This window comes from Megascapheus bottae, chromosome 22 (genome assembly GCF_031878675.1).
Source record: "Megascapheus bottae isolate mThoBot1 chromosome 22, mThoBot2.hap1, whole genome shotgun sequence".
In the NCBI taxonomy this organism is placed as follows: Eukaryota; Metazoa; Chordata; class Mammalia; order Rodentia; family Geomyidae; genus Megascapheus; species Megascapheus bottae.
The window spans coordinates 26,492,585-26,556,016 of NC_143530.1; the positions used below are offsets into that span (position 1 = coordinate 26,492,585).

General features: G+C 41.3%; 2 protein-coding genes and 1 long non-coding RNA gene across 7 annotated transcripts; 1 reads left to right on the top strand and 2 right to left on the bottom strand.

Moving 5' to 3' along the window:
* Positions 1-12,991: 12,991 nt before the first annotated feature.
* On the bottom strand, positions 12,992-22,619 carry Serpinb9 (serpin family B member 9). Of its 2 annotated transcripts, none has more exons than XM_090356375.1 (7): positions 22,522-22,619; positions 21,499-21,675; positions 19,388-19,525; positions 18,703-18,820; positions 17,941-18,083; positions 16,788-16,943; positions 12,992-16,231 (listed from the first exon to the last, which is right to left on the bottom strand). In XM_090356375.1, the coding sequence occupies exons 2-7, from the start codon at positions 21,664-21,666 to the stop codon at positions 15,824-15,826; spliced, it is 1,131 nt and encodes a 376-aa protein (XP_090212501.1). In that variant the 5' UTR covers positions 21,667-21,675; positions 22,522-22,619; the 3' UTR covers positions 12,992-15,823. The 2 variants fall into 2 exon arrangements, with proteins under 2 accessions (XP_090212501.1, XP_090212502.1); XM_090356376.1 differs by lacking the exon at positions 22,522-22,619 and adding an exon at positions 22,218-22,252.
* A 119-nt stretch (positions 22,620-22,738) lies between these two features.
* On the top strand, positions 22,739-32,611 carry LOC150048398 (uncharacterized). Of its 3 annotated transcripts, none has more exons than XR_016539327.1 (4): positions 22,739-22,817; positions 30,014-30,207; positions 31,955-32,064; positions 32,176-32,611. It is a non-coding gene; the product is annotated as an uncharacterized LOC150048398 (long non-coding RNA). The 3 variants fall into 3 exon arrangements; XR_016539328.1 differs by lacking the exon at positions 22,739-22,817 and adding an exon at positions 26,204-26,621; XR_016539329.1 differs by lacking the exon at positions 31,955-32,064 and having other exon boundaries at positions 32,192-32,611.
* Positions 32,612-37,854: 5,243 nt separating this feature from the next.
* Positions 37,855-54,673, bottom strand: Serpinb6 (serpin family B member 6). 2 transcript variants are annotated; one of them, XM_090356379.1, is made up of 7 exons: positions 54,550-54,673; positions 48,606-48,780; positions 47,368-47,520; positions 42,806-42,923; positions 41,798-41,940; positions 38,623-38,778; positions 37,855-38,371 (listed from the first exon to the last, which is right to left on the bottom strand). In XM_090356379.1, exons 2-7 carry the CDS (start codon positions 48,768-48,770, stop codon positions 37,973-37,975), a joined length of 1,134 nt encoding a protein of 377 aa, XP_090212505.1. In that variant the 5' UTR covers positions 48,771-48,780; positions 54,550-54,673; the 3' UTR covers positions 37,855-37,972. The 2 variants fall into 2 exon arrangements, with proteins under 2 accessions (XP_090212505.1, XP_090212504.1); XM_090356378.1 differs by lacking the exon at positions 54,550-54,673 and adding an exon at positions 54,368-54,442.
* Positions 54,674-63,432: the final 8,759 nt, after the last annotated feature.

Genomic DNA, 63,432 nt, shown 5'->3' on the forward strand with positions numbered 1-63,432 from the left:
GCATGCACTAATCCCCGGGTTTGATTCCTTGGTTACCACATGTACAGAAAAGGCCAGAAGTAGTGCTGTGGCTCAAGTGGTAGAGTGCTAGCTTTGAGAAAGCTCAAGGACAGTGCTCAGGACCTGAGTTCAAGGCCCAAGACTGGCAAGAAAAAAAACTAGCCAGGGTCTACATAACCCCTTCAAAGCACATCCCAATAATATAACTTCCTCTAAGCAGGCAAGTTGTCCCTTTCATGCAAGTTGTTGCAATCATGTTATAGGCTGGTAACCAAGGTTTTAGCACCTTAATATTTGGGGGAGACACCTTAGCATGGGTGCTAATTGAGCAGTTATTTTCTTCTTCTTCTTTTTTTTTTTTCTTGTCAGTCTCCTCTTTGCTTCCTGGTTGTTGTCAGGTGAACAGCTTTGTTCCACCACGATGTACTGCCTTACCACAGGCCCAAAAGCAATGAAAAAAAACCAGCCAGGAACTGAAATCTCTGAAACTATGAGCCAAAAGTTACCTTTCTTCATAATAAGCTGTTCTCTCAGGTATTCTGTCACAGTGTGAGAAAGCTGACTAACAGAATGAGGCCATTTTAAATTACTTTATATATAAACATAAAAATCAGAGCAAGCCACGTGCCAGTGGCTCATGCCTGTAATTCTGCTACTCATGAAGCTGAGATCTGAGGACTGAGGTTCAAACCTAGCCAGGCCAGGAAATTCCATGAGACTCTCATCTCCAATAAACTACTCAGAAAAGGCAGGAAGTGGCTCAAGTGTTAGAGCACTGGACTTGAGCAGAAGCAGCTCAGGAATAGTGCCTAGATACTGAGTTCAAGACACAGGACTGGCAGAAAAAAATTCAATGAGCAAAGGAAACATGAAATTATGCAGATTGACACTAGCTGTTACATCTCTCTTAATTTTTCTGAAGGTCAGATTAAAAAAAAAAACAGCTTTGAGCGATATGCCATTGGCTCATTCCTGTAATGCTAGCTACTTAGGAGGCTGAGATTTGAGGATCTCAGTTCAAAACCAGCCTAGTGAAGGAAAGTCAGTGAGACTCTTATCTTCAATTAACTACCAAGAAAAACAGAACTGAAGTGGAGTTGTAGCTCAAGTTCAAGCCCCAGGACCAATAACACACACACACACACACACACACACACACACACACACACACAAAATACCTTAGCTTTGAAACTTTAGCATGAGTGATTCCATACTGACTTTGTAGCCTGGTCTGTTAGGGCCCAGTGCAAAAGCCAAAATGGTAGTGCAAAGCCTGAAATGGTGGTTCAAACAAATAATCCCCTGTAATTTGACTTACTATCCACTAATCTCTTAACTGGAAACTTTTTACTTTTTCTAATCAAAATATTTTTGTTTGACTTACTTCTGCAACAACTTTCTAAATTTTCCCTGTGGGTCACTGCCAGTGGGTACACAATCCAAATTAGTCACTAAATACTCAAAGAAATTTCTTAAAATTTAAATGGGTTAAGTTTTTCTTTCATTAAAACTAGTTCTAGCTGGGCACTGGTGGTGTATGCCTAAATCTTAGCAACTCAAAAGGCTGAAATCTGAGGAGCATGGTTCAAAGCCAGTCAGGGCATGAAAGTTTATGAGCCTCTTATCTCCAGTTAACCACCAAAAAACTGGAAATGGACCTGGGACTCAATTGGCAGAGCACCAGCCTTGAGCACAAAAGCTCAGGGACCACACCCAGACCCTGAATTCAAGCCCCAGGATTGGCGCACACACACACACACACACACACACACACACACACACACACACGAACCCAGACTTTTCTAAACTCCCCCACTAAAGAACAGGTGTTAAGAAGGGTGTGCTTCAGATGTGGTTTACATAGCTCTGTGTCCTCTGCACCAGTTTGTTTCCCTTCACAAAGTAAGCGAATGGCACTGAAACCACATGATGGAAAGAAAGAGATAAAGTTTAGCTGGATAAAAATATCATTTGGATTCAGAATGCTCATAAGATACAGCTAAAGAGAAAAACAACTCTGTGTTTAATCACTAAAGCCCCAAGGGGAATAATTGTGATTCTTGGTACTTGGCTGACATAATGATGTAAGGCTCTCATAAGAATTCAGCACAAGGGACGTGTGTTTTCCTCCTTCTGGATGCTGGAAATCCTAGATAAAAGCATGAGAGTGCTCACCCTGCCAAGGGCCATGAGTGAGTCTGTTCTAGAATGTGTATGTGTGTGTGTGTGTGTGTGTGAGAGAGAGAGAGAGAGAGAGAGAGAGAGAGAGAGAGAGAGAGAGAGAGAGAGAGAGAGAGAGAGAGAGAGAGATGGTAGGGCTGGAGCCAAGACCTGCATGCTAGAAAAGCTCACCTCAAAGTAGCCTTTGTTCAGTTTCTCAGAATAATTAAAAATACAAGCCGGTTGCAGTGGCTCACACATGTAATCCTAGCTACTCAAGAGGCTGAGATCCTGGTTTAAAGCCAACCCAGGCACCACAAAGCCTGTGAGACTCTTATCTCCAATTAACCACCAGAAAACCGGAAATGACACTGAAGAGCTCAGGGACAACACCCAGGCCCAGAATTCAAGTCCCATGACCGACAAAAGAAATAATAAGAATATTCTTCAGTGTCTAATTACCAATTTACATGTGACAAAATGCCTAGTGACCACAACATAAAAATTAAAAACTTATCTGTGCTCAGGCATATGTGCCCTGTCTAGACTCCTTGTAATCTCAGCAAGGACAATACCTGTGATGTGACTTCTGGCAAGATTCTTTCAACTTCTAGAGGAGAGTCCAAGGTTAAAACAATGCTTCCCATTGTTTTAGAGTCAATAATTTTTCTGACAAATGACAACCCTAAAAATTGATGCAAAGAGATTGCTCCACAATTGTAGATTGCCTCCATATATATCTTTGTTACAAAGATGATAAAAAGAAATAACAGGAAATGGACAGGGAAGCAGCGTGCTAGTGCATCTTCCTGTGAAAATGGAAGAAAAACCACAGGGAAATGGAATTGAGAAGCCATGAAATCTTCTAGGATCCAGCTTCATCCTAGAATGTGAACTGGTGACCTCTGGCTGCAAGCGTTGGAACCGATAATTGCATGACACCCAGAGAGCTTGAAATGTGCATGAAGAGATTATCAAATGCTTGGGGACATTTTTTGCTATGGAAAAACATTCTTTATCTTCTGTGAGTTACACAGGCTCTCGCCTCTTCCCCACTCCAACAGATGCTTCTTGAACCACACAATGCCTTGTTACTAATCACATATGATCACCCATCCTCCATGCCTCTCCAGACCATTGATACAGAGCTGTTTGGATTTGTTTCTCCTGAAGTTCCTAGGACTCTGCAGTTCTTTACACAGTAGTTTCTGAATTTGAATAGACTGGTATTTCACAATCAGATTTGCAGGTGATTAAAGCTAGAGTCCACGATCAAGTTTTGTGATCCAACCCTACCATCCCAACATCTAGTATAGTGCCCACTTTAGCACTTGATTCCTAACTAGTTATTTGCATTCTTGTCAGCCTTCCGAAAAGACTGCTTTCATTTATGGTTATAGAATAGTGAAAACTCTACATTTCTTTGATCTTGTCTCCAGTTACTGGGCTAGAGATCCTGAAAACTGGTCTAGGATCATGTTAAAAATCACAAACCCCTGAACTAGACCTGAGCTTATGCTAATGAGGTGGCTCTTGTTAGGGTCCAAGTGGCCTTGAAGATAGCCCCTGGGGCAGAAGAAGCTTGTGATTAGAGGATTGGAAGATTCAGCTTTGCTCTCCCACCTCTAGGGAGGGAAGAGGACTGGAAATTGAGCTCAGTTACCAATAACCAAGGATGTGCTCTGTCATACCTACTGTTAGGTCTGACTGGAAGAAATGACTTCTTCCCTTGGCTCTCTCCCACTGCACCTGGAAATCCCCGCCGGGCACCTGTAATCCTAGCAACTGGCATGCCTGGGGACGGTGGGAGGTCCCCACTGAGGTATTTCCCCATCCTCTGAGATCACATCCACTATGTCTATACCCCTTCCCCTATATAATCTCTCACTTCCCACCCTAAGCTCTCTTGCTCACCCAACTCCATCTTGGGGAACAGGAGGCTGCTCTTTCCTCACGCAATAAACTGCGTGGACTTTCCTTTCGGCAGCCCTTATACCTACTACTGAACTTTCAGACCATTTCCCAAGACACGGTCTAGGAGCTTTTAGTTGGTGAACAGATGGAGACACAGGGAGGGTGGCATGCCGCAGAAGACACAGGAGCTCTGCCCAGTGCACCGAACGCTACTCAGTACTTTGTCCTCTCCTTGCATTTTCTCTACAGGCTATTTTGGAGTTGTGTCCATTATGACAAACCAGAAGTAGTCAACCAAAGTGCTTTCTTGAATTCTCTGAGTCATATGAGAAACTTACCAAATTAGAATAGGGGACAATAATGAGGCCAGAAAACCACAACACCTCTATGAGGCCCTTTGTTTCTGTGGTCTCAAAGAATGAGTCCATGGACACAGAGATAAAAGTAACAATGGCAAAGACTAATTAAAGAAAAAGATAAGTATCTCTTCTGTTAGACAGGAGGAATACCAGGGGAGCGCAGAGCCTGGGTACTAGTGTGCAGGCACTGTTAATAAAGGAGAGAGCTATGTGTCCAAAGATTCAGAGACTCCACACCGCCTGAAGGAGCTGTCCATGCATTATTTAGTCCCTCTGACTGGGTTTCCATTCTGGCATGCACCTCTGGGGTCCTATCAGCCCATTGGCCACATTAGGCTGTGAGCTCATGCCCAGGGCCACACCCATGACACTACATAGGGCATGGTGATATGATATCTAAGGGCCCGCATACAAGACTACTAGTCGGCTAGGCATCTGAAGTGTGGGCATTCTTCAGCTCGACTGTTTTAGCTTCTAGGATCCATCCTAACTTCAGATCACTAGCTGAACATTTAGGTGGTGTCAGAGAAATGATTGGTGCAGGAAAAAGGAAAAGAAAACCCTTTTCATGATACTTGATGACAGCATTGTTATGGTGATAACGCATTACTACTTTTTCCTTTATCCGTTATGACCTCAGTAGGGATGAATTATGAAGAGGAAATCACGTATCTTCTCTCCAAAGAATTCACTGGCCCCTAACCAAGAATTCATATTCCAGTTTGGTAATGTCAGTGAGAAGTGACTGGAATGTTTCTGCCTCTGTTTAAAGCAAGCATCCATCTCTGAAGGAAAAGGAGAGCCCCTTAAGAATTTCCCATCAGTTTCCCAAAGAACTGTGAGAGTTTACCAAGTGAAGTCTTTTTCCTTTGCCCTGCCTGGTCTTTAGGAGCTTCAATCTTAATCTTTGATAAAAAAAAAAAAAACAACAACAAGTCATCACTTGGGCCAGGGGTTTGACATAGTGGTAGAGTTCTTGCCTAGCATGCATGAAGACCCAGGTTGGATTCCCTGGTACCACGTTCATAGAAAAAGCCAGAACTGGTGCTATGGCTCAAGTGGTAGGGCTCTAGGCTTGAGAAAACCCAAAGGCAGTGCTTAGGCCTTGAGCTCAAGCCCAGAACTGGCAAAAAAAAAAAGAAAGAAAGAAAAGGAAAGAAGAACCAGCCAGGCACAGTGGCTCACGCCTGTAATTCTAGCTACTCAGAAGGCTGAGATCTGAGGATCACAGTTCAAAGCCAGCCTGAGCACTAAAGAACAAGAGACTCTTATCTCCAATTAACCACTAGAAATCCAGAAGTGATGCCATGGCTCATGGAGTAGGGTGGTAGCCTTGAGCTGAAGAGCTCAGGGACAGCACACAAGCCCAGAGTCCAAGCCCCACGACAGACAGACAGACAGACAGACAGAAAGAAAGAAAGAAAGAAAGAAAGAAAGAAAGAAAGAAAGAAAGAAAGAAAGAAAGAAAGAAAGAACAAAAACAAAAAACATCATCATTCGTGGATTAGTACTAATGAACAGAAAGAACATTTAATCTCCCTAATCCCTTGAGCACAAGCTAGTATTAAAGCCTTCTATTAATAGATTTGTACCAACCATTTACCTCAATGAATAAAAGACTCGTGGAATACAGCGCATGTTCATCTCCCTGCTCTAGCAAGGCAAGCTGCCTTGTTTCTCCGAGCACATCCACACATACAGGGAATTCCTATCGGTCTTTAACCAAGCAAAACAAATGAATACCTTCAATATTTTTTTTGTGCTGGTACTGGGTCTTGAATTCAATCCCTTGGGCTCTTGCTTGGCTTTTTTGTTCAAGGATGGTGTTCCATCCATGTGAGCCATACCTCCACTTCTGGTTTTATATTGGCTAAACAAAATAAGAGTCTCTCATATTTTTCTCTAGGATTAAGGCATGGGCCACAAGTGCCTGGACAGCATTTTTAACAAGTACACACACACACACACACACACACACACACACACACACGCGCACGCACGCGCGCACACACACACACACACACGCCATGAATTGTTACCTTCAATTTGTGTTTTTTCTGAAAGAAAGTCAAGTGGATTTGTACAAAAAATTCATATTATAAACATTTTAAAGAAAAATATGCTTTGTTAGGTGGCACCTCCTTGTAAAACTACCTAAAGGGAATACTAAATTAAAAAATAAATGAGTCCAGCCAGGCACGGTGGTTCATGCCTATAATCCTAGATACTCAGGAGGCTGAGATCTGAGGATCAAAGTTCAAAGCCAGCCCAGGCACAAAAGAACCTGAGACTCTTACCTCTAATTAACCTTTAGAAAATGGGAAGTGGGGCTTGGCTCAAGGGTAGGGTGGTAGCCTTGAGCTGAGGAGCTCAGGGACAGCACCCAGACCGAAATTAAGCCCCATGATCCACACACACACAAATTATGAGTCCACAATTTTTCTTTTATCAAATTGTCCTAGTGATGTTTATAATGATAAGATATATCATAAGTAACTATTTTATTTGTATATTTTATCTATTTAACTATGTATATTTATTTTATCCAATATTATAAATAACATATCTATTTTTAGATCACTGATGGGTGAATTATATACCAGCTACCAATGGAACAGTAAATACTCATAACAATAGAAACATATTCCTATTTATTTATTTATTTATTTTGCCATTCCTGGTGCTTGAATTCAGGGACTAGGCATTGTCCTTGAGCTTTCTCAAGGCTAACACTCTACCACTTGAGCCACAGCTCCACTTCTGGCTTTTCTGTGTATGTGGCACCAGGGAAACAAACGCAAGGCTTTGTGCATGCTAGGCAAGCATTCTACCACTAGGCTACACTCCTGGTGCCTAGAAATATATTCAGACCTGATTTAAAGCCCAAGTACCAGACCACAAAGAATAATAATAATTAAACATATGTATGATATACATGCACATTTCCAGATCACAGGAAAATCTGAATGTGCCACTGGGTATTATGGAATAATTGTTTATTTTGTTGAAGATCTATTTGGATAGTATTATGGTTGTGTTAAACTTACCTTTTTTAAAAAAATAAGAGATGAATATGAATGATTTAAGGGTAAAAAGTACTGACTGAGCCAATTTCCTATTTACTAGACTATTCTGTTTTATGTTACATACTACCAAAGATTTAATAAGTTATGGAAACAATAGATTCATCTCTCATAGCTTTTGAGGCTGAGAAGTTCAAGATCAAGATGCCCACAACTAGTGAGGGACTTCTTACTGTGTCATAACATGATAAAAGGATCTCATGGTGAGAACATGCATGAGAGAGAGCAAGAGGGGAAGGAGAAAAAATTATCCACTCATCGGGGAAACATTCTTGTGATAACCAATTAATAGTGTTAATCCACTTCTGAAGGTAGAGCCCTCATGACCTAATCTCTTAAAGGTCCCACTTCCCTGTTAAGTTTCTAACAACTAAATATTGAGTGACATACTAATATTTCCTGAAAGTTTTCTTTTTTTTTTTCTTAGTCAGTCTGGGCCTGGGCACTGTCCCTGAGCTCTTCAGCTCAAGGCTACTGCCCTACCCCTTGAGCCACAGCACCACTTCTGGCTTTCTGGTGTTTAGTTGGAGATAAGAGTCTCACAGACTTTAGTGCCCGGACTGCCTTTGAACCATGATCCTCAGATCTTAGCCTCCTAAGTAACTAGGATTATAGGCATGAGCCACCACACCCAGCTTTTCCTTAAGGTTTTCTATGTTTAGCAACTTTTTCTATGGATAGATATTGTTGATTGCATTGTTGTCCTTTAAATCATGTTGACTTTTTTTTTGTGTACAGTAGCTGTTTAATTTTGAAATTGGCTCTTGTTAATCAGCCTTTATTCAAGGGCTATATTAGGCTAGTTCTAAAGACTTGGCTTCTTTACTCACTAATACTGAAGCTGTTCAGCAACGTTTTCTTAATTCTGGGCAGAAATCAAACACTGTGTAGCACATTACAATCTGGAATCTCAGTTCATTTTGCTTGGCCCTTTTGGTTCTCTGCCATGTCTCACAAAATCTCATACTGTGCTTATAAGTCTTAATGTTCAGTCCAAGAACACAGAAAACCCCATGCATATGTTGTGACTACTTTTCTGTGATGTTCTCTATATTGTTTGCCCTATGACCTGTAAATGTTAGTTTGCTTCAGCTAGAGTCTCTCCAGATCTCTTGTTGGTTTTTCCCAGGAAGGTTGCTTTTTTCTATTTGAGTTCCTTTTTTCTTGTGCCATGGATTGGAAAGTTTATTGAGGCAGAATGTAAAACCATATTGTAGATTCTTCTTCTCCCAAAGATCACAACCTTATATTCTGCCCAGTTCCAAAAGTAGATGGTTCATAGATCTTGAGTTTTGTGATCAACAACAGTGGAAGAGCAATTCTAATATGTTACTTCTTAGGTAGAGTTAGAAATGGCATGATTTCTTATCCACCCCTGAGCCTGAGGCTCATCACCACCTGTAATCTGAGGAGGCAAGCCAGATCATTGGTTTTCAGACCACCGAGGGTCTCATCCCAGCCTCAGAAGTAACTCTGGTGTGAGGTTCAAGAATTTACATTTGTAACAAGTTCCTAGGTAATCCCAATGCTGCTCAGAAACCACACTTTGAGAACCAACAAACTAGATTCATGCTTTTTAACACTGACTGTATATTAAAACCACTTTTTAAAAACCTGGAGAGGTTTTAAAAAATGAGTCTTTAGGACACCAAATCAAAATGATTAAAGTAGAATTCACAGTAGTAAGTAGGCAACATTTGTTTGTTTGAATAATTGGCTAGATTTGAAAATTGTCCCATCTACCCTTACACCTATATCCAGAAAGCCAAGAAGATATAGGTGCCAACATTGATATGTATGTGATTATTTATTTGTATTGATTTAATTACATTGATTGCTATGACTACATGCACAATTAAATGAAAAAATTCAAATACCACAAAAGAACATACTGGGGTGGGGGAGGAGAGGAAAATAGCCACTTGGATAGAATTCAAAGGAATTTTCCAACACTACCAAAGCTAAGAAATGCTGGGCTAGCGGGTTTTTGGTATCTATTCCAGCTCTGGCTTTTTATAATTCCACATAGAGAGAGGTCATGAGAAGGGAAGGAGAAGCAGGGCTGTTATTCAAATGAGGAGAAGCCTACACCATGTGTTTCAGGGCAGAATACAACTAGGGCAGAAGAAATACTCAGGACAGGGGGGAAAACCCTTCTGGAAGGGTTTGCCTCAGACAGCTTCTCTTTCTCTCTGAGTGTGTATATCTATGTGTGTGCTCATGCCAATATTGGGGCTTGAAATCAGGGCCTGTCTCTTTTGCTTAGCTTTTTTTCTTAAGATGGATATGCTACCGTTTGAATCACACCTCCACTTCTGACTTTTTGCTGTTTAAATTCAGATGATGGTCTCTCTAGGATTTGCCTGCCTAGGCTGGCTTCAAACCATGATCCTCAGCTCTCAGCCTCCTGAGTAACTGGGATTATAGGCATTGGCCACTGGTGCCTGGCTCTAACAGCTTCTTTAAAACTAGGTGGTCAAGGTGCCACCTATCTCAGAGAAGGCTTCTGTGGTGGAAGGATCCAGGGATAGATAGAATTGTTGTGGAATTCTAAGATTCAGTCTGGCAGTCTGAGTTTTAAATAAATAAGAATCAAGGAGTCAATATCTTTAAGAAAAGAGAACTGAGATATCCTTTCTCAGGCAACTGCCTAGGTTTTCCAATCCGAAGTACACATTGGATCCCTAGATTCAGTTGGTCTTTCTTCACCTTCCAGCAAAACCAAAATGAGCCTTGTCCCAGGCCCCCTCCACTACCCTCACTCTCCCTTCATTCACCTCTCCTGAAAGCTCTGGCTATAGGGACTCATTCACAATTACAGAGAGGAGACTGAGGGAAGGACTGACTCCCACCTTGCTTTGCTAGGAGTATTCAGATACCAGGCAGGCCATCAGTGTAGATTGCCTGACTCTCGCAGGGCAATATATTTAAGCCTGGTTGTAAACAGTCCATCTTGGGCCAACTGAACCCCCCCCCCCTTGACCTAATAATAGCTTTCACATTCACTTCTACTTTCTTGTTCAGATCTCTTAAAACACAGCTTCCTTCCTAACTCAGACACACAGTCTACAAGCACCTAGGAGAAGGCAGAGTTAGAGAACACTGAAGGATTGAGTCCAGCCTTGTTCCCCAGGGTCAAGCAAAGTACCTGGTACATGCTCCCATGTTCCCATGCTCATCCCCAAGTAGGTCATTCTGACCTTGGCCCCCAAGAGACAATAGCCCCATACCCCAGCATTCCACTCTGGGCCTTGCCAAGAACACCAGCCTTGGCCCCAAAGAAGCCATAGACCATGTTTTATTTCTGCTTCATGTTAAGCCCTATATACGCTCACCCCAAAATCCAGTCCCTGGCATAGCCTCTAAACCCCTCACTCTTCCTCATCAAGCAGTCCTCGCCTGTTAATGACTGAGTCCTGCCTATTCCTTTTCCATGGGAATTGTCAGCATAAATCAGTTCAAAGACAACAGTTACAAAAAACCTTATCAAACTTATCAGAGAATCGTCAGGCATACAGTAAGCTTATCAGAAAAATCTCCAGGCAAACAGTACTGGAAATGAAGGTCAAGCCAGGGTTATGTGGTCAGCTTGCAAAAACAAGCACTTAGTTCTGCTTCCACTTCCATGTCTTGCTTGCTTGCTTGCATGCACATGCCAATTTTGACTTTTACAATGATAGGTTCACTTGTGTGGTTGCCATCAGCCACTGGCAGTCTGGAACTGGAATAATTAAGTGGTGTAAAATTATTGACCAGTTGCATGTGGCTATGTACGGTTTTTGCCTTTAAAACCCCTCCCTTCCACCCCCCTTTTAGAATTCGGGACTGCTCACTCCCAAGTTGAATTAACCCCCTGTCAGTCAGCATAATAAACTCAGACATCAGTCAGAGTTTGTGACTTTAATGGGTTCCCAACCCACTTCAACAGTAGCCTATAATAACTGTCTCAGGAAAATGCCCTTTGCCAATAATGCTCACAAAAACACCAGTACTGGAACTTGAACTAGAGTCCCACTCTCTCTGGCTTTTTCAATCTGGCTAGCTCTCTATCACTTGAGCCACATCGCTACTTCCAGCTTTCTGCTGATTCATTGAAGATAAGAGTCTCATGAATATTTCTGCCTAGGATGGTTTGAACTTTGAGCCTCAGCTTTCAGCCACCTGAGAAGCTAGGATTATGGCCACAAGTCACCAATGCCCAGCTTCAAAAGCTACTTTCTGGAATCTGTTCTGTGAGGGATTCAAAAGTCTGAGCCATTCCCTTTCCAAATTCACACAAGTAGAATGAAATAATCCACATTCCTCTTTCCATACCACTTGTCATAACTGCCTCTAGCACAGGTCATTGTGACCTGGCCAGCCACAGCTTCTTAAGTGGCCCCAAGCCTTTAGAGATCTAATAGTAGCAGCCAGATTTTCTACGTTGTAGTCATTCTCTCCTGATCAGAGCGCTGGGTTGCAGTGTGTGTGAACTCAGTCACTTTCAGCTCTCACTTTTAAACCTTTGAAGAAGCATCCCCCACCTTCAGAGAATTTCTGCAGTCAAATGCTTTATGCATGAGCCATATCCCAGTTGATAGTATTTGTTTTGTACTTCTTTGGTTTTAGACACAATTGAAAGGAAGATTTTTCCCCTCCCATCCTGTTACTAATCAGAAAAAAATGTGGTTTCTCTTTCCCTTTCCAGCTTAGGAAAGCCACTGGACAAACCCCCACAGAAGATACTTGACTTACATGGTTAACAATCTCAAGCAGAGGCTGATTCAGGAGCTGACTGGTCATCCAGTATGCTCAGTGAATTTCAAATGTAAACGAAAGACACAAGGGCCTTCTAACATTCAGCACTGTGGAATTTAGAAGAGAAAGTAGAAATGTGAATGCAATCCATATAAGTAAACCTTCCATTTTGGGAACCCTAATAAATCCTAGCAGATTACAATGGGAAGCATAGTATAGCAAATACAAAGGCCGTTGGCCAGAGCAAATGTCCTTTCAGCATTCTCTGGCTCTGTCAGCTGCTGTCTTTCATGACGTTCATCTTAGGTAACCTCTGCTTTGGTTTCTTCATTTGTAACATAGACTGGGGAATAATATTTGTGTAAGATGCTTTAAAACGTTGTGCTTTTTCATATAAAAGCTTTTAGAAAGCTGAGTACACACTGTTGGTGGGAGTGCAAACTCATTCAACCACTATGGAAAGCAGTATGGCAGTTCCTCAAAAGACTAAACATAGAGCTCCCCTATGACCCAGCAATTCCACTACTTGGCATTTACCCAACCATCCAGAATCTAGGGCATACTAAATCCACTAGCACAACGATGTTCATTGCAGCATTATTCACCATAGCAAAGATATGGAGCCAACCCAGACGTCCCTCAGTTGATGAGTGGATCAACAAGATGTGGTATTTATACACAATGGAATTCTATGCTGCTGTCAGAAAGAATGACATCGCCCCATTTGTAAGGAAATGAAAAGACTTAGAAAAAATCGTATTAAGTGAAATAAGCCAGACTCAAAGGAACATAGGCCCAATAGTCTCCTTCATTTGTCATAATCAGTAGAAACCTTGGGCTCTCCTAGCAGAGATTTACAATAGAGACATTAGGCCAAATAGTATGACACTAAATGTAAGGACCTCCAGGATAAGGAAACAAAAGCCATATAATGAATGACTGTTCTTAATGTACTATGTTATCTCTCATCTCTTTTGACATCCTTTGGTTATCTCATATTGTTACACTATTTCACCTTATTATATGATATATTTTATATGTGCTTAATTGGTTATTTGAAATTGGATAGGGAAGGGGGGAAATCAAGATAAGCGGGGGGAGGGGGAAGGGAAATGGGGACCATGTCATGAGAAAGGGTATCAATGTTTGTGAAGTTCTGCACCTTCTATCTGGTGAATATAATGTAACCCTTCTATTAATCACATTAAAAATTATTTTAAAAAAGAATTAAAAAATGTTAAAAAAAAAGAGAGAAAGTTGAGTACTGGTGGCTCACCCTTGTAATCCTAGCTTCTTATTTAGCAGGCTGAGTTCTGAAGATCATTTTTGGAAGCCAGCAGGGCTGAAAAGTCCCTGAGATTCGTATTTCCAATTAACCAGCAAAGAATCGGAAGTGGAGGTATATCTCAAGTAGGAAAAGTAGGAGCCTTGAGCAGAAAAGCCAGGAGTAAGCCTGAGTTCATGTCCCCATACTGGCACGTATGCCCATACACACATACCTACAAATGTGCTACTAGGATAGCACATAGCAATAATAGGTAAAATTTTCATTATAAGTTTCTGTTTCTTTGTTTTGTATGCTGGTCTTGGGACTTGGACTCAAGGCCTGGGCAATATCCCTGAGCTTTTATGCTCAAGGCTAATGCTCTACTACTTGAATGACAACTCCACTTCTAGTGGTTTTTTTTGGTAGTTAATTGGAGGTAAGGATCTGGTGGACTTTCTTAACTGGGCTGGCTTTGAACTCAGCTTCCTGAAAAGCTAGAGAAGGCAGAAGCCAACATCACCCAGCAATCATTATTATTTTAGAGGACTTTCAGGACTCCTGTAATTACTCCTATGAATGTAATTTAACAGCAAGAAATTTTGATTAATATTGATTCCAGGTCATTCAAGCGGGGTCACTGTCTTTTATTTATGTGAGTAAAGTTTCATTTAAATCTTACCAAATATGGTAAAGAAGAAATTCATACGAGAAAGAAACCCGCGGTGATCATCTGTAGACTGTTAAGCGCAACTGAACTTAGGCAAGGTGTGAAGTGTTATGGCAAAGTACAAATACTTGTGTTTTACAACAACTCTGAATTTGATTCAAGAATATTATTTAGAAATGAAAAAAACTAGATATCTAAAAGTCAATTCTCTTTTTAAAACTTTAATGTGTTCCTGTTGAATTAATATAAGAATAAAAATTTTTATTAACTGACAAAAAGTAATGATCTACATATATTTGCTGATAGCAAATGTGGCATTCAGACTCGTGGAGTAAAGCCCCAATCCTCAATGCTCTTAGATCTAGTTGGAGAACAATCTGAGAATGAAGAAGATGAAGGGAAATGCCATTATGATGCATTGTTATGATGTGAATTCAAAAGTGTACATTTTGTTAGCAAGAAGGGAAGTTCCTTGGAAGATGACATTTGAAATGAATTTTAAAGACTGAATGGAATGTAACTGTTAGAAATGGAGAAATGCAGAAATTGTAAAGAAAAGTGTGATTCTATAGCTCACATAATAAGTTCAAAGATATCAAATAAATAGTCCAAACTTTTTGTTAGATAAGGCCATGGCAGTGGTGGCTCACACCTCTAATCCTAACTACTCAGGAGGCTGAGATGTGAGGATTGAGTTTGAAGCCAGCCAGGGAAGAGTCCCCAGGACACTCTTATCTCCAATTAACCACTCAAAACTGAAAGTGGAGCTGTGGCTCAAAGTAGTAGAGCACTAGCCTTGAACAAAAAGAGCTCAAGGACAGCACACAGGCACTGAATTTAAGCCCCGCAACTGGCAAAAATAAATTTAAAAATAAAATAAATAAAAACTAGATAAATTGAGCAAAATACTAAAGACCCACAGTCAAAGGGCCATGATTGAGTTCTGTCCCCAATGTCTACTACTGGGTTTGGCACATGACCCTGGTAACTGGCAAATATCAAACAAGAAGTTAAAAAGTATACTAAAGTGTGGGCGTTTTGTTGTTGTACTATTTCTTTGTGTCAGTAATGAGGCTTCACGCTCTTTGTTGGCTCTTTCACTCATGACTATCATTCTACCAAATTGAGCCACATCTCCATTCCGGCTTTTTGCTAACTGGAGATAAGAAGCTCATGATATTTAGATCTCAGTCTTCTGAGTAGCGATGATCACAGATGTGAGCCACCTGTAGTTGGCTTGTGTGTGTTTCTTAGAAGCCCAGTCTTAGGAAACTGCAATAGTAGTAATAATATCAAGTAGCATCTATTGTAGTTCAGACAGGTTATGGCAAGTGTATGACAAAAACTGAAGTTCCAGAGAGTTCTAACTTGGAATACAGGAAGAGGAAGTTCATTTATGTCTACCTAGGAAAACTTTGCAGACTGCTCTAGGTTTTGCACTATATAAACCCAGCAGGGACCCATGCTTATCTGATGTCTCATGATCTTGCTACAGAGGCACAAAGAAGTGGTAGGTATGGAGAGAGATGGGTGTGATACATCATGGCATGAAAGTGCCAGAGGGTTCAGAAGATGAGGGATCTTCCTTCATTTCAGTACTTGGCTTTCACCCAGTACTGTGTAGTAAGTATACCCCTTAAGGAGAGGTGAACCTGCCACAGAACAAAAGGCTGTTGGTCCTGTTGTGTCTGATGAAGAAAAGGAAGGGGTGGTCGGCACAGAACCTGTGTTCAGACTCTTGAAGGCAGCATTCAACAATTACTGCAGCTGATGCCGCTGCAGCCTCTGTACCTTCTTCATTCACCTCCACAAAACTCTTGTGCATGAACTTGGACAGACATAGGCCTGTGTCTGTTGACAATACTGAGAGGTCAGCCTTGCCCTGTTGAAAGGCATCCACCATTCCCAAACGCTGAAGCACAAGCTCCATGTCATAATTCTCCTCCAGTTTAAAACGTGGTAGGGAAACCTCAACTTCAACGCACTTCATGTGGTCTGGCTTGGTCCAGGATATGAACTTTTCAAAAGTGAGATTATTTTCCACCTGAAAAACCAAAGTAAGACTCACACTCAGACCTGACTGCCTCATCTGAGCACTTCCATCCTTAGCATCCTCTAAGGATTGAGGTTCAAAGCCAGCCTAGACAGAAAATTCCATGAGACTCTTATTTCTAATTAAAAAAAACAAAAAGGCAGAAACAAGTATGGCTCATGTGATAGAGTGAAAAAGCTAAGCAAGAGTGCAAGGCCCTGAGCTCAAACCCCAGTACCAGTGTGTGCCTACACACACACACACACACCCTATACAAACAAACAAAAACTCAACCTAACAGATAGCATCATTCGCCTCATTCTAGCAGTGAGAAAACTGAGGCTGAGATGGGTTGTACCATTCGGTAAGTTCCCACACACAGTTATTTTAAAAGCCAGTCTTTAAAACAATTGTGATCCCAGAGGCACATGGCTGTACATGGCACTCTGAAGCTGAGTCTACAATCATCTATTCAAAAAGGCAAATGCGAGGTAGTCGCTGTGCTTGAGCTCCAGTCTAGCGAAAAGAAGCAATTCAGAGGGAGGAGCTGCAGTTCCTCCTGCCTCACCGTGCTGAGATCCACGCCATCATCCGGGAGAAGGACCAGCATGCTCAGCTCCTTGCCCTCATAGGGCAGCTCCAGCACCTGTGCCTGCACCTCCTTCACATAGGTGAGGTTATACTCAGCCTCCTGATACATCATCTGAACTGGCCTTTGCTCCTTCTGAGGGAAATGAACAGAACAAATTACTGAGACACAAGCCACAGTTCAAAGAGTGTTTTCTGTAATAGACTATAGATAGGCATCATAATTACATTATATTATTTGGTTCTTTGGGGGGAGATAGGGAGATCTGGAAAATCATCCTAATTTATATTTTAATTGAAATTATACCTCAATATCAATGCTAAACTCTTTCTCACTTAGTTTTATTAGTTATAGTGAGTTAATAATAAGTTAATAATAAATCAAATGAACTTAAGTTTAAAAAATATTTGGCTAAGGAAATATGTTTTCACATTCCTTCCTTCTACCCTGCTCTGTAGTATATCTGATATATATATGTATATGTATACATATATATATATATATTTACCTTAAACACTAAGTATTGCTTTCTAAACTTCTTAGATTCAGCCAGACATGGTAGCCCATACTTGTAATCCTAGCTACTCAGGAGGCTGAGATCTGAGGATCTAGGTTCAAAGCCAGCCCAGGCACAAAAGGACCTGAGACTTTTATCTCCAATTAACCTCTAGAACAGGGGAAGTGGGGCTTGCCTCAAGGGTAGGGTGGTAGCCTTGAGCTGAAGGGCTTAGGGACAGCATCCAGGCTGAGTTCAAGCCCCATGACCCAGAATAAATAAATAAATAAGTTCCTTAGATTTGAGGAAAATCTTCAGTTTTCAGAAAGATGTTGCAACAGTTGATTTAAGAGAAATTTCTCAAGCAGTAGTAATAGTAACAGAATGCAAAGCATTTACAGGCATCTAATATTCCTTGTTCCTCTATTTTTAAAATCCATTCAGTTTCAAGTGGTTTTTAACTAGTCATTTTTACTTTTTTTTGAGGTACTAGAAATCACGCCATAAATGACATATAACACTTCTACCACCAAGTTGCACACCAGTCCTATGCTTATAAATGTCAAATTTTCCTACTCAATTTCTTCATCAGTATAGCATGATTTTTTGGTTTGTTTTCATAAAGCTCCTTTTTACCTGGTTTATTTTAAAAGGCATTTCTTTTGTGAACATTTCCTCAAACTTTTCATCCCACTTTCCTTTGAAATAGATGGCATTCACAAGAACCAGCTTGGTCTGCTCATTAATTGAGTTACTTGGCAACATGTCTTGAATTTTACCTGTGAAGAAAAACAGAGAATATATTCAGTTGCTTTTTGTGTACCTACATGATGAATAAACTATGATAGGATGGCTTGGCATATCCAAACATCTTATTTGCAAATGTATTGAGTTTGAATGTATAAAAATTTGTCAAGCTTGAATGCACAAAATTAAAAAAAAAAAGACACCTACAAGTGACATTCATGGTAAATGACACTTGAGGGACAATAAAAGACTTCTGCATAACTCAACACCAACAAGACATCTAGCTCTCAAGTAGTTTCTTATTAATGAACTAAGGAACATCCCTATTAATTCACTGCCTCGACAGGGGACAGGTGGTAAATATTTCAAGAGGGTGGGGAGGGAAGTGATCATTGATTATTTATTCATTCTTTATTCTCTTGTTTGTTAGCCATACTGGGAAAGCTCTTAATCATCCAGAGATGTCTGAATGGCTCAAGCATCAGACCACTATTAAGCAGAAGGATGGGGAAAAAATAAAGGGGAAAAGAAGATAATAGGAGAAGTGAGGAATGAGGAAGTATTGAGAAGGAGGGGAGGAAGAGGGAGAAGAGGAAAGATGGAAGAGAGGAGACAGAAGCAGATTCAAAAGAAAGAACTTGAAATTCTGACCTTCGGTCTGTTTTGAGACCCAAGTGTTTATATGTTTCCTGGCCTTCTCTGAAGCTTTGGCAAAGGACAGCTGCTCCAGTTCAGCAAGGTAGAATTGAAGACAGGATGTCTTAAATGTCTAGAAAGAATTATGTTCATGAGACTACAATGAAAAATAAATATGTTGACACTATTCCAAACATTTTCAATTCTGCATCCTTTTTTTCTGTAAAGAAATGAATATACATATGTTTTAAAGAGAATATATCTTAGTTTATTAGCTAAAATACCATAGGTCAGGAGCTGGTGGCTCATGCCTGTGATACTAGTTACTCAGGAGGCTGAGTTCTAAGGATCACAGTTACAAGCCAGCCTGAAAGGCCATGAGGCTCTTATCTCTAATTAAATTGCAAAATAAAGTGGTGGAGGTGTGGCTCAAGTGGTAGAGAGTCAATTGTAAGCTGAAAAAGCCAAGGCCTGAGTTCCAATCCCAGTACTAGCGCGTGCACACACACACACAATCATTAGTTTTAAGTGCTATTATTGGGTTTGAATAATTAGAGTAGTTAACTTTGATACAGAACCATGGACTTTTGAGGGAAGAAAGTTAACCATAAGTGTCTCAAGTTCTTTAGGGTCTCTCTCCTGGATACTACATCACCAGGTACCTTGAGTACAACTTTTATGTGCCATTGACTCAACTTACTTGAAGGAATTCACAAGTCTTCTCTCCGAAGAGCCTATTGGCTATTCTAAGTACATAGTGTTTGCCTGGCTTATTCACTTCTGAGAGAAATGACTGAAAGCCACGATGGATATCTTTCTCTGTGTTTAAAGAAAGTGTCTGGGAAGGAAAAAAAAATCATAAAACGTTATCAATAGTGCTCTTTACACAAAAAACAAATTGACACACAATTTCCTTCCTAATTGAACTAAAAACATGTATATATAAAACACACATATCCACAAAATAGCAAACATCCAGCAAATGAAGGAAAATTAGAAATACCCCAAAAGAAAGTTTAAAATGAAGAAAAAAAAACCATACTATTTTCAGAGAACTGTAGATGATGAATTGCTAAATACAAGTCAAGCATATGAACACAGGAAAAGGCTGATTTGTGGTTATTATGTAAGGAAGACAGGAATAGGGAATTCTGCTACAATATTGTAAAGTATATATACTTTAAAAACCTACAAGGAAAGATAGATACATGTTCCATGGATATGTGTACTCTGATTTGAACATCCCATAATGTATGTATATATTAAAATACCATATGGCATCTCGTTAATCTATATATTTCTTGTTTTTATGAAGCAGTTAGATAAGTATAAATTTTTTTAAAGCCCCATATTAAAAAAATCCCCATGTGAGAAATGTAAAGAAACAGTGAAGATGCTGGTGGTCTATGACTAAAATCTTAGCTACTTAGGAGGCTGAGATCCAAGGATCCCGGTACAAAGCTCCCATAGGAAACTATAAGACTCTTATTTCCAATTAACACTCCACCTCAAAAAAAAAAATCTGGAAGGGGAGCATGGCTGAAATAGTAGAGTGCTAGCTTTGAGAAGAAAATCCAAGAAAAAAAAAAAAAAACACCTCAGTCCTTGAGTTCAAGTCCCAGTACACCAATAAACAAACAAACAAACATATCTTTGGGATTTATCTCAGGTGGAGTTTTTTTCTTCTACTTTTACTTTAAACATTTTTTGGCACTGGTCTTTTAGCACTAATAACATGAAAGAAAAAGAAATGTTACTTTGAAAAATGTCTGTAACCATGAAAGTTTCCCTGCCACTTGTAAAAAGAAATATGTATTTAACACATTGAGCACCTGGTTTTGATCCAGTAGAACACAGAGACAAACCTCACACTGATTAAGTAACCAACAGTGATCCTTGTAGAAAGCTCCCTATTGAGCCTAAAATACAAGTAAAGGCATAAAGATGAAGCAGAAAGGATTAAACCTTTCTGCATATGCCTCACTCGATTAGACAAAGAGCTACAAATCAACTCCATGAGAACAGACAGTTCTTCAGGGGTATTTAGCAGTCCACAGTGATTAAGTTTCACCCTGAATGTGTGTAGGAAAGCAAATCTGACAACCTCAACACAAGCTTCTAGGCTTTTGTCTGGTACCAGGCTTAGCCCATCATGTAAACCCAAGAAAGACTAATTCTTCTTTTTTTTTTTGACGTCTTTTCTTTCTTTTTTTCCCATATATTTTTTATTGTAATTAATAGAAGGGTTACATTACATTCACCAGATGGAAGGTGCATTACTTCACATACATTGGTACCCTTTCTCATGTCTTGGTCCCCATTTCCCTCCCCCGAGAGACTAATTCTTAATCACCTCCAGAAATTCACGGAATGTTTACTAAAGCACCAGTCTTTCCTCCTCCTTTGTCTGTTTACCTCCTCCTTGAGTAATAAGCAAGACAATTAGTTCAGAAGCAGCTAGAAGCAGAGATTAACCTTTCTCACCAGTGAATAATTCCATCTACAAAATCTTTTACTCTTAAAGGAGACAAGATGTTAATAACTTACGTTTCAAATAATTGCAGCATCATTTTCTAAGCAGAGTACTAGACAATATTTTCAGACCTTTATAACTGGAGAAACTGCCCTCCCCCCACCAATAGATGTGATTAGAAGAGACACCTGCTTTTCTTCCCCATACCACTCACCTCCACCTACCTCTGGGAAATGACATGCACCCACCCAACCTATTTCCTCTGCTGCTCTGGAGAAGAGGAAGCAGGTAATGATAGAACCCTGGAGATCAGGCCTCCCGGGCATCACACTGCTTACCTGGGCCATCTGGACTGCGGTATTTCCTCCTGCCCCGAGGAGAACCATGGCCAGAGCAGAAGAGATGCTCACAGGAGAATAAAACAGGTTGTCAGAAGGGTGGTCCTGACAGAGTATCTTCAAAAGGTGGAAGGCGAAGGTGCCATTTGCTTCAGAAATAGCATTCATGATGCAGATCTGAAGGCAAAGAAGAAAGAAACATAGTCCTCTCAATGTTTATATATTTTATATTGAATCCAAAAAAAATCCATGGTTTCCCAAACAAGCCCAGTGAAAGTAATGGGCTATCAACTATGGTGGTCACAGCAGGATAAACCAGTTTGAGAACCTCAGGAAAATCCACAGAAATGATTTATCTGCACGGGTAGATAGACAAGCATGTGTGTAAGTGAACACATGTGCACCCCCTCCCCCCCCACACATCTGGGATAGGGATCTCCAATCTGTGCCCATAAGGACCAACTCCTTTCCTCTGGGGACAGGGTCAGGGATGAAGAGGAAAAACAGAAAGGAAAATGGAGGATCATCTGCGGGAGAAGAGAATAGGAGAGAGTCTATCAACAGAAGTTGCATTATTGAAAATACTTGGGTGGTAAACAGTGCTGGGAATTGAAATGGAGAGGGGTGATGGGCAGAGACAGAGTAAGAGAGAGCATTTGCAATGTATGTAGGTCCCTAAGGAGAGAGAGAAAGGGATCAAATGGGCTAGGAGGTGAGACCTTGGAGGAAACAGTGAGGGGCCACCGAGGAGGGGCAGCGTCCCTGGGTGGTGTCAGATCACCCAGCAGACTCAAGGGCCACCCCAGGTATAAGCCTGCCGGGCCTGGACCGGGTAGGAGCCCCAGAGAAGCTACTTTGGTGAGGTGGCTCAGTCTTCCAGGGTTCTCCCTTTTATTTTTCCTGCGCTGAGCTACTTCTCCAAGTCCCCGGGGCCACCTTCTGGTGGCACACACACAAAAAAATCTTAAAGCCTGTCAGGGCGGGTTCCCTCCACATGTGGGCCCAGCGCCAAAGCGCCCTCACCAGCCACGCAGTCTCCAGTCACAGTGATGGAAGGCGGAGAGGTGTCAATCCAGCCAGCAGCTGCGGCGGGCGGCAGCTCCAGGCTCAGGTTCTGGCCACAGAATCTTTTATTCCTCAGCCCCGCCCTCGCCCCCCCCCACCAGGGATTAGCCGGGCCACCGGAAGGGGCCGAGCTTGGCTGGTGGCCCTGAGCCCTGGGCGGGGGAGGGGGGGGTCAGTGGAGCAGAGTCCTGGACAGCCCTGCCCAGCTGCTTCTCAGGCTTCCTGCTGGACCCAGGCGACCCGCTGCTGGCCTGGTAGGCGACCTAAACAGCTGCTGGACCAGGACTTGATGTCTTCCCACAGGGGCCTAGGGGACATCTGCAGGGCCTGAGAGTGGAGTGAGAGCCTCCTTAAATCTCATATCAGAAAACAGGCCTTCTTGAGAGGCATGTGCCAGGGGGAGGGGAGGGGGAAAGGAGGAGGAGCTGTAGGTGGGGCTGTGGAAGTACTTTAGGTGCGAGTGTGAAAATACAGCAAATTGACTTGGCTTTAAGAAGAGAGGAAGAGCTGGGCTCACATCTGAAGTCCTAGTTGTCCAGGAGGCTGGGGATGGTGGTTCAAATCCAGGCAGGTAGGGAATCTGTGAGACTCAAATCTAAAAATGAACCACCAAAAAGCCAGAAGTGGAGCGATGGCTCTTAGTGGTTGAAGAAAGCTAAGGGGCAGTGTCAAGATCCTATGTTCAAGCCTTGGGGGTGCGTGTGTGTGTGTGTGTGTGTGTGTGTGTGTGAGAGAGAGAGAGAGAGAGAGAGAGAGAGAGAGAGAGAGAGAGAGAGAGAGAGAGAGAGAGAGAGATCTATTAGATGAAAGGGGGATATTTATGAGCTATTATTCTCCATTTCCTCTCCCTCCTCACAACACATGGGAACCACTAATTCACATTCTGTCTGTCTGTATGTGTCCACTGAGAACATGCCATGTAATTGGAATTTTACAATATGTGGTCTTTGGTGACTATCTTTTTATATTCACCTAATGTGATGGTTCAAGGTAGCATTTATTAGTCTTTTTTATTTTTGGCTAGAGACTATTTGTAACAATATTGAATGACTTTGTAAGCAGTGTTTCAGTTTTTTTTATTCCATCAGTTGATAGGAATTTGGGCTTTTTGCCACTTGTCTTGTGAATAATACTGTTATGAATATTCACATACCAATTTAGGAACAGGCATTATCACAGATATAGACCCAAGAATGGAATTTCTGGGTCACAGGATAACTATATTTAGAGTTTTGGTGAAGCACTAAATTATTTCACACAGCTACTTCATATGTGGGCATTCCCATTAGCAATGTATGAGAATTTCTGTTTTTCCACTGTGGTCTACCTGGCTTATTTTAGGTATTCTAGTGGGTGTAGTAGTAACTTACTGAAGTTTTTGTGCAATATTTCCCTGGCAAGTGATGATCTTGAACACTAAAGATGTTGTGCTAAAACTGAGATGGTTTTATTTTAATTGTTTAGGCAGTGCTGGGATTTGAACTCAGGGTCCCTATGCTTACTAGGCAAGTTCTCTATCAGTGGAATGAACCATGCTCTCAAGTACTTTCTCACTTTGTATTTTAGGTGGTCTCATATTTTTGGTGGGGGCTGGCCTTGGACTTCCTACTTATGCCTCCCCCCTAGCTGAGATCACATTGTGTACCACTATGTTTGACTTATTTGTTCAGATGAGGTCTTGGTTAACTCTTTTTCTGGGCAGGCCTCAAACTTCAATCTTCTTAATTTCTGCCTTCTAGTAACAAGCCTGAGCCTTTTCACCCAACCTTACCTACTTTTTAGTTGGGGTGTTAGTGGTTGGTTTTTGTATTGTTGTTGCTGTCATTGAGTTGTAGAACAAACCCAGTTTTTAAAAATTTGATTATATGGTCAGCGTGATGTACAGAGGGGTTACAGTTATATACATAGGTAATGAGTCCATTTCTTCACCACAGTTACCCCCCCACACACGGTTTTCTCCCACTTTTCCTCCCCCTTCCCCACCTACAAGTTGTAAAGTTCCTTTCTAACATGTTGTCTTGTGATTATCACTGTTACCTTGCTTCACCTTTTATCCATTGGCTCACCATCTGAGCACCAACCTTTTAAAATATTGATTGTGAATTTTGGTTTCCCCATCCCTGAGTCCTCCCTGTAACATGTCCGGTGATTCTACCATCTCTGTGACAGGGAAATGAATGTCTAGGTCTTTCCAAGACATGCACTTGAGCCATCTCTTCCAGCCACCTCTACTTGTTAAGGTAACTTCTACTGCTTTTATGTCTCTCATTCTAACCAAGCCTAGTAACTTGGTTAGAATGAGAGATAAGAACTGGCAAAAAAAAAAAAAAAAAAAAAAAAAAAAGAAAAAAAGAATGAGAGATAAGAAAGGATTGGTTTACTGTATCTGAATTTGTATACTCGTATACTGTATATACACTTTTTGTTTATTTGAAATAGGGAAGGAAAGGGGACAAAAACATGAAAAGGGGTATCAAGGTTCAGGAAGTAATATACCCACTACCTGATGAATGTAGACAACTGCAGACCTCTCTCAGGAGAAAGCAGTTCCACAGACTAAATGCCCTTCATTTGGATTTCATTTGCTTCTGGGAGCAACATGTTTCAATACTAGTTAGTGATAGTCTGTCATTTGAACCATGTAGATGCTTCTGCTCCATTTACACTAAATAGCATATCTTAGTGGGTTTTTTTTTCTAGTAACACGATACCACAAACTTGGTCAGTTTTAAATAAAAGGTTTATTTTGAATCATGAGTCTGCTCTCAGGTTGAGGGATCACTTCTAATGACTTTTTCCTAGCAGAGTTCCAAAGAGGCAAAAAGCTTCAAGCAGTGTGAGTCAGGGAACCAGAGAGCAACCTAACAAAAACTGGATTCCTATCAGACCTAGTATCAAGGAAATATATAAAATAATGGATTATCATAATTAATTCAGGGGAAAAGATCCTAATCTCCAATTAAAGGTCTTGCCGTGTCTCATTTCTTAATATTCTACAATGAAAATTACATTTCAATTGACTCACTTGAGTTTCTATTGATTTTTAAGGCTTTTTGCTCCTAATAACGATGAGTCTTAACTGAATTAGAGATAGTTGATTATGTATTAATGCTAGAGAGCAGTTAGCCGTGAGTAATAGCATGAGGAACATGCAAAAGGAACTTAAAATGGAAGATGAGATCACCAAGTTTTAGAGAAATTTTTATAACTAAGCTTTCTGACTCAGCCCTGTAGCCTGGGCCTAGAGATAAAAATTCCTCACAGGTAATCTTGTAAGAGACAACTTTAAAGCCAATTTTGCTGGACCCATCAGTTAACTAAAAGATACTCATTATGTCTGGTTTTGCATGTGTGCATTCCAATCTAAACCATTTCCTGCTGCCATCATTTTGCAATCACCTGGAGTTCCTCTTTTTTTTTTTTTTTTGCCTGTCCCAGGCTTGAACTCAGGGCCTGAGCACTGTCCTTGGACTTTCTCAAAGCTAGAGCTCTACCACATAAGCCACAGCACCACTTCCAACTTTTTCTATGTATGTGGTACCAAGGAATCAAACCTGGGTCTTCATGCATGCTAGGCAAGCACTCTACCACTAGGCCATGATCCTGACCCACCTGGGGTTCCAGAAAGGCCATTCACCAATAAGCGTCTTGTAACTGCTGCTCAGGTAGACAATGCCAAATCCCTATTTTGTAGCAAAAGGCAAAACCATCTTCAAATAAAAGAACCACCCCTCAAATAGAAGAAATAGCAATTACTCTAGACCTTCTCCAAGGATTTAACTAATAGTCAACCAGACCACACATTACTGAGCTGGGACAGTTTTAACTATGCATACTTTTCTCAGTATCTGTCCCCCATTTTTCCTGTTTAACCCAAAGCCAAGGCCTGTACCCCTGAAGATGGCTGGAGATGTACTAAAGTGTGGTCTTCCCATGGCTGACTTGTAATAAGTCTCCTTTTCTGTCTTCTATTTATTTGGCATGTGGGGGCCGATGGCTGGACCTAATGTGGTGCTCCTGGACTTTGGGTCTGGAGTCTAAAACTCAGTTCAATCTCAGTAAGTATTCAAACCCCACAGATTAATGACAACTCACTAGAGAACATCACTTTCAATCTATTGAAAGTGTGCTTGTATTTAAACTCTTTGCTGTCACAAATTAAGTAAAGCAGGAGATAAGCCTGACATCTTTACTTCCATTTTGTATGTCAGTGTTCTAAACTATTCTCTCCACAGTTACTTTGCAATCATCATAGTCCAGGAAAGACAGGTGATGGATAATATCTTTATAACAAGGGACTAAAACTACCCTTAAGGAACAGCAAGGCCTTGCAGGATAGATGAGCCCAAAGTGAAGATAATTACCTATAACAATCAGGCTGTACCCGGGAGCCAGAGAAATTATATCTTGAAAACCAGATTGCTCCCCTCTGTGATGACAGTGATAACAACTTTCCCTAGAAAACAAAAACTGAGATACCAACCTACCAGGCCATATATGTATCCAGGACTCTTAAATTATGCACACTTACTCCTAATCCTTCCTATATTCAAATTTAATGTTCATATTTGTATTCTCAAGATGGCTGAACATAGTGTGAATGTCCCAGTCTCTGGTATGCAGATGTCATACAATCTCCTTTCTCTGCCGTATTTCAAACATAAAACACTTTTCTATCATTTTCCCAACATTCAGGGATTGCCTAAATTCTCATAGTGACACAAGGAAAAGGAGTGAAGTTGATTAGTGGTGTCTACTTTCCAGTTAATCTTTTCTGTGCGTGTGCCAGTTATCGAGGCTGGAACTCAGAGCCTCGCGCTCCCAACTTTGCATTTTACTTCAGAGCTGGTGCTCTATCACATAAGCTACATCTCTAGTTCCAAATTTTTGCTAGTTACTTGGCCATAAGAATCTCATAGACTTTTCTGCCTGGGCTGCTTTTGAACTATGACCCTCAGATCTCAGCTTCCTGAGTAGCTAGGATTATTGGTATGAGATACCAATGCCCAGCTATCAGTCTTTTGAATGACCCTTTTATAACCGCAGTGAAGCAAAAATCTACTTTTCTTCTACTAAATTGAATGTCCTATATAGTTATGATTTAAAAAGTGTAGCTCTGCGTGTCAGAACATGATGTAAATATTTCACAAAAATTTACAGTTAAAGTATATTAGGTTAATACATGCTGTCTTTTATATAATATGTATTGCATCTGAACCTTCAGTATATAAAGTGATCAAGAAAACATGTGTCATTTTTGCTATACTAATCAGTATCATTCAGATGAGGATAAAATCCCTATTATTCCAATCCTGGCATCTATCTTTTCTAACTAACTTTTGCTGTATATAGGAGATGAGCTCTTACATCAGAAAATAATTTTATTTGGGGTCATGAACTCTATCTAGCCCATAAACTGAGAAGTAGTCTAAAGATTTAATTTTTGTAAATGCTGTACAAATATTATCCTTCTGGGTCAAAAGTAAAAGCTAAAGTAATTTACAAAGGATTTCTTTATTATTGTGATACTAATTGTTTCTGGTTCCTTTCTTTTTGTTTGTTTGTTTCTATTCCTGGGGCTTGAACTCAGGGCCTGAGCACTGTCACTGGGTTTTCCTCAAGGCGAGAGCTCTACCACTTGAGACACAGCACCACTTACGTGCTTCTCTCTACCACTAGGCCAGAAGTTTTGGCCCCTCTGATTCCTTTTTGTTTTCAATATACTTTAAATATTCTGTGGGGCTGGGAGCATAGCCTAGTGGTATAGTGCTTGCCTAGCACGAAGCCCTGGGTTTACTTCCTCAGAACCACATACTCAGAAAAAGCTGGAAATGGTGCTGTAGATCAAGTGGCAGGGCACTAGCCCTGAGCAAAAGAGTGTCCAAGGACAGGGCCAGGCCATAAGTTCAAGCCCCAGGACTGCCAATATACATATATATATATACATATGTAAATATATATACTAACATTCTTGAGTGTGGAAGCCTTCTAAATGAAATTACTTTCCTTATCTGGTGTCCTCCAAACTGCAATTGTGAGTAGTGGAGCCCTTTTCAGGCTTATATTCATGTGTTCCTAATTGTATTATGACTACCATCTCTAAGGAAACATGCCTAAACACACCAACAGATGAAATTTTTTTCATCTATTCTTAAAAGGCAAAATTAAATGATTTTTTGCTTGGAGTAACATTATTGATGAGGTGTATTATTTTCATTCTTTTTTTTTTTTTTGCCCTCCTCAAGTAGCTAGGATTACATGTATGAGCCACCAGTGCCCGACACTTTTTTTTATTCTTTCCACCAAAAGTGTATCTTTGAAAAGATGAAAAGGACACCTTGATGATTCCCAACATAATATGACAATCTTAATTATTATTGTAAAATGCTGTATGCCACGGGGGAAAAAAACTAGACTTTTTTTTGTCAATTGAGGAACTTTAAAAAAAAATCTAACCATGGCTATTTTAGTCATTTGTCTTTAGAATTTTGATTTTTTTTATTGCCAGTCCTGGTGCTTGAACTCAGGGCCTGAACACTACCCTTGGGTTTTCTCAAAGCTAGAGCTCTACCACTTGAGCCACAGCACCACTTCAAGCTTTTTCTCTATATGTGGTACCAAGGAATCAAACCTGGGTCTTCCTGCATGCTGAGCAAGCACTCTACCACTAGGCCAAACTCTCAGCCCATGAATTTTGATCTCTCTTTAAAGTATTCACAAAGCCATGGGAAATGACTCTAATAAAATACCTACTTATTAAACAAATTTATTTTTCTGTAAATGCTTGTGTTGCTTTTGCTTTGTATTTTCTTATAAAACTGTGTTCTTACTGTGCCTTGCTATTCTATAGAATTATCCCTTTAGTATCAAGGCAACCTAAGCAGAATCTGTGTGTGTGTGTGTGTGTGTGAGAGAGAGAGAGAGAGAGAGAGAGAGAGAGAGAGAGAGAGAGAGAGAGAGAGAGAGAGAGAGAGAGAGAGAGAGAGAGAGAGATGGGAGTGGTTTATAGAGGACATAGAGGCAGGGAATGAGCATTGGAATGTGTGTAGGAGTCAAATAGAAAGGGCCTGATTGTAGTCCATCATCCATCTATATCTTGGTAGGGGAAAGATTTCTCACAGCCATCATCAGAGAATAGAGGTGAGGTGATGGTAGTAGTGGTTATGATAGTAGCAGCAGAGGTAGTTAAATTACCCTTCAGTATCCTTGGAGTGAGACCCCTATGGATACCACAGTCCATGATGTTCAAGTACCTTGCACAAAATAACAATAGTATTTTCACGTAAGCTATACACATTTTCTTTTATACTTTAAATCATGTTTAGATGACTTACAATGCCTAATGTGACATAAATGGTATGTAAATATTTGCTATCCTATATTGTTTAAGAAATAATGCAAACAAAAGTCTATATTCAATATAGGTATAATTCTTTTCCTTTTTTTGCAGGTCCTGAGGCCTGAATTCTGAGCATGAGTGCTGTAGCTGAACTCAAGGCTGGTGCTTTACCACTTGAGCCATAGCACTACTTCCAGTTTTTCCTGAGTAGTTTATTGAAGATAAGAGTCTCATGAACTTTCCTGCCGGGCTGGCTTTGAACAACAACCCTCAGATCTCAGACTCCTAAATAGCTAGAATTACAGGTATATGCTACCAGTACCTGGCTATCATTTTTAAGAATATTTTTAGGCTTGGAGTGTGACCAAGTGGAAGAGTGCTTTCCTAGCATTCACGAAGCCCTGGGGTCGATTCCTAGGTACCAAATACACAGAAAACGCCAGAAGTGGAGTGGTAGCTCAAGTGGTAGAGCTCTAGCCTTGAGCTGAAGAGCTTAGGGACAGCACTTAGGCCCAGAGTTCAAGCCCCAGGACTGGATATATTTTAATCCACAGTTGGCAGAACTCCAGTTGGAGAAACTCACAAATGCAGAAAGATAATTGTACATCAAAATTAGAGATAAATCCTATGAACATTTGATACCAGACAAATTTCTTGGAAATTGGCTTGCGTCCTCACCTCCATCCACTAAATTCAAGACATACCCCATGTGATTAGGGCAACCAAAAATAACTTCCCACACTGCCAAATGTTTTCTGAGAGGACACAGTCACACCCCCAAATGAGAACCACTAGCTTAGCAACTTCACAGAAGTCCCTTACACTGAACTATTACTTAAATATTGGGTCTACAGCAGAATGATGTCGACTCTCATCCATCTCCAGTCAAAAGCCTTCTTCCAGTGAGATGGGAGAAACAGCCCAAGGAGGTTTCCAACTGGGATCTGTGGGTTCATTTGGGGAGACTGTCTCCACCCCTCTAATATTTCTGGAAAAATGTACATATTGTCACATTTTCTGGGACACATATCCCCCAGGAACCTAAGGCACAGAAAGTTTAAGGACTGCTTTGCAAAAGTGCTGTCACTACATGTGTTTATAAGGTAATATGTACTCACTGTGGAGCAGCCACATATTAAATTCTAACTCCAGAAGACAGAAATTATCTTATGGATAATCATACTCTACAAATAACCCATTTTATGGAAAGTACATGACTATGTTTCCTCTGTGTGTACATTATGGCCTTTGAACTCAAGGCCTCAAGCTCACCCTTAACTTTTTCCTTTGAGGCTGACTCTACCACTTGAGCCATACCTCCACGTCCAGTTTTTTGCTGGTTAATTGGAGGTAAGAGTCTCTTGATGTAGAGTGCCAGTGGTTCATAGTGGTAATTCTAGCCACTCAAGACAGGAGACTTATCTCCAATTAACCAAAAAAAATAGAAGTAGAGCTGTGGTTCAACTGGTAAAGAACTAGACTTGAGAAAAAACCCAGGAACAGTACCTATGCACTAAGCTATAGTCCCTCCCCCCCTACTCACACACCAAGAATCAGATTTGTCTGCCCAGGCTGGCTTTGAACCTTGATCTTCCATTCCCTGCCTCCTGAGTAGCTAGGATTATAGCTGTGAGCCACCAGTGAATGGACTTCCTTTCCATTTTAAGTATAAATTTAACAGAACTTTAAAATGGCTTAGTTGCACCTCTTCTGTATGAGTTGTGATATCAAATGACTTTTACTTGTGCCTGCACATATATCCAATGGATGAGTAAGGACTAACTTCATTTTGTACCTGTCTTTATATTGTCCCTGCTCTCTTTGCCACTTTCACTTTGGGGTCAGATTCTATTCAGCTTGCTGTAGACATGTTGGTCATTTAAGATCTATTTTTCTAGAACTAAGAAATATTTATCCAATTCCAAGGCTAAAAAAGCATGTCAGCTGCTATGATCAGAAATACCAGACCATAAAAGGAGTGAAAAGAGATAGCCACTGGAAATCCCCCATTTTATTTCCCAAAACTACATTAATATTCTTTCCTTTTACTAGCTTCTTTCTCTTCGTATTCCTATCCTGTCTCTGTGATTCCTCAACTCTCTGACCTGAAAAAGTTGATTTGTGAGCAGAGTTCCTGTTTCTCCATAATTCCATTATAGCAGGTACTTACAAACTGCTTTTGCTAAAAGTATTGACTCCTTCCTTGGGCCCACAGGAAGCCGCATAATAGTTTGACCTCCCTCTCTCTGTTTTCCATCTTTCTTTGCTATAAGCCATTCTCTCCTACAGCTGCCTTGGAATCCAGGAAGGACAACACCGGTGGATAAACCTCTCGGGATGGAAGTTGAGGCTCCTCTCCAGGCAACACAAACTCTCTTGTCCTTACAATCCCAAGATGACGATCAACCAGGCTACGCTGTGTCCACACTTTGACCATAACTGTTGGTTTATAGAAACATTTTACCCTCTGTCCCAATTCTTCCTCATTTTAACCTAATGTCCATGTCTATAACCCAAAGATGTACTGAAATGCTTACTTTGCCTCTTTTCCATGATGTGTCAGTGCTGTGGAACAAATCTCCATTCTCTATGCTTTACCATATTGGGATGAGTGGCTAGATGTGCTAATTGGAAACCATGGAGTTAGGCCTCTAGCCTAGAACCCCAGTTACAGGATTCCCTATAGTCATGCTCCCACACATAGATGCATGCAAGTGCACATGTGCGCACGCACACGCATGCGCACACACACACATACACACACATTTAAGTCTAGGGTAACAGTCTGAATAGGTAAAGGAATAAACTGTAATAGTTCATTCATCTCTACATTGTGATTGCTTTTTATCCCTTCTGCCACCTACATGTAGCTTCTCTTGCTTTTTTTCTTACCCCTATCATTGCATTTCTCTCATATACATTTACACACACACACACACACACACACACACACACACGCACGCGCGCGCGCATCCACAAAGTGTGTGCCTCCAGCAGGGCCAGTTCAAACTGAAGATCAGATGGATACATGAAAACAAGAGTGACTCTTTCCCCTTCGTGGTATTCTGGCTCCCCCTCTAAAGTCTTGAAGATAACTAGACTTTAAACAACATGAACTTCCCAGATACATCAATCTAAAAAGGCATTCCTTTTAGTACCATACAAAACAGTTAGGCTTTCAGTATCATAAAGTCACTGCAGTGTGGAAGCTTTGGTTTACTTTTCCTTTCACAGGTGAATGAAGATAATTACTTCATTGTCTTCACTGGATTAGTGACAGGGTGAATGTGGGAACAAGTCTGGTTCTGTGTACATGATATCGTACAATTCCTGGGAGCCAAGGAGGCCTAAGAGCCATTGCTCCATACCTCCTCCCATACACACCGCTTACATGAGGTTACTCGGAGAGTTTATGCAGGACTTGTCTTATGTGTTGAGGTAAAAAAATTAAATTAGATATTTAAGTCCTGATATAGAGCTCTAAACCTAAGGGAGACCACAGCTCTAACAGCTCTAACTTGCAGGAAGGGCCAGAGGGGTTTCCTGTGGGAAAATGACATTGATGCCCGATAGGTAGAGGAAATGAGATGAAGAATGTGTTGATAGGCCACTGTCACAGTTAACTGCCCTGTGCAGAGGATATACCTGTGCTGGAGAAGTAGGATTGCCTGGCTGGGAACTGGTGTTGGTTAATGCGCAGGAAATAGCAGGTTTTTAGCTTCTGTGCTCCTACATAAATTTCTACTTAGAATGGACCATGAACCCCTGGGAGGGATGCATAAAGACGACAGCTCCCAGAGGAAGGAACAGCTGGGCACAAAAAAATGTTTGCATAGGAAATATTTACCTCTAGAATGGCTTTGCTTGAAGGGATGCTCAAATATCTGTCATAATGAGAGGTGATAAACAAACCGACTTTGAAATCTCCGGTCAAGCAGAGACCTTCTCCCCTCTGAAGACCTCCAGTAGCAGTTTTGGGGGTGACTTCTCAGGGATGATCAGGTCTTAATACCTCACAGTCAGAAATGAGAGAAAGGAAAGGACTAAAAGGTCACAATTCCCCAAATGACTTAAAAACCTACCATTAGACTCTACTTTTTAAATACAATAATGACATCCTAGCAATCAAGCTTTCAACACACAGGTCTTTTTTTTTTTCACCAGTCCTGGGCCTTGAACTCAGGGCCTAAGCACTGTTCTTAGGCTTTCTCAAGGCTAGCACTCTACCACTTGAGCCAAAGCACCACTTCTGGTCTTTTACTATGTATGTGGTACTGAGAAATCAAACCTAAATCTTCATGTATGGTAGGCAAGCACTCTACCATTTGGCCAAACACTTGGCCCCAACACACAGGTCTTTGTGTAATATTCATTCATGCTTCAGAGTATAGAATATCAATTATTTATAATCTTATTTTCATGGTCTGATGCATGCAAAACCTTTTGGGCTTTGGGAACGTTTTGAAGGTAATAAAATTATATCTCTGAAGTGTGTTATGGAGTTCAAATATAATTAGAAGTAAAATCATCTAATGGTGGAAGATTTTTTTTTAAGGGGTATTTTCAAAAAATTCATTCTACACTCTCAACAAAGCACGTGGTTTTAAATTTTGTTGTCTAGTTTATCTTTTTGTATCATATGTAGGTAAAGATACTTTTTCTTGTGAGGATAATCAAAAAAATTTTTTGCTAGTTTGCAAACAGTCACTTATACAGGAAAGATCGGTACATAGGAAATGCTTGCTTTTGTAAATAGAAAAAATACATTTATAATGACCTCCTTTTCTATTTTATTTTATGCTGGTTCTAGGGCTTGAACCAGGGCCTGATCACTGTCCTTAAGCTCTTTTAGCTTGAGGCTAGTGTTTTTCCGGTTGAATCACAGTTCCATTTCCAGGTTAATCAGAGATAAGAATCTCACAGACTTTCCGGCTGGCTTTTACCTGTCATTCTCAGATCTCAACCTCCTGAGTAGCTAGGATTACAGCTATGAGCCATTGATATCCTGGCATCCCACCTCCTTTTGAAAGCCCTTCAGTGGCAGGTAATAACCAAATAACCACACCTCTGCTTTTCAAGAGGCACTGATGACTTAACTCTTTTGGTTACCAAGAATTGCTGTTTTCTTGCCTGTTCAGTTGTGGGTTTTTTTTGTTGTTGTTATTTTGGTTTTGCAGTAAAGGCACCCCTGCAGAGAGCACATGCTTGATGGCTCTGGCACTTGTGCAGAACTCAAAGAACCTATTGTCCATCACCCTATCACCTGGAATGTGCCCAGTATATTCCAATCTCAGAATCTAAGCCATGCTGGTTAGTGCTTGGATGAGAGTTCAAAGAACCAAGATGTAACTCCAAACCCAAATATCACCAGCTCCAAAGTCTCCCACTGTTCCATGTCCCAAAGGAAGTAGAAGGAACCAGATGAACACAGGAGCTCAGGGCATGCCAGCAATGTGTGGAGGCTGGACATAGTGCTAGGGAATTGGAAAATTGTAGCCCAGTTGGCTAGCCCATTTGGGAGGTACACAGGAGAAATCTGAGAGGGTGTAGGGACACCTAGCACAAAGGCTTAGATAATGAACACGCGTTGGTAAGAATTGGTGAGAATCTGGGGCTGGGGATGTAATTCAGTGGAAGAGCATGTGCTTGGGAATGTGTGAAGCCTAGGCTTGAGGATGTGCCAGCAGTGCCAACCCTCCTCCCAATCAAAGGAAGAAGAAAGAAATCCCACAAAGAAGCAGGGTCTGATTGTTGACAGCCTTGTAGGGAATAGAGTTTTCTTTCTCCTCCACAGGCAGCCAGGTTGAGTGTCTCCATAGGGTTTCCTTGTGATCTGTGATGTTTTGTGGAAGCTAAATTGCTATTTCAACTTGAAATTATATGGATCATTTTGATCATGAGCTGATTAAATTCAATACAATTATACCAATGTATATATTTATATCCCCCATGGTTGGTGTGGGTGTGTAAATAGGTCACTTAAACGTATGGTCAAGTTATCTTGTTTTGATAGTATTACCCAAGAATAAATATGTGTCTAAATGGCCTTACAGTCAAAAGGTCTTAAGATATAGATGACTGTTTATTGTTTCTTGCATTCTTTCTGGTCTCTAGTTTTTTGTTTCTTTGTTGTTTTTGTTGGTCATGAGGCCTGAACTCAGGGCTTGGGCATAATCCTTGATGTGTTTTATTTCGTTTTTCTCTACCACTTCTGGTTGAATCACAACTCCACTTCTGGTTTTCTGGTGATTAATTCGAGACAAAAGTCTCGCCAGGTTGGTTTCAAACAACTATCCTCAGAAATCAGCCTCCTGAGTAGCTAGGATTACAGGCACGTGCCACCAGCACCCAGTACTTTGTTTTTGACCCAGTGATTCATCTGGGGAATTGGTTCTCATTTAACATCTATGTATATAAGACAGAATGTATCTACTTTTTTGTTGCTCTTCTCATTCCTTGCTATGCCACTGGTTCTAATAGTTATATACAGTACATGTTATTAAAAATGCTATCCAAAAACCATAATCTAACAAGTCATAATTTGATTAAAGTCATTTGATTAAAGGACTTATTTTGAGTTTCTCATTTTCAAAAAGTAGAGTATATGTGGAAATATTAAGCAAAAGATAAGACTTTATGTGGAATGCCAGTGGCTCATGCCTGTAATTCCAGCTACTCAGAAGAGTAACGTATGAGAATCCAGATTTGAAGCCAGCCTGGATGGACAGATTTCGAGACATCTCCAACTAATCACCAAAAAGCCAGAAATAGCCAACAGCCCATGGCTCATGCCTGTAATCCTAGCTACTCAGGAGGCTGAGATCTGAGGATTGGTTCTGGCTCAAAGCCAGCATAAGTAGGGAAGTCCATGAGACTCTTATCTCCAATTAACTACCAGAACAGAAATGGAGCTGTAGCTCAAAGTGGTTAGAGGGCTAACCCTGAGCAAAAGAGCTCAGAGACCTGCCAAGTCCTGAATTCAAGCCCTATGTCTGACTCAAAAAAAAAAAAAGCCAAAAGTAAGCTGGGAGCGTGGCCTAGTGGTAGAGTGCTTGCCTAGCATGCATGAAGCCCTGTATTAGATTCCTCAGTACCACATACACAGAAAAAGGCGGAAGTAGTAGAGTGCTAGTCTTGACAAAAGCCCAAGGACAGTGCCCAGCCCTGAGTCCAAGCCCCAGGATGGACAAAAACAACAACAAAAAAACCCAGAAGTACAAGTGTAGCTCAAATGGTAGAGTGCCACCCGTGAGCAGAAAAAAACTGAATATGGAGCCCTGAGTCCAAGCCTCAGTACCAGGGGGGATAAAAGGTTAAAAATTAACCCAGGATAGCCGGGTCAGGAGGCAGTGTGGCCTAATGGTAGAGTATTTTCCTTAGCATAAACAAAGCCTGTGGTTTGATTCCTTGGTACCACATACACAGAAAAAGCCAGAAGTGGTGCTGTGGCTCAAATGGCAGAGTGCTAGCCTTAAGCAAAAGTGCTCAAGGACAGTGCCCAGACACTGAGTTCAAGTCATAGGACTAGCCAATAAATAAATACCCAGGATGCAGTTATGTGTGCACTGTTGTAAAATAATTTGTCGCTACACCTAAAATTAAATTAAATTAGCCTAACTGTCCTGTGATGATATGACTTTGACCTTCTTTAAACCGAGTCCTCTAAATGTCAGGGGTATTTTGTTCAAAAGTAGGCTAGAAATATTTAATCTGAATATTCCAGGTATAGAGCACCCACCATCACCATGCAGGAAGATTATAGTTACTTGAAATCACTGTACACAGTTTGTGAACAGAAGTTATCCCTGTAAATACAAAAAAAAAGGACCTAACCAATGCTGGGTGCCAGTCCTATCAGTTCATTCGACCTAGGTGGGAGGGTCATGACTGGAGTCCCGGAGAGGGCTGGTTTCAGATCCTAGACACACAGACCCACAGTTCCGAGGCTGAGATCCCACCAGAAGACCCTTTATTTCTTTCTAGTCATATGACATTAAGAAGGGCCCTTGGGTTCTAGGCACACAGGAGTGGATGAAAGGTGGAGGTCTACCGAGAGGGACAGCCCTTTCCTCACGGAGAGGCGAACCGGCCGCAGAACAGAATGGCATTGGTCTTGCCATGCTGAATGAAGAAGAGGAAAGGCCGGTTGGCACAGAAACGAGGGGTCATCATGCGCATCATCATGATGGCGGCGGTGGCGGCCGCGGCCTCGGTGCCCTCCTCGTTCACCTCCACAAAGGACTTGTGCACCACTTTGGACAGATACAGATCTCTGTTGGAAGACATCCCAGAAAAGTCTGCCTTGCCCTGGTCAAAGGCATCGGGCATGCCCATCCCGCTCAGGACATCCTTCATGTCGTAATTCTCCTCCAGTTTAAACCGAGGGATGGAAACCTCCATCTCCTCTTCGTCCATCTTGTCCAGCGTCGTCCACTCTACAAACTTCTCGTAAGTGATTTCCTGTTCCACCTAGAAGATGGTTAAAAGATTTTTGAGGGTCACATGTGAGAAACAGGGGTGGGTGCACACAGGAGCCCGGAGAGAGCAGAGCGTTGTTGAGTGGTTTAGTGCTTGGCTAGCATGCTCCAGACCCATTCCAAGCATCACAAATAAACAGAGAAAAAACGGAAATGAGCCAACTGGGACCTGGCGAGGCAAGGGCTGCTACAGAAGACACTGAAATGCCATCGTGGCACTGTTAAAGGTTTGGCACCCATTACCGTTTTCAAATCGATGTGTTCGTCTGGAAGCATGATGATCATACTTAGCTCCTCGCTCTCATAGGGAAGCACCAGAATTCTGGTGAAAATTTCTCCTATATAGGTGCACTTAAAAGTAGCCTTCATACACATCATTTGCACAGGTTTCTGCTCATTCTGCAAAGAAAAGGGACAAGCAAATTAAAACAAGACACAATTGACATGCTGAACTAATTTGAAAGGGAGTCAGAGTGGGGCCTCTTAAGCCCTTTCTTGATTATGCTTCTGGAAGTCCCCATCAGACTTTCTTCAATCTCTGCTATGGTTTAGTGGTCAAGGCCCCAATGTCTCTCAAAAGGCTTTGTCTTCAGAGTGCTGCTATTGGTAGGTAATGGAACTTCTATGAGGCAGGGCCTAATGAGAGACATTTAGGTCACTTGGGATTATAGAATGCTGGCTTCTTTTGCTTCCTAGCCAGGAGGTAAAGTGTTTCATTCTACCATATGCTCCCACCACTACCATCTAATATCTCCAACAGCCTAAAAGCAATGACTATGCCTTATCAGGGACTGGAATTCTAAAACTGAACCCAAATCAATCTTTTCCCTTATAAAACTGATTATTCCAGTATTTGTCATAGTGATAGAACGCTGATTAACACAACCACCACTTAGGGAGCCTGGAGCCCCTACTCAACACTTCTGTTCTCTGGTAATTTCAATTAGGTCTCATAACTTTCAGCATAATTCCAAACTCCACATTTCTAACCTGAATCTCTCCCCTGGACTCTAGACCATATAGTTTACTGCCTCTTTGACTATTATGCTTGAGCATAAAAGAAACCTGCACAAAGAACAGTGGGCTCTTTATTTTCTAAGTCTTGTCCTGACTACACTTTCACCCAACCAGTGGATGGTGATGCCATCTTTCCAGAGGTCAAAAGCCATGGCTTAACTCATATCTTACAATAATCTGACTCATTAGCAAATTATATTGACACTTTCTTATTTATCTGTCTATTCTGGTACTAAAGCTTGAACCTATGGCCCCATGTTCTTGCTTGGCTTTTTTACTTAAGGCTGGCTCTCTATCATCGAAGCAACATCTCTATTTCCAGCTTTTTGCTGGTTAATTGGAGATAAGGGTCTCTTGGGTTTATCTGTTTGGGGTTTATCTGTTTCAATGGTAAGCTAGGGTTAGAGGCATGAGCCAGTGATACCCAAGTGAGGTAGTAATTAAAAACTACCTAGCTTAGCAACAAGAGTTTGTTTTCCAGTCTTCATTTTACCTCCCACCATTCTGCCTTTACAGGTCTGCTACTGTCTCAAGGCTTCTTGTGATTTCATAGAGTGTCACTGCATAGAGTATCACGTTCTTCCCATCTCTAATCCTTTCCCCTCTTCTCAGCCCAAATATCACCTTCACAGTAAAAGAGTCCTCAACAGCTCCTCTGGGAAACTGCACCTCCCAACACAACCCCTTGCCCATCATTCGTATGGCTCTAAAGCACTTAGCACCACCTAATAACTCTCATTCTCTTAGACATGCTTACCATCTCTCCCCCTCTGGAAAAGGTCAGCTTTACAAGAATAGGCATGTTTAGCTAGCCAACACGTGGTACAGAACAGGCATGTACTCAACAGCCTATTGACAAAATAAACCAATGAGTTGCAGAATTAAAGAAGAACTGCATTTGTCACCAATATGTGTCAGCTACACAGCGAGAAAAATCAGAGGACAGTGACCATATCCTATCTTACAATCCTCCGTGGCTCCTGATCCTCTCTGGTTTAACTCCAGAAGTTTGTGTTTAGTTACTGAATGTCATGTGACTTATAAACTCCGGGTCTCTGGGATAGCCCTTCATTCTGTATCAACTAGGACAAACCAAGGTATTATGTTGTTACTGCTCTGTCTCGGCTTTCTCTAACTTGCCTCACCTGCCTGAAGCAGAAGAGCTCCTGTCCTTGGCTCTTTAATCCTGTCTTTGACCAACATTGGACATGCTTTCTCCATAATTGGCAAGAAAGTAATTTCTAGCTCTGTGTCCCACACACTTTCTGCCTCAATTACTCCAACCTGCTTTTATAGAGCATCACTTGGGGCTAAGTCAGTCTGAGGCTGCACACGCCTCCATACTTTTCTGAGTTCAACTATAGTACACTATCTGGAGTTTCTATTGCTCCCAGTTAAATAAGTCTTAACTTATATCTTGCTAAACATCAATTTCATGAAGAGAAAAGGGTTTTTCAGGAAAAAATAGAACAGTTCATTTCAGAATGAAGATTGAAATAAAATGCCTTTCTAGAGACTGAGGGTTCAGATTTAAGTTGGTTTGAGAGATCTAAGTTAGAGTCAAAGATTCAGAATATACTGTAATTTTATTGCATTTGTATCCCTGTGGGAAAACAACCCCAAAAAACTATAAAGACAAAAAAATAAAGAGTTAAGTGGATTTAGTCAGAGAAAGACACCAGGCCCTCAGCAAATAATATTTTCCAAACAGAAGATGGTTAAACTCAGACTAGCCTGTGTACACGTCCCTTTATTTGCTTATTTGTAAATAAAGATCTGTATTTATATTGCCCCTATTATCAAAACAAGACTGAAGATGATCATCCATTAGTTCAATATTTACAGGCAGCAATGCCAAGCACACAGAAGACAGCCATCTGTTTTGAGCAGTGTTCTGTGGGTTGAGAAACGACATCCAGCCACTGTGATGTCTTCTGGGAAACAGCAGGGGTGTGGTGACAGCTGGAAGGAGGACCCAAACTTAGATGGAGCTTACAGCAGAAAGCAGTGTGTCAGGACTCAGGAAATGTATGGAACTGGGCAGGTTCTGGGCTCACAAAGAATCTTGTTCATTATATTTGAAGTTTAAAATCTCAAAAGCTTTGAGGAACCTAGAAAGATCTAAAGTAAGCCTGATAACTATCTGTTCAGATTCGCTTTGTGGACAGACACCTGGACAACTGCAAGGCCAGAGAAAGTAGTGGAGACTGACCTAAAGTGTGCAGCCACTCATGGAAACATACAAAAGGAGAAAGGCCCCAAGGCTTGGTGGGCAGTCCCAGCTACTGCACTGCCAAGAAGAGGTTGGAGCACAGGCTAAGGAGGCAGCCCACTTGGACATGTCAGAAAGCAATATAAGCACTGGAACTATGTCCAGGAGACTCCTGGATATAACATTCACCTTGCTGACTTTAAATGGCCTCTCATGGGTCCGCTTTTTGTCAAATGAACGCTTCCAGTTTCCTTTGAAGTAAACGGCATTCACGAGAACCAGTCTAGTGTCTGAAGTCACTGAAGCTGGTGACAGCAACTCTGTAATTTTATCTGAAAGGAAGAATTAAAGAGCTTGTTACCTGAAAGTCTGCGAAAGATGGCACAGAGGAGCCATCTCTTACATGGGAAGAAAAGGGGTGAGCTGGCACTGATGGCTCATGCCTATAATCCTAGCTACTCAGAAGGCTAAAATCTGAGGATCACAGTTCAAAGCCAGCCCAGGCAGAAAAATCTGTGAGACTCTTATTTCCAAATAACCACCAGAAGCTAGAAGTGGAGCTGTGGCTCACAGGGGTAAAATGCTAGCCTTGAGCAAAACAGCTAAGGACCAGTGAGTGCCAGGCCCTGAGTTCAAGTTCAAGACAGGGATGATGGGTTTTTACCATCACTCAAATAGGAATGATATATTGTCCTTTAAAAAAAAGGAGGGGGCGGTGGGGGGAGGGGAGCCGGGAATTTGGCCTAGTGGTAGAGTGCTTGCCTAGCATGCACAAATACCCGGGTTCAATTCCTCGGTACCACATACATAGAAAAAAGCCGGAAGTGGTGCTGAGGCTCAAGTGGTAGAGCTCTAGCCTTGAGAAAGTCCAAGGACAGTGCTAAGGCCCTGAGCCCAAGCCCAAGACTGGCAAAAAAAAAAAAAAGAAGAAGAAGAGAATCAAAGCAAAAAAGAAATAACTTTAAAAACAGAAAAGGAGTGGTGCTGTGGCTCAAGGGGTAGGGTGGCAGCCTTGAGCTGAAGAGCTCAGGTATAGCACCCAAGCCTAGAGTTCAAGTCCCACTATTGACCAAAAAAAAAAATAGAGCACAGGCCACATGCTTGATCTCTGAGCCACACTCATGGCCCCTGTCTGGTTGCTCTAAGACCTAGCTGCAATTCCCACTGCCCCCCAAAACAAAATGATACATTTTTCACCTTCTGTCTTTTTGGCTACCCAGCTGTTTATGTGTTTGCAGGACTCTTCTGCAGCACTGACAAAGTCAAGCTCCTCTATCTCCGCTTGGTAGTATTTGTAGCAGGAATCTTTAAAAGACTAACACAGAACAATTGTGAGACTGAAAATTAACACTAACATACCAAATTAACACTTCCATACCAAAGTGAGAAATCAAGAATTCAATCATTTACAGATGTAATTTACAAATAAAATATATGAGGAACAAACCTAAACAACTGCTTCATGTTTTGAGATGGTTTGTTGGAGTGCTGCAAGTCCTTGCACGTATGTGCTAGGCAGGTGTTCCAGCATGGAGCTGTGTTCCAGTCCTCTCCTTTTTAAAAAAAGATCTTTCTTTATGGCCTAGGCTAGCCTTGAACTCTTCAATCCTCCTGCCTTAGTCTCTTAAATGCTGGGAATATAGGCATGTATCACTATGCCAGGCTTTAACTATTTAATCTTAGTTTACTAACAAAGATTGTTGTCTCGGTATCAATAAAACTTCACAGACTACTAGATCTTAAGAAAGTAATGGAGGCTCCAAGAAGCAACTGTGGAGGAGTCATGCAGTCATTCGAGGTATCACTCTGATAAACCACCTCAGGGGTGAAGTAAGGGTTAATCCTGCAAGAACTCTGCACCCCCTACACTTCAGCAACAGACTCAACAGGATCTGGGGAAATGAGCATTTCTGCACCCCACCTTCTACCAGGTCTTCCTGTGGTGGTAAAAGCATGATAAATCCACACCACCCAAACTCAGGTCACATGTGAGCACAGCACATGGGACACAATCATGTGGCTAGGGAGATGCTTTTATTTTTTTATTTCATTTTATTTTATTTTTTTTGTTCAGTCCTGGGGCTTGAACTCTGGGACTGGGCACTGTTACTGAGCCCTTCAGCTCAAGTCTAGCCTCTACCACTTGAGCCATGGAGCCACTTCCAGTTTTCTGGTGGTTAATTGGAAATAAGAGTCTCACAGACTTTTAGTGCCCAGGCTGGCTCTGAATCACAATCCTCAGATCTCAGCCTCCTGAGTAGCTAGGATTACAAGTATAAGCCACTGACACCTGGCCTGTGTTTTGGGGGAAAATGGTTTTGGTTTTTTTCATATATTTTTATTGTAATTAATAGAAGGGTTACATCATATTCACCAGGAAAAAATGTTTTTAATCTCTCAATCTAAGAAAATAGTCTGGAAACAAACTTGTTGTGCACAGATAACTCACTACACTTTTAGATGGTTTTACAAAATACCAGGAAACAAATGTCTGCTATGTAAGGTACCATTTTATAAATAAAGATTAGTTATACTATCAGAATTGATACAACTATATATTGTGGGTGGAATTTGGATTCTTGAAACAGTAAATCACAGAGAAATCATTGACAACTCTTTCTAACTTAATAAGATCAATATTTCCCTCAACATAGTTAAAAAATAATAAATCCTTCGGGTTTTTGGAAATTCTGCTTTTCTTTCCACAAAAGGCTTTAAAAAGACAGATGGGCACAGGTAGCTCACACTTCCAATCCGAGCTATTAAGGAAACTGAGATCAGAGGATTGTCATTCAAAGTCTGCATGGGCAGACAAATTCAAGTCACTCTTATTTCCAGTTAACCAAGAGAAAGCCAGAACTGGAATCAAGGTGCAAAGGGTAGAATGCCAGCCAAGAGGGAAAAGCTGAGCTATCCCATGAAAGATTCATTTCAAGCCCCGGTACAGGCACATATGGCAATAATCTTGAAAGCTGAAACTTAAAAAAATAATATTAAATACATAAAGCAAAAAGAAAGAAAAAGAAAACTCCTCCCCCCCACCCCCTTTGGGCAGGACCTACTGCTTGAATTTAGGGCCTGAGCTCAATGCTTGGGCTGTTTTTTGCTGAATATTAGCACTCTACCACTTGAGCCAGGGCTCTACTTCAGTATTTTTTGGTAGATTACTGCTTATAAGACTCTCAGGCACCTTCCTGCCTACGCTAGCTTCGAACTGTGATCCTCAGATCTCAGCCTCCTGAGTAGCTAGTATTACAGATGTGAACCACTGATGCCCAGCTAGGAAAACATTGAAACAAAACAAAACAAAAAAAACCCCACTAGTGTACAGACCTTGCCAATACTTAACCTCATACTTGACTACATTCATGTTATATCACTTAACAAATGTAAAGTCTAAAATGGATTTGAAAATGATGATAATAGAAAAAAAGATTGATATCCCAAACACATTAAAAAAAAAAAAAACAACACTAGGCAGGGGCAGAGAGTTTGGCTTGGTGGTAGAGTGCTTGCCTAGCATCCACAAAGACCCAGGTTCGATTCCTTGGCACTACATACATAGAAAAAGCTGCAAGTGGTGCTGTGGCTCAAGTGGTACAGCTCTAGCCTTGAGAAAAATGCAAGGACAGTGCTCAGGCCCTGAGTTCAAGTCTCAGGATTAGAAAACAAAAGCAAGCAAACAAACAAAAAAAACCCCACCAGACACCAGTGGCTTAAACCTGTAACCCTAACTACTCAGAAGGTTGAGATCTGAGGATCAAGGTTCAAAACCAGCCCAGGCATGAAAGTCTGTGAGACTCTTTTTTCCAATGAACCCCTAAAAAAAAACAGAAGTGATACTGTAGCTAAAAGTGGAAGAGCACTAGGCTTGAACTTTAAAAAAGGCTCAAGCGGGGCTGGGAATGTGGCGTAGTGGTAGAATGCTTCCCTAGCACGCATGAAACCCTGGGCTCAATTCCTCAGTACCACATAAACAAAAAACAATGACAACAAAAGCCAGAAATGCATTGTGGTACTCTGCCCTCAAGTGCTAGAGCCAAAAAGAGGCCTGGGGACAGAAGCCAAGTTCAGGCCCCTGGACTGGCAAAAACAAAACAAAACAAAACTCATAAGAAGGTATGAAGCCCAATAGAAAAATATTCAAAGAACACTAAGAAAAAATATATACTGAATATACCTTATTCAAAATGCACAGGATCAGGGCGAGTTTTTATTTTGGAATTTTTCAGATATTGAAATTTTTCGTGTTATTTATTTTTAGATTTTATGGATACTTAGCTTGTATATGCTAAATAAGACAAATTCTTTGATGTCATAAATAACCAGAAATTAAGAGCATATAGTATTACCCTGGCTCATACCTATAATTCTAGCTACTCAGGAGGCTGGGTTCTGAGGGTCAAGGCTCAAAGCCAGCATAGGCAAAAAAAAAAGTCTATGAGACTCTTAATTCCAATTATCCAGTAAGAATCTAAAATTAAAATATAGCTCAAGTAGTAGAGTGCCATCCTTGAGCAAATAAACCAAATGAATGTGTGGCCCCTAAGTTCAAGCTCCAGTACTGGTATACATATACATCACACACATACTCACACACACAATGATAATACTGAAGAACTAGTAAGGTAGATACACGTGTATTGATTGTGTAAATAATTAAAGAAACCAATGACTAAACAATATGCATGGCTTAGTAGCTTTATGCAGAGAAAATCCTCACAAAATAAAACTTCTACATGTGCATGAAGATATACATCTATTAAAGCTCTTATCCCGAGAGAAATGGGATGAGAGATTAATGAAAGTTCTTGGTCTATTAATTTTATTTGCTTTCAGTGCTTTGACCATATAGGTTGGAGCCAGGCGTGGTGGTTCAAGCCTGTAATCTCAGGAGGCTGAGATCTGAGGATCAAGGTTCAAAGCCAGCCCCGGCACAAAAGAATGAGACTCTTAACCCCAATTAACCTCTAGAAAATGGGAAGAGGGGTTTGGCTCAAGGGTAGGGTGGTAGCCTTGAGCTGAAGAGCTCAGGGACAGTACCCAGGCTGAGTTCAAGCCCCACAACCCACCAAAAAAAAAAAAAGAAGAAGAAGAATATAGGCTGGGAGTTTGGGCTAGTGGTACAGTGCTTGCCTATCATGCACAAAGACCCAGTTTCAAAAAAAAAAGACCCAGGTTCGATTCCTCAGTACCACATATGTAGAAAAGCCAGGAGTGGTGTTGTGGCTCAAGTGGCAGAGCACTAGCCTTGAGGAAAAAGGACAGTGCTCAGAACCTGAGTTCAAGCCCCAGGACTAGCAAAAAAAAAAAAAAAAAAAAAAAGAATATACATGGGAGCCTGGAGCCATTGGTTCATGCCTGTAATTCTAGCTACTCAGGAGGCTGAGATCTGAGGATTGCAGTTCAAAGCCAAGCCCGGGCAGAAAAGTCATGAGACTCTTATCTCCAATTAACCACCAGAAAACCAGAAGTGGTGCTGGGGTTCAAGTGGTAAAGTGTAGCCTTGAGCTAAAGAGCTCAGGCCCAGAGTTCAAGTCCCATGACCAATTTTAAAAAATACAAAAAAAATAAAAAGAACATACATGGAAACATATGACCTAAATAGTTTTCTGAGTTTTTAAAATGAAAATAACATGGAAGCATGTAAACAAATATAAGAAGCACACTTTAGTGAATTCTCAACCAGCACTCCTGGTACTAATTCCTTCCACCCTCCCCACCACTGTGCTTTGTGAAAAGCAGCAAACAGGACTTACAGAGAGGAACGTGTATGACTTTTCTCCAAAGAGCCTGTTGGCTATTCTAAGCAAGTACTGCGTGCCAGTCTTGTTCACTTCAGTGAGAAGTGACTGGAAGTTCTGGTGGACAGCCCCATCTCCAACAGTGCCACATTTATTGAAAGAAAGCACCTAAAATCAGAAACAGAATAAAAACACACAACTTCAATAAGCCCTGACTCCAGAAAATGAGCGAACACTAAACACAGCCTAAGAAATGTGCAGATCTTTACTGCTGCTCAAAAGAAGCAGTATCTTGAGGCTCTTCCTCCTGTGTCATTCCTTATACTCTTGTCAGCACCCCTGGGGCAGAAAGGCCCTCTACAAACCCAGGCCCTTCACAAGCACTGTATTCTGACTCTAAGTATGGCTGCCCGCTAAACCCTCAATCCCTCCAACACAGACTACTCCTTTTTACCAATGGAAAACCAGATTTGGGTGCCAACCACTTGATTTTTGGACTTTAGCCTCTCGAACTATGAGAAAATAAGTATCTGTTTGTTACAGAGCCCTCGCAGATTAATACATCACTTTCTGAAAAGAGTGTGCCCTGCAGCCATCCCTCGCTCTTCTTACCTTTTGTTTACTGGTCCACTTTACAGATCCCTGCATTAAAAGAACTGTAACTGGGCCGGGAGTTTAGCCTAGTGGTAGAGTGCTTGCTTAGCATGCATGAAGACCTGGGTTCAATTCCTCGGAACACATAGATAGAAAAAGCTGGAAGTGGCTCGAGTGGCAGAGTGCTACCCTTGAGAAAAGCCCAAGGACAGTGCTCAGGCCCTGAGTTAAAGCCCCACAACTAGCAAAAGAAAAAAAAAAAAGAACTATAACTAAGGAGCTTCATCTGAAGAGATTCAGTTCTGCTCCTAGACTCCCAAGCTAAGACTGACCCCATGATAAGAGACTGTGGAGTCTTGGGAAAGGAGAGGCTTAGGGTTTCTAATGGTACACTAATGGGAAGACCGGGGTGGGGGAGCGGGTCATGGATGGCCCTGCCTTTGATGTGCCATGCCCCAAGTGAAAAGCACCAACCCATCACCTCTAACAGACAGGGCTGTTTGTACCAGGTGCTCAGCAGGGGCAGAATGTCACTGCTCACCCCTGTAACACACCGGTTAGTTTTCCAACAAGAATGATCCTTCTGATGATCAGAAATGTAGAGGACCAGTGAATGACAATCAGTAGCATTGGCTTTGTTGCAAAACGTCACTTGTTACCTGGGCTATCTGGTCTGCGGTATCTCCCTTTGCTCCCAGAAGCACCATGGGCAGGGTTGAAGAGATACTGATAGGTGAGAAAAATATATTTTTTGAGCTGTCTTCACATAGCACTTTCAAAAGGTTTAAGGCAAAGGTGCCATTTGCTTCCAGCACAGGATCCATGATGATGAGTCTGCAATGATGGATTTAAAATCAGAACACAAGAAAAACAGAGAACTTGGAAGAAATTGACTCTAGTATAAGATAATAATCAAGGATAGCTCTTTAATATCACATCTTCTTCTTAAAAAGCAAAGTATTTCTTTACTAGCAAAAATAAGTAAAATAAAAATCAATATCACATAAACACAAGCTGTCATGTCCCTGGTTTTCCTTTTCATTGATACCATGAAGCTTTGGTTCTGTTTTGGGACCTCAACACTATTTCATGCATTTCAAAATTAAAGGAAAATAGTAATATTTACAATAAAACCATTCCTCTCTCCACTCATGTATCTCCCCTCCCTACTCTTGTCAGCAAGACATATCTTGGCTTCCTGATATTCATTCTGTTAAACTTTGAATTGTTCAAAGAGGTTATATCATTGAAGACCACCCCTGCATATAGAATGCTTTTGTCAGTTTGATCATGCAAACACACACATATTTACATACATATGACCCTATATTTTCCTGTATGTTTACAGTTTAGACCTAACTTCCATATGAGTGAAAATGTGCACCATTTGCGTCTCTGATCCTGATTAATTTCAATGTAAATAAATTTTGCCCGAATCCATCCATGCAAATGACATCATGCTTCATAGAATTTAACTATAGTAAATAATACAGTAATAAATCAGGATACAAAGGCACTGATGTATCTATGTTTGTTATTTTTTGGATAAATGTTCAGCAGGGTAGTTCTGTGTTTAGTTTTTAAAGGAATCTCCATACTGCCTTTCCATAGTGGCACTAATTTACTTTCCCAACAACAGTGTGATAGAGTTCCTTTTTCCCCCAACACTCTGACCAACATTTGTTCTTTATGTTCTTGATGATGGCCATTCTAACTGGGAATCCATATAACAAGGAAAAGGGGAAGCAAGAATGAATAGGGGGCAGCTGGTATGGCCCTGAGATAGAGCCCTTGCTAGCATTAGGCCCTGAGTTCAAAACTCAGTACTGAAAGAAAAATAAATGAACATCAGAATCCTCAGGAAACTGAAAGAAGAACCTAACTTTTAGGACTTTAACAATAAAAAGCATCACTTTCAGTTACAGCCATGATAAGTTCCACAATAGCCCTGAAGATGTCCTGGGACCTGTAGAATGTCCCTCTTATGGCAAAAAGGACTCTGGCTGTGTTTAAGGAGATGGGAAAATTACTCTAGATAATTCAAGTAGTCCCTAAAGGCAATGACATGTAGTCTTGTAAAAGGGATCACCAACAAAAACAACAAAAAATTCTTTTTCAAGAAAAGCTAAGCTCTCTAGAACAAAAGGTTTCAATTGAGAATGGAAAGGTTGTGCCTCAGGTTTTGCATTTTGCATTCTTTGAAAATCAAACACACACTGGAGGAAATGGGACAAAAGGGGAATTTTGAAATCCAAAAGGCATCAATGCCAATGTTACTTAATAACCAGGCTTATTTTAATGGCTGCTAGGGTTGAATTTATCTTAAGTGGGCATCCCTTCCTTGCAAAAATAAGAAAGTGAGGTCCAGGAGTTTGGCCTAGTGGTAAAGTGCTTGCCTAGCATGCACTAAGACCCAGGTTGGATTCCTCAGTGCCAAATACATAGAAAAAAGCCAGAAGTGGTACTGTGGCTCAAGTGGTAGAGCTCTGACTTTGAGAAAGCCCAAGGACAATGCTCATGCCCTGAGATGAAGCCCAGGACTGGCAAAAAAAAATAATAATAACAAAGTGAGACTTGGATTGGATTGGGACCACCCATTCACTCATTATGTAGCCTAACACATCTGCCTACTGGACCTCTGACTTCAGTCCCACCTTCACTAGAATTTATAAGATCTGGGTGAAAGACTAAATTTCAGATTCTTGTAGCACAGTGTCTTTCATGAAGTGAAGTACTAATTGGACTATTTAACTTAGATACACGGAAATCCAGAGTTCTATTACCTAACCTAATTCTGAGTCTGAAATTTTTTGGTATTTTAGGATATTTTGTAGAACTATAGTATTTGATGCACTGGTAACTTGCAATAAGCAAACTGCTTTTTAAAAGAAATCCTAAATGGACTGCAAACATCACTGAATTATTTTGTGCCCTTTTTTGGGGGGGGGGAGCGGCCATGGGGCTTGAACTCAGCCTGGGCACTGTTCCTGTGCTCTTCAGCTCACGGCTACCACCCTACCCTTGAGCCAAGCTCCACTTCCCATTTTCTACAGGTTAATTGGAGGTAAGAGTCTCAGGTCCTTTTGTTCCCAGGCTGGTTTTGAACCTTGATCCTCAGATCTCAGCTTCCTGAGTAGTTAGGATTCTAAACATGAACCACCAAGCCCGGCTTTTGTGCCATTTTAAAGCTTACTTTGTTAATGGATTGGGGAAGTTATAAACAACATTATTTCAATTAGCTAATGTTTGTCTTTCATCTTGATCCTAACTTGCTAGTGAGACTCTCTTTACACGGATTATACTTTATCCTGATCTACTGATCTCAAACAGCTCGTGTTATGACAACAAGGCCTTGGATGTCCATGTTGAATTTTTCTAGTCCAAGGACTAGTTTCTTCCATTCAGTGAATGTGCCTGTAACAGATGTGATGTCACAGCTCACTCTGCTCACTCAATGCCATGGCTTTCTAAGCCCCCACTTCTATAGCTATAGCAAATAAGTTGGAAAGGACACTTCATAATACCACACACATCTATGTAAAATTCATTCTTCCAAAATGATTCGCTGCTATTAACAGGATATTCCTTTTGAAAACAACCATGCACACAGAAACTAGACATTTGTTCTGGAGCCTTGCTGGAGCCATTGTTCCCTTGCAATGTCTCCTACCTTTCACTTCAATTAACTTTTAAAAGTTGGACAGTACGGTCTTATTAAAGAATAAACATTTTAAAACCAGTCTTACCTTAAGGTGTTATTTTTCCCGCCCCATTATCAGTAACTACCTGATTTATTTAATGATAAAACTGTATTAATTTGGGGCCGGGAATTTGGCCTAGTGGTTAAAGTGCTTGCCTAGCATGCATGAAGACCCAGGTTCGATTCCTCGGTACCACATACATAGAAAAAAGCCAGAAGTGGTGCTGAGGCTCAAGTGGTAGAGCTCTAGCCTTGAGAAAGTCCAAGGACAGTGCTCAGGCCCTGAGCTGAAGCCCAGGACTGGCAAAAAAAAAAACTGTATTAATTTTTAAGGAATCATTATGCTTTTTTCTTTGGAAATACTGGGTTTTGAACTCAGAGCCTTCTGCTTGCAAGGCAGATGCTCTACCACCTAAGCTACTCTCCTATTGTTTATTGCTTTCATTATTCTTAGTATAGGGTCTCATATTTATGCCCATGTGACCATAATTCCCACGTGGCTAGAGTATGAGCAGGTTCATGCTACCAGGCCAACCTTTTATTGTTTGATATAGAGTCATATATGTTTTGCTGGCTGGCCTAAAATCCTGATCCTCTTTATCTCTGCCTCACAAGTACCTAGGATTCCCACTAAGTAAATCTGTTTTACCACCATGCCCTGTAGTGTCACTTTTTAGTGGTGTTCCTTGACTTCTGAGTTTAAAAAAGTACCTGTAAAATGTAACCACTTAATCATCGGTTACTGGGAACTTGGGCTCAAACTTGGTCCTTATCTTTCTCTGCATAGTGTGTGTGTGTGTGTGTGTGTGTGTGTGTGTGTGTGTGTTGTTTAATATGTAAACAGAGGAATTAAACATTATTATTTGCCAGTCCTGGGTCTTGAACTCCGGATGTGCACTGTCCCTGAGCTTCTTTAGCTCAAGTCTAGCACTCTACCCCCTTGAGCTACAGTGTCACTTCCACTTTGTTTATGTGGTACTGAGGAATCGAACCCAGGGCTTCATGCATGCTAGGCAAGCACTCTACCATTAAGCCACATTCCCAACCGTAGGTCCACTGAACTAGGAGACATAAGCAATGTGGTCCTCCATGACCATTTGCATGCTCTTGCTGTCAGCTTTAAGAAAGAGAATAATAACTTTGTGTGCTCTAATTTCATTCTGCTGTTACTGGTCTGTGATGACCATAATTCACTGAGATGTAATCAAAGAACTTCAATTGGAATTAGTCTTATATATTTTCAAACACAGTTGTTCTTGAATATGAGGGGCAGTAATTGACACTTGCATCCTCACATGTTCAGTTCTGTTATATGAAATAATACAGTATTTAATATAACCTCTGTACACCCTCCTGAGTACTTTAAATTACCTCTAGATGACTTACCCAATACAATGTAAATACTTCTTAAATAGTTGTTATCTACCATACTGTTTGAGGAATAATGACCCTGGAGAAAGGTCTGTATATGTACAGATACAATTCCTTCCCAATATTTCCTTTCCTCTTACTTTGAGACAGCGTTTCATAGCTCCATATGCTCTGAATGGTCCTGCCTTGGCTAAGATTTTTAGGTTGGTACATGATCATCACACCTGGCTTCCCCTCAATATTTTCTATCTGCTGTTGATTTGCATGCATTGTGACCTACTGGAGCTGTAAATGCAAGTATGCGTGGAGAGCCAGGTGGACTTGGTTTATGGAGCCAAGTATAACCTAAAGTCCACATTTTCTCAATGTTTCCTAATGGATACAATGACTCAGAGGCAGTCATGAAGCATGGGGACACACTCCAGACACAGACAACACCAGCAGTGCCAGTGAGTGAACCCTAGCCGCGTGCCCGCCCCCAGCATCTTGACCCAAAGCTTGCTGAATAATTCAGAGCCCACACAGCAATACTAAGCCATGCCAAGAAGAAAGCTGGCAGCCTCCAGGCACACTGGGATTACCAGCCTAACTGCCTCTCACCCAAGCAAAAAAGCACAGACTGCCGCTCACATCTCCTGCACCAGGTGAACATCAACTTCTGCTTCTCAAACCTGGGCACTAAAGAAGGAAAAGGAAAGAGGGGCAGAGCTCGAGAAGGTACGAGGCCTTCAAACAATTCAGGGAAAGAAGAAAGGAGCCAACTCGATGCCAACCGTCAGCTAGCACACAAACTGAAACATAATTAAAACTTTCCCCTTGGCCGTGAGCATATTTAAAACTTTCCTTTTAGCCTATTTGGAACATTTTGCCTGCCGTGAAAACAAAAATAAATCGAATTTATTAAAGAAAAAAAAAAACCCAGCTACAAGATCATCTTGGCAGGGCCCGAGGCTCTGGATGTGATACATTTTAGGTAAAAGTTTGGAACACGCGGGGCCACACGGAGCCTCACGTCCGTGGCGAGAAAAAGCGCGTGAGGAAGCCAGGCAGGCCACCCTACCCTCCGGGCCACCGGCCCACACCCTCCGGGAGTGTCCCCCAAGTGGTGACCAGGAACCAGGAAGGCTGGGGCCTGGCGAGGAGGTGGGGAAGGAGATCGGGGGCGGGGAGGAGGAGGAGGCCGGGGTGCCGGGGTGCCGGGGTGCCTGGGGACGGGGCAGGGGGCCCGTGGTCACCTGTGGCCGCGAGTCCTGATGCAGCACCCCACCCGGGTCCGCGTCGCCCCCATCCCACGCGGGTCGCCCAACCCCCGGGCGTCCATCGGGCGTCAGCGGCCGGCCCACCACTCACCCCGCGTCCGTCCATCTCCGTCCCCTGCACGCTGGTCCTCGGGAGGGAACCGGAGCCGGGACGCCGTCCCCCCCCCCCCCCCCCACGCCCTGCTCCTCCCGGAGTCCCCGCAGTTGGAGCCGCAACCGCTCCCCCCCCGCCCCCGCCCGCGAGCCGGGGCGGAAGGCTCCCCACACACCTACCCTGGAGTCTCGGAGCCGGGTGTGAGCCAGAGATCGTGGAGTGGAAGCGACGGGAGCGCCGTGGGCCTCAAATACAGACGGGGCCGAGCGGGCCGGGCCGGGCCGGGCTGGGGGCGGGCCGGGGCGGGGCGGAGCGCGCGGGGATGGGGAGGGGGGCGGGCGGAGTCCGAGGTTTGGCCAGAGGGGCCGGACGGGCTGCGAGAGCAGCTCTGGAGCTGCCAGGTGAGCGCAGGTGTGCCGCTGCCCTTTGACCACCCGATCTACTTGTCTTCTTCAACTTCAGGCTCTGAAAACTCGAGGCGGCGGAACCCACACAGGCCTGGATTTCCACTGTGGGGACAGAGAGGTCGGGGCGCTGCCCCACCAGCTTGTTTACTTGCCCTCGGTGGGCACGAATGTGCCCGCAGTACCCTACCCTCCACAGCAATGGAGAGAAGGAAAGGGAGGAGAGAGACAGGGGAACTTCAATACCGGTCCTGAAGGGAGATGGTCAACCACCCAGCAGAAGGCCCTGGATTCTAGGTCCAGCATGGAAAAGAAAAGGAAATGGCGAAGTTGGGGTGATCACAGCCAGTGTTGCAAGACCCCCAAGTACAGTTTGTAAGGGTGAGGCCCCAAGGTAGCGATGGGGTTCCACAGAGGAGAATGTGAAGGCCAGCTGCCGTGGGGCAGCGGTCCTGAGTAGCCGGTTCTGGATTGGGGCAGAATGCTTGCCAGGCTGAAAAGTAAGCTCAATTTTGGAAACTTCAGACCGCTTTCTGCCTGCTTAACCCTCGCTCATGGACAAGGCCTCTCAGTAACTGAGGCAGGTTACAACATGAGAACATAGAAAGAGAATTCCAAGGTAAACAAAGAGCCCGAGGCTAAGAATAAGCTGTCATAAGCAAGCTACTGCTAAGTAACTTGAAAATTCTCACCGCTCCTCATTATGCAGAAGCAGCTAATCACACTTTTAACCTTAATGATTTGCTGCACGTGGGCAAACCCTGAGTAAATATTTAAAGAAAAATATCCTGTATAATTCATCCTTAAACAAAAAGGAGACCTCAGTAAAGAATAAATACCTTCTAAAGATGAGCCTTAATAAATTGGTGTCAATGGCTCTTGCCTGTGTAACCCTAACTGCTCAGGGGAGATCTGAGCTCCCCACCCCCTCTGTTTCCCTCTCTCTGGGTACCTGACCCATGGCTTGAACACAGGGCCTGGATATTGCTCCCAAGCTTTTTTTGCTCAAGGCTAGCACTCTACCACTTGTGCCACAGCTCCACTTGTGGATTTTTGGTGGTTAGAGATAGATGCTCATGTACTTTCCTGCCTGAGCTGCTTTGAACCCATATCATTATATCTCAATTTCCTGAGCAACTTGCCTGGACAGATGTTTCTTTAGGGCAGAAGAGCCCATCTCTCTCCCCACTACTCATGCTGAGGCTTGAATTCAGTGACTGGGTCCCTTAACTTTTTCTGAACAAGGCTCATGCTCTACTACAGCTATGCTTCTAGGTTTGTGTGTGTGTGTGTGTGATTAATTGGAGTCTCATGGACTTTCCTGAAGACTTGTGGGATTAATCAAGCATTATGCAGCACTTAACACTATCCCTGACTCCTCTAGAAGACAGGGCAAACCAGCTTCCACCTCAGTTTTAATTTGGGAGGTAGTGAGACCATTATCCTCTTCTGCCCTTTCCACTCCCATTTTATTAGCTGCAAACTTTTTCTCCCTTTGCGAACAAATAAACAAAACTTGCTTCAGGAAAATAATTCTTCCTTTGCAAAATTAATCAGTGTATTTAATATTATGTCTGTAAGTATAAATGTACAATTCTAATTCTGCCTTTCTTGCCAAAATAGCCATCTAGTATTTATCCATAGTTCTACAACTTTTTTCATTTCATGTTTTTTTATGTCCCTCTGATTTAGTACACAGATATCTTCAATATTCTTTTTTTGTTTTTTGTCAGTCATAGGACTTGAACTCTGGGCCTTGGGCACTGTCCCTGAGCTCTTCAGCTCAATGCTATTGCCCTACCCTTTGAGCCACAGCACCACTTCTGGTTTTCTAGTGGTTAATTGACGATAAGAGTTTCATGATCTTTAGTGCCTGGGCTGGCATTGAACCTTGATCCTCAGATCTCAGCCTCCTGAGTAGCTAGGATTACAGGCGTGTGCCACCACACATGGCTATCTTCAGTGTTCTTTATCTTGGCTATACAGTATTCCTTTGTGTACCATTTAGATTGACTTTTTTTTTCTTTTCTGCCAGTCCTAGCTCTTGAACTCTGGGCCGGAGCACTGTCCTTGGGCTTTCTCAAGGACTCTACCACTTGAACCACAGCACCACTTCCAGCTTTTTCTATGTATATGGCACTGAAGATTCTAACCCAGGTCTTTGTGCATGCTAGGCAAGCACTCTACCACTAGGCCAAACTCAAAGCCTCCATTTAGATTGATTTCTATCTTACAAATAACGTTGCCATGGATAATACCTTACACTGTAATGCACATAAAAATCATCCAGAGATGGTGTCAAAATAAAGGTCCCTCACATAAGAAGCCCTGTGAGTCACCGGGCTGGCTCATAGACCACACTGCAGTAACCAGAACTTAGTGTGAATTATTTGAATTCATGAAATATTAATAAGTTCCTAGAATTCTAACGGGATTTCCAGGTCAAAAGATAACTATACATATCTATTGTTACTTGCTGTCAAATTCCCCTCACTAGAGATTGTATTATTTTGTCTTTGACAAAGATATAGTGCGTAGACAAATGTTAGTCAAATCTCTGAATCTTGGTCCAGGCCCAGCTGCGTACTAACTTGGAAACTCAGGGGCTTTCTTTTTACTATCTTTAAGTAGCTGTACAATTCAACATGAGTATAATGATCAACGTCATTGCTATCATCATTCTCCCCTCCTTTCCCAACCCCATCCATCCCGTCAATCTACCCAGTTCCCTTTTCGTGTACATATATGCATTGAATACAGGGACTGCATTCGCCTTCTTCCCCTCTCCATTCCTCTATTGGCCTCCAGACCTTACTCCTTTCACCCACACACCTGAAATGCCAGCATTCTGGTCTTCAGCTTTCAGAGTATAAACAACTTGTTCAAAGGCGTAACGCCATTTAAATTCTCCCCTATTTATACCATACTTCCCCTATATATACCATACTTCAGTTAATACATTTATATACATGGGCATATAACCTTGTATATGTTTACATATACTTATAAATTATGTCTAAACATGTGTCCTTTGTCTTTCTGAGCCTGACTTACATTATTTGCAAAGAAAGAGATGATTGTGTAAAAATTGTAATATTATTCTTCCTGATAGATGAGTAAAATTCACATACATACAATATGATACACATACATATACATACATACATCCACATACGTACATATATACATACATACAATAGAATTCATTGTTGATCCATGGGAGGGAATCTTGGCTCATTCCCTAACAACATGGCTGTGGTGAACAGTACAACAATGAACATAGTTGTACAAGTTGCTTTACTGTATCCCAACTTGTAATCTTTTTGGATAAATGAGGGCTTTCATTTGTTAATAATTATTTGTTTTTAGACAGGGCCTCACTATGTATCCCCAGCTGGCTTCAAACTCACAAACCTCCTGCTTTTGACTCTCCAGTACTGGATTACAGGCATGAATCACATGCTGAGCTACCAAATCCAATTTTAACAAGACTCCTGCTAAGTCAGTTTAGCCAGAAATCCCCATCCTCAATATCTTATCACTCTCATCATTTGATTAAGTTCCTTATTTCTCACTATCCCCAGATGATGTTTAGTCACCTTGACTTGACTTCAACGATTATCTAGAGACCTAATTCTGGATTTCACCAGAAATCCCTTAGCCCTAATGTTTCTTCTTGGTCATTTTCCATCAATCGTCCCTCACACTGCTCCTCAGCTATAAATCCCCCTTTGTTCATTCACATCAAGTCCAAGCTCTATCTTCACTGCAGACCCATTGCAAGGGTGCCTAATACCTATTTCAAAGATCCTTACTAATATTTTGTTTACTTGGCTTTAAAAAGTATCATTCACTAAATGGGCAAGTTAACTAAAGAGAGACCTAGCAAAAGAAGAGGTTATGAGGGGAGGGGGGGGAGAGAAATGGGGATCAAGACATGTGAAAGGGTATCAATGTATGGGAATTAATGCACCATCTATCTGGCAAATATCATGTAACCCTTCTATTACAATAAAAAATATATGAAAAAAATAAAATAAGAAACTTTCAAAAAAAGAAGAGGTTAAAATGGCAAGGACACATATGAGAAAAATGCTCATAAAGGAAATGCAAATAAAAACAACTCTAAGATACCACCTTATCCAAATCAGAATGGCCAATATTCTGAACTCAGGCAAGGACAAATGCTGGTGGGGTTATGGAAAAAGAGGAACCCTTCTGCACTGCTGGTGGGAATGTAAACTAGTATAAACACTCTGGAAGGCAGTTTTGAGGTTCCTCAAGAAACTAAAAATAGACCTTCTCTACGATCTCACTATACCATTCCTGGGCATCTACCCTGAGCATCATAGCCCAGGATATGATAAGGACACCTGCACAGCTATGTTCATCTCTGCACTAGCCAAATGGTGGAAACAACCCAGATGCCCTACTGCAGATGAATGGATACAAAAAAATGTGATATATTTATACAATTAAATTCTACATAGCCAACAGACAAGATAAAATAATGGCATTTGCTGGGAAGTGGATGAAACTAGAGCAAATCATGTTGAGTGAGATAATGGTCCCCTTGTTATGTGGATATTACATTCAAACAGTACAAGAGTGATGACTCAATTCTTGAGTACTCAAGGTCATTGACATGAACTTGGGGATATATATATAACTACATACACATATTTCCTGCATAATATATATTTCTGAAAAGAAGCTCTAAATAGTTAAGAGGCTAACCTATTCAAAAGATACTAAATATGTTGATTTTAAGATTGTTCAATGAAATAATTAAAGAATAAACCTTTGTTTTATTTTAGTGAATGAGAGAATATTATTGTTAGGAAAGATCAGGAAGATGAAAGGAGAAAAAAAAGGCAGAGACCTCAACAGACCAGAACATGTTTTAGTCATTCCTGCAGAGGGACTCCTCTTCATGGAGAGTAGGAAATGTTTCTTTTTCTATTTCTCTCTACTTGAAATAAATCATTACTAAACTTTTACTAAACTTTTTTTTTTTGCCAGTCCTGGGCTTGAGCTCAGGGCCTGAGCACTGTCCTTGGACTTTCTCAAGGCTAGAGCTCTACCACTTGAGCCTCAGCACCACGTCTGGCTTTTTTTTCTATGTACGTGGTACCGAGGAATCGAACCCCAGGTCTTCGTGCATCCTAGGCAAAGCACTCTACCACTAGGCCAAACTCCTGGCCCACAACTCTCCTTTTCTGTGAGACAGCCTGACGTACTTTTTGTGAGTGGATCTCAAGGACCTGAGGTTTTTCATGGAAATTCAGAACCTAAAAGAAGTTCTCATCTATGATGATAGAAAGTGGCAAATTTGAGGCAGGAGTTGCATCTTACAAAATATATTAAAAAAAAAAAAAAAAACTAGGCCGGGAGTTTGGCCTAATGGTAGAGTGCTCGCTAGCATGCACGAAGGCCTGGGTTCAATTCCTCAGTAACACACACAGAAAAAGCTGGAAATGGTGCTGTGGCTCAAGTGGTAGAGCTCTAGCCTTGAGAAAGCCCAAGGACAGTGCTCAGGCCCTGAGTTCAAGCCCCAGGACTGGCAAATATATATATAGATATATATGTTATATATACTGTGTAAATATATATAAGCACTTAGCTTTGGGATTTTGTCACTAAATCCTCATTTCACTAAATCTGTTAGCCATGACAAAGCTTGATTTCTCCTCTTCCAGACGGAGGAGAGTAAGAAAACAAATCTGTGGTCTAGACATTCTGTGGCACCAGTTGATTTCCTCAGCCTTCTAAGTAATTCAAATATGGTCCCAAGATTGAAAATAGAGAAGTTGTATAGAGCTTCTTGTTTGTCCAGTCTTCCTAAATTTGTCTTACTTAATGTTAACCTCTTCATTTCACTTGAATTCTCTTTACTAACAGTTTTCCCCATTAAATCTTGCTTTGAAGATAGGCTGTTTTTCCATCATGGACTTTTGAAATCAGGAGAGGAAATGAGTCGTATCCAGGCAGGTGTAGACTATGGTCCGTGGACAATCTGTTCTGTCTTATGTCCAGAGGAGGCAACTTTTATGTGCCAAGAATGACATAATAACCTCTTGCTTGATGTTAGTAGCCAAGGTATCCACTCAAGTACACAGCCCAGACTCTGGAAAACAAAAGCAACCCTGAACTTTAACCCTCTAACTAGACATATGTTGTTAAAGGCTAGGAAAATTGTCTACAATACTCTGTACACAGCATTTTTTCCAATGATGGAGATGTTTCATTGTTTTAAAAAACTAAAATACTTTAAGGACACAGGGAAATTTTGTGTTTTTTCTTTATTAAAAATGTATTAACATTGATTTTTACATTATATTTCAAATGACATATTTTACAAACAAGTATTCAAGAAGGGAATCTCTATACAATCACTGGCACTTAGATTTTAGAACATAATTAAAATTAAGCTGAGGGTTTGTATGTCATAGATACATATTAATCTATGTAACATTATGTCTATAGAGTCATAAATTTGTAGTTATGTTTGTATTTCCAATACTATGTCCATTACATTGGATACATAAATAGTGAGTCATCTCTCTTGTACTGTTTGGATCTAATTGCCACATATTAAGGATACCATGCACCTTTTGTTCCTTTGGTCTTGACTTGTCTCACTCAACATGATTCACTCTAGCTTCATCTACTTCCCAACAAATGCCATATTTTATCTTGTCTGCTGGCTATGTAGAATTCCAGTGTGTGTGTGTAACATTTTTTGTATCCATTCATCTGCAGTAGGGCATCTGGGTTGTTTCCATTGCTTGGCTATTATGAATAGTACAGAGATGAACATAGCTGAGCAGGTATCCTTATCATATTCTTGGTTATGATGTTCAGGGTAGATGCCCAGGAGTGGTATGGCGGGATTGTAGGGAAGGTCAATTTTCAGTTCTTTAAGAAACCTCCAAACTACTTTCCAGAGTGGCTGAACTTGTTTACATTTCCACCAGCAATGCAGTAGGGTTCCTTTTTCTCCACAACCCCACCAACATCTGTCATTATCTGAGTTCAAAATCTTGGCCATTCTAATTGGGGTAAGGTGGTATCTTAGGGTTGTTTTTATTTACATTTCCTTTATGACCATGGATGATGAGCATTTTCTCATATGCTTTTCTGCCATTTTAACCTCTTCTTTTGATAAGTCTCTCTTTAATTCCCTTGCCCATTTGGTTTGTTGGGTTTGAGGGGGATTAGTTTCTTGAGTTCGACAAAGGGAAATTCTTAAATGAATTTAACATTATAATTACCACTTTTGACTTGATCTGGAAGGACTTAGATTTTTGTTCTCTGTCAGTTGCAGGCCTAACAGGAGAGGCACAACATTCTGAAAATATGCTCAAACTGACACTGATGTTTGTGTTAGTATGAAACTATACCAATGGGAAATGTCACCATTCCTGGTAGTGAATCAAACTGGAATTATCAAATTGGGAAGGACAATGTTGGATTAAGGAATTATACAATTAATTGCTTAATATTCAACAAAGCAATCAATAAACAAGGCCATTAATTATGACAACTTAAGGGATATCACTCAGGGAAAGGATGAGAACCCTAGCTTGTTTCTAGAATGGCTAACAAAGACCTTGTAAAATATACAAGCTCAGATTTAATAGAAATGTCTTTTTTTAAAAAAAAGTTTTTAAAAACTTTATTGTAAAGGTGATGTACAGAGGGGTTATAGTTATATAAATCAGGTAAAGAGTACATACCTCTTTGGACAATGTGACCCCCTTCCAGGAAGTATGTCCTTTATTAGCCAACTAGTGTCCTATCTTTTGTTTTTGTGGCTTATTTGACATCATTTAAAGAATTAGTTGTGGAAAACCTCAAAAGGCAAACTTACTGAGATTTAATGAAAGAACAAGAATATATTAAGAGAATTCAGTAATAAGCAGAAGGGCATACCCAAACATTGCTTTTTTTAAAAAAAAGAGTTGAATATTGGCTATGATTATGGCTAGGAACTTTCCAAAATGGTGTTCCCTGAAGATTTATGGCCAAGACTTTCCGCTATTTGAGCCTCAAATGGCTAACTTCCAACATCCTATAAGGGACTCCAGGTATCTTTTTTTTTTTGTTGGTCCTGGGGCTTGAACTCTGGACCTAGGCACTGTCCCTGAGCATTTCAGCTTAAGGCTAGCACTCTATCACTTGAGCCACAGTGCCACTTTCGATATTCTGGTGGTTAATTGGAGATAAGATTGTCTCCCAGACTTTCGTGCCCAGGCTGGCTTTGAACTGTCATCCTCAGATCTCAGCCTCCTGAGTAGCTAGGATTAAAGGCATGAGCCGCTGGCTCCCAACTTCCATCCATCTCTTGACATGGATGAAAGATTAAAATTTTTAGCATTCCTTCTATCTGGCAAATATCATGTAACCCTTTTACTAATTACAATAAAAAAAATAAAATTAAAAAAAACAAAAGCCATAAAAAATAAAAAAAAATAAAATAGAATGTTTAGCATTTTATTAGCTTACATTATACAGTTATACAAGATTTCAGTTTTACATTTCTACCTTTTTTTTCTTTCTTTTTTGCCAATCCTAGGGCTTAAACTCAGGGCCCAGGCACTGTCCTTGAGCACTTTTGCTCAAGGCTAACACTCTGACTAGCATGTATAAAGCCCT

Excerpts from the sequence above, each read along its gene's own strand:
- Serpinb6 (XM_090356379.1), bottom strand. The coding sequence starts at position 48,770 with ATGGATCCTGTGCTGGAAGCAAATGGCACCTTTGCCTTAAACCTTTTG. Across the intron at positions 42,924-47,367 it reads AGTCATACACGTTCCTCTCT|TCTTTTAAAGATTCCTGCTA; the intron begins GTAAGTCCTGTT and ends GTTCTGTGTTAG. Across the intron at positions 38,779-41,797 it reads GGCCATTTAAAGTCAGCAAG|AATGAGCAGAAACCTGTGCA; the intron begins GTGAATGTTATA and ends TTTTCTTTGCAG.
- Serpinb9 (XM_090356375.1), bottom strand. The coding sequence starts at position 21,666 with ATGAATGCTATTTCTGAAGCAAATGGCACCTTCGCCTTCCACCTTTTG. Across the intron at positions 19,526-21,498 it reads CCGCAGTCCAGATGGCCCAG|ACACTTTCTTTAAACACAGA; the intron begins GTAAGCAGTGTG and ends TTTCCTTCCCAG. Across the intron at positions 16,232-16,787 it reads ATGGCGTGGATCTCAGCACG|GTGGAAAATAATCTCACTTT; the intron begins GTGAGGCAGGAG and ends TTGGTTTTTCAG.